The following is a 72,089-nucleotide window of genomic DNA, read 5'->3' on the forward strand; positions in this document are numbered from 1 at the left end:
CAAGAAACAGCCTAAGCGCCGGCGTCAGCGGCGCCGCTCAAAATCCTGCCAAAACAAATACGGTGATTCCAGCACGGGAGATAGTAATACTCCGGAAAGTGCCGAAGAAAACCCCCTCCAGCAAGATTTAGCATAGGAGGATGGAGAAACCAGCCCTCATGAGAGAGCGGCAGACAGAGAGGTCGAGGACGATAACTATATGCCTCCCTCCGAAGATGAGGCAAGCCACGACGATGACGAATTCGTCGTGCCAGAGGATCCCGTCGAGCAAGAGCGTTTTCAACGCAGGCTTATGGCCACGGCAAGAAGCCTCAAGAAAAAACAGCAACAGCTTAGAGCTGATCAAGATTTGCTAGTCGACAGATGGACTGAAGTCCTTGCGGCCGAACAGCATAAACTCGAATGCCCCTCCAAGAGCTACCCAAAGCGCAGGTTGCTACCCCGATTAGAGGAGGAAGCACTTAAACCTACATCACCTGCACTCGATACGGCCGATCGGCCACCCCGTGGCCGCGACAGAGAGGCCTCTCGGCCCTCCACTCAAGCCACACCCCGTACCAAGGCACGGGAAAATGCGCCGGACCTGCGAGATATGTTGGAGGACAAGGCAAGGCAAACAAGATCGATCTACGGATCGCGCAGGCGCCCCACGACTCGAGACGGTAACCGTCACGCCGGCCACAAATTCGGCAGGGCCGAACACAGTAGACAAAGCTCATTGGAGCTACGTCGTGATATAGCCCACTACAGAGGCACCGCACACCCACTATGCTTCACAGACGAAATAATGGATCATCAAATCCCCGAGGGTTTCAAACCCATAACATCGAATCATATGATGGCACAACAGATCCTGCGGTATGGATCGAGGATTATCTCCTTCATATCCACATGGCCCGCGGCGATGATTTCCACGCCATCAAATACCTCCCACTCAAGCTTAAAGGACCAGCTCGGCATTGGCTTAACAGCTTGCCAACAAGATCAATTAGTTGTTGGGAGGACCTAGAAGCCGCATTCCTCGACAATTTCCAGGGCACTTATGTGCGACCCCCAGACACCGATGACCTAAGTCACGTAATTCAGCAGCCAGAGGAATCGTCCAGGCAATTCTGGACACGGTTCCTAACAAAGAAAAATCAAATAGTCGACTGTCCGGACGCTGAGGCCCTAGCAGCCTTCAAACACAATATCCGTGACGAGTGGCTTGCCCGGCACCTTGGACAGGAAAAGCCGAAGTCTATGGCAGCACTCACGACACTCATGACCCGCTTTTGTGCGGGAGAAGAAAGTTGGCTTGCTCGTAGCAACAATATGACCAAGAACCCTGGTAATTCGGATAACAGGGACAGTAGTGGCAGGTCGCGTCGCAACAAGCAGAAGCGCCGCATTAACAGCGACAATGCTGAGGATACGGCAGTTAATGCCGGATTCAGAGGCTCTAAATCCGGTCAGCGGAAAAAGCCATTCAAAAGGAACCCTAGGGGCCCGTCCAGTTTGGACCGAATACTCGACCGCTTGTGCCAGATACATGGCACCCCTGAAAAGCCAGCCAATCACACCAACAGGGATTGTTGGGTGTTCAAGCAGGCAGGCAAGTTAAATGCCGAAAATGAAGACAAGGGGCTGCATAGCGATGACGACGAGGAGCCCCGGCCGCCGAACAATAGTGGACAGAAGGGTTTTCCCCCACAAGTGCGGACAGTGAACATGATATACGCAACCCACGTCCCCAAAAGGGAGCGGAAGCGCGCGTTAAGGGACGTATACGCGGTAGAGCCAGTCGCCCCAAAGTTCAACCCATGGTCCTCCTGCCCAATCACCTTTGATCGAAGGGACCATCCCACTAGCATCCGTCATGGCGGATTCGCCGCATTGGTTCTAGACCCAATTATTGATGGATTTCATCTCACTAGAGTCTTTATGGACGGCGGCAGCAGCCTGAACCTGCTTTACCAGGATACAGTGCGGAAAATGGGCATAGATCCCTTGAGGATTAAGCCCACCAAAACGACCTTTAAAGGCGTAATACCAGGTGTAGAGGCCAACTGTACAGGCTCAGTCACACTTGAAGTGGTCTTCGGATCTCCGGATAATTTCTGAAGCGAGGAGTTAATCTTCGACATAGTCCCGTTTCGCAGTGGTTATCACGCACTGCTCGGGCGAACCGCATTCGCCAAGTTCAATGTGGTACCGCACTACGCATACCTTAAGCTCAAGATGCCAGGCCCTCGAGGAGTAATTACGGTCAATGGAAACACCGAACGCTCCCTCCGAATGGAGGAGCACACGGCGGCCCTTGCAGCGGAAGTACAAAGCAGCCTCTCCAGGCAGTTCTCCAGTCCGGCCACTAAACGACTGGACACCGTCAAGCGCGCCTGGAGTAACCTACAACAAGACCGCCTGGCACAATCCGAGCAGGCGTAGCAATGCGGCCCCAACCCCAACCCTCGCAAAAAGGTGACGCCAGTACTTCGCGTACATAACTACGCTCTAGAGATACCATGGGTACAGGGGGAGGGGCACCATCACGGCATGCCCGAAACACGGCTTAAACCGCACCAGGGGCTGCCAATTTTTTAATTTTCTCTTAATTTCAGGACTCCACTCTTCGGAAGGCCTGTTCGGTAGTTCAATTGCCGCACAAACGATGCAAGAACCAGGGAAGCAGACAAGCCATGCCGCATTACGGAACTCCCAGGTGGTCTCTATCATGAGCAGTATACCTGTTTCGCATACCATTCCGCAGCCTGCCCCTGGAACGGACATGTTAAAATAGTCCAACCTTTTGCTTATCGCATTATTTGTATCGTTCTGCTTTGATCACAGCCCCTTTTTTAATAAACAATACATAGCTTTTGTCTATTTTTGCATTACTTTTTTTACAAATATATGTTCCTTAACGACATGTTTCACCCGTACACTTTGGTACGGCCAAAATAAGCCAGGGGCTTTAGTACCCCTCAATATGGTGTGAGAAGTCCGAACACTTTAACAAGTGCGGCACCCCGAACTTATAGCATTATATGCATCGGCTCCGAATCATGTCTTGGGTCAATAGTTGGGTTTTCCCGGCTCCTATGTTTTGGTGCCTTACGTTCCGCTATATCGGCTAAGGTAGCACTAGGAGAACCACTGCAATTGTGCCCCAGTTGAGCTAGGTCGAGCACCTCAGTGGAGAAAGCTAAAACTGAATGTCCTGATGAAGCGAGAGCTGGTCGCTGTTCGAGAGGTTTTCGAGTCCCTAAAGACTTATGCCGCTTAGAGCGAGGAGTCGGCTCTGTCCGGCCAAGGCGTGGATAGCGCCCCGAACTCGGTCTTCCGAGTACCAGGGGCTTCGCCGAAATTTAAAATTATAGAATTCTATGGCTAAGTGAGAGTGTTCACGCATTATAGTCTGATTGCCTTGTTCGTTGGGCTGAGTGCCTCCCTCGAAGGACCCAAACATGGGAAAAAGAGCGCTCAAGTTTATCCCCGAACACCCCAGCACTAGCGGCACAGGGGCAGAAGCCGACGACTCGCCATCTCTCAGAATTGATAAACAGCCGCACAGAAGGTAATATTTTAAATTCCAACAGCATTGCTTAGCGCATATGAACAAGTTTTCAGCGCACAGGACAAAACGAGCAAGTTTCACTCAAAAATTACATCCCTAGAACATTCATCCGCCACAAGGCAGGCACCCTTCAGAACATCCTTATAATAATTCTCGGGCTTGCGATGCTCTTTCCCCGGCGGTGGCCCACCCTTCACAAGCTTCTCAGCATCCAGCTTGCCCCAGTGCACTTTAGCACGGGCAAGGGCCCTACGGGCACCTTCAATGCAGACGGAGCGCTTGATGACTTCGAGCCTTGGACAGGCCTCCACCAGCCGCCGCACCAGCCCGAAATAGCTCCCAGGCAGAGCCTCTCCAGGCCACAGCCGAACTATGAGGCCCTTCATGGCCTGTTCGGCCGCCTTGTGGAGCTCGACCAGTTGCTTCAGCTGGTCGCTCAGGGGCACGGGGTGTCCGGCCTCAGCATACTGAGACCAGAACACCTTCTCTGTCGAGCTGCCCTCCTCGGCTCGATAGAATGCGGCGGCATCGGACACACTCCGGAGAAGATCTGCGAATGCTCCTGGAGAGCTCCGGATTCGAGTAAGTAACAAGTAACTCACGTTTATGTGTTTGCTTTGCATAAAGAATGCCTTACCCGCCGCTATCTTCTTCACCTCATCCATCTCCTGGAGGGTCTTCTGGGATTCGGCCTTGGCAGACTTGGCATTTTCAATAGCCGCCGCGAGCTCGGACGCTCGCGTCTTTGAGTCAAGCTCCAAACTCTCATGTTTTTTCATGAGAACCCGGAGCTCTTGCTGCACCTTGCCAACCTAGGCCTCGTACCTCTCCCGCTCGGTGCGCTCCATGGCCACCCTCTTCTCGGCCTCGACCAGCGCTTGCTTAAGGGTCGTCACCTCAGACGTGGCCCCTACAATAGCCACGATAATCCTGTCATTTTTTGCAATTGCACCTTTTTATATATGTTTAAACAAGGTATTTCTTACCTTCATTGTCCTCGAGCTGCTTCTTGGCACGCCCGAGCTCTTGCTCGGACCGCTCGAGGTTCTGCTTTAGCGTGTCCACTTCCGCAGTCAGTGCGGCGGACGCAAGCAGAGAAGCCTGCATACGCATATTTACTCCTCTTTGTTAGACTCCTGCGAATTTTATTTGATCCTCTATTCGGCTTTTCTTCCCGAACACCAAACAGAGCATCAGGGGCTACTGTCTATGCGGTAATATTATTTACACATTCTTTACTTACCTCAAAGCCTGTTAAAAGGCTAGTACAAGCTTCAGTCAGTCCGCTCTTGGTGGACTGAACCTTCTGGACCACCGCACTCATAATGGTGCGGTGCTCCTCGTCGATGGAGGCGCCTTGGAGCGCCTCCAACATATTGTCCGGCGCCTCCGGTTGGACGGGGGTCACCGGCACGGTGGGCTTGCTCCTCTTGGAAGGAGGTCCCCCGCCGGACTCTGGAACCTTTGAAGGTTCCAGAGCGGTGTCCGGCCTAGATCCGGACTTGGAGCCCTGGGGGGTTTCATCCCCTTTACTCCTGGAGTCCGGGAGGTCGCCTTGTGGCGCCTCCAGGACCACCTCCTCCCAGCTTGGAACCTGTTGGGACAACACTTCGGTGTCGTCCGTAGGGCGGGGGGAGGAAGCCGTCGGAAGCGAGTTCACATCCGACGAGTCCAGTGAGCCGCTCGATGACGCGTCGAGCCGGTCTTTGGGTGGGTTGCATAAACATATTCGACATAAGGGAAAGCTGTGCAATAAACGAATACTATGAATTACTCTGGTATCTGGATACTTACAATTTTGCCAGGGGCTTGGCCCTGGGCGGCCACTCCTCTCCGCCGTCGTCGGCGTCGGTAGAATAGTCCGGAGGAAGGGTTTTCCCCTTCTTGGACCCTTCGGCCTCCCCAGTTGGGGCGGCCTTCCTTTTCTTCTCTCCTCCCGCTGGAGGGGGAGAGGTCTCTTCTTCTTCCTCCTCATCTTCACGGGAGGAATGCGCCTCGGAACCGTCGGATGATGGATCCGACACCTCCTGGCGCCGGGCACTCTTTCGAGTCCCCGTGGCCTTCTTCGTGGCCTTCTTCTCCGGTACCACATAGGGTGCCGGAACCAGCAGCTTTGCCAAACGAGCGTCCGCTGGGCCTTCGGGCAAAGGAGCCGGACAGTTGATCTGTCCGGACGTCTCCTGCCAGTCCTGTCAAAGGTAAGGGGGCTTAGATCCCGCATGGAGTCAAACTATGAAAAAGTAATACCCTGTAAAAGGAAAAAAAACAGCTTACCGCATGAGCGTGACGCTGCGTACTGAATCCGCGAACCTCGGTAGCGGATGCGGGGGCCTCGGCGCCCTTGAAAAGCACCTTCCAGGCATCTTCGTACGTCGTGTCAAAGAGCCTGCTCAGAGTTCGGTGCCGCGCCGGGTCGAATCCCACAGGTTGAAAGCCCGTTGTTGACATGGGAGGATCAGGCGGATGAGCATAACCTGGACTACGTTGACAAGTTTGAGCTTCTTGTCCACCAGGGTTTGGACGCATGTTTGGAGTCCAGTCAGCTCTCCTTTTTTACCCCACGACAGGCCCATCTCCTTCTAGGAGGTGAGCCGCGTAGGGGGTCCAGATCGAAACTTGGGGGATGCGACCCATTCGGGGTCGCGCGGCTCGGTGATGTAAAACCACCCCGATTGCCACCCCTTCAGGGTCTCCACAAAGGAGCCCTCGAGCCATAAGACGTTGGGCATCTTGTCCACCATGGCGCCTCCGCACTCCGCCTGGTTTCCGTGCACCACCTTCGGCTTAACATTAAAAGTCTTGAGCCATAGGCCGAAATGGGGGCGGATGCGGAGGAAAGCCTCGCACACGACGATAAACGCCGAGATGTTGAGGACAAAGTTCGGGGCCAGATCGTGGAAATCCAGGCCATAGTAGAACATGAGCCCCCGGACAAATGGGTGGAGAGGGAAGCCCAGTCCGCAGAGGAAATGGGGGAGGAACACCACCCTCTCATGGGGCCTAGGGGTGGGGATGAGCTGCCCCTTTTCGGGAAGCCGGTACGCGATGTCGTTAGACAAGTATCCGGCCTTCCTCAGTTTTTTGATGTGTCCCTCCGTGACGGAGGAGACCATCCACTTGCCTCCCGCTCCGGACATGGCTGGAGAAGGTTGAGGTCGGGAGTGCGGACTTGGGCGCTGGAGCTCGAGTGTGCGAGAATGGATAAGCAAGGGAGGAAGAAGGCGTAGGTGAAAAGGTGGATCCTTATCCCCTTATATGGGTGGACACAACTACGTGTCCCCACCAGCCTGGTAAAACTCGCTTATCTCCAAGCACCGTAATCAATGGCGCGGTTGGGTTACCCACGCCCGTATTGATGAGAATCCCGGAATAAGGGGACACGATCTCTGCTTTAACAAGACGTGCCAAGGAAACCGCCTCACATTACGCGCTGAGGTGGGATAATAAAACAACTCGGATAAAGGCTTGGCCGTGGTGTGTCACACTACGGAATACGTCAGCAGATTAGATTTGTGTAGATGTTATTCTCTCTATGGCAATATGTGGAAACTTATTTTGCAGAGCCGGACACTATCTTTGTGTTCAAAATCTTCTATGAAGTACTTGGAGGAGGAATCCGCCTTGCAATGCCGAAGACAATCTGCGCGCCGGACTCGTCGTCATTGAAGCCTGGTTCAGGGGCTACTGAGGGAGTCCTGGATTAGGGGGTGTTCGGATAGCCGGACTATACCTTCAGCCGGACTCCTGGACTATGAAGATACGAGATTGAAGACTTCGTCCCGTGTCCGGAAAGGACTTTCCTTGGCGTGGAAGGCAAGCTTGGCGATACAGATATGTAGATCTCCTACCATTGTAACCGACTTTGTGTAACCCTAACCCTCTCCGGTGTCTATATAAACCGGAGGGTTTTAGTCCGTAGGACAACATACACAACAACAATCATACCGTAGGCTAGCTTCTAGGGTTTAGCCTCTCCGATCTCGTGGTAGATCTACTCTTGTACTACCCATATCATCAATATTAATCAAGCAGGACGTAGGGTTTTACCTCAATCGAGAGGGCCCGAACCTGGGTAAAACTTCGTGTTCCTTGCCTCCTGTTACCATCCAGCCTAGACGCACAGTTTGGGACCCCCTACCCGAGATCCGCCGGTTTTGACACCGACACTCGTCGTCTTGCTGGATCAAGAAGGTGGAGGACGTCACCGAGCTGAATGTGTGCAGAACGCGAAGGTGCCGTGCGTTTGGTACTTGATCAGTTGGAGTGCGAAGAAGTTCAACTACATCAACCGCGTTAACAAACCTTCTGCTTACGGTTTACGAGGGTACATAGACACACTCTCCCCCACGTTTCTATGCATCTCCATGGATAGATCATTGCGTGTGCATAGATGTTTTGTTTTCCATGCTACATTTCCCAACAGTGGCATCCGAGCCAGGTTTATGTCTAGATGATATGCACGAGTAGAACACAAAGAGTTGTGGGTGGTGATAGTCATACTACTTACCACCAACATCTTATTTTGATTCGGCGGTATTGTTGGATGAAGCAGCCTGGACCAACCTTACATGTCCATGCACATGAGACCGGTTCCACCGACTTACATGCAACTAGTTTTTCATAAAGGTAGCTGGTGTTTGGGAACGCAGTAATTTCAAAAAAAATCCTACGCACACGCAAGATCCACCTAGGTGATGCATAGCAACGAGAGGGCAGAGTGTTGTCCACGTACCCTCGTAGATCGTAAGTGGAAGCGTTATGACAACGTGGTTGATGTAGTCGTACGTCTTCACAATCCAACCGATCCTAGCACCGAAGGTACGACACCTCCGCGATTTGCACACGTTCAGCTCGGTGACGTCCCACAAACTCTAGATCCAGCTGAGGTCGAGGGAGAGTTTCGTCAGCACGACGGTGTGATGACGGTGATGATGAAGTTACCAACGCAGTGCTTCACCTAAGGTCTACAACGATATGACCGAGGTGAAAATATGTGGAGGGAGCACCGCACACGGCTAAACAATCAACTTGTGTGTTCTAGGGTGCCCCCCTCCCCACATATATAAAGGAGGGAGGGGGAGGCCGGCCGGCCCTCCTTGGCGTGCCCCCAAGAGGGGAATCCTACTAGGACTCCAAGTCCTAGTAGGTTTCCACCAAAAGGGAGAGGGGGGGAAGGAAGGAGAGGGAGAGGGGAAAGGAAAAGGGGGGCGCCCCCCCCCCTTCCTAGTCCAATTAGGACTCAAGGGGAGGGGGCGCACGGCCTGCCCTGGCCGCCCCTCTCTCTCTCCACTAAGGCCCATCGAGGCCCATTACTTCCCTCGAGGTTTACGATAACCCTCCTGCACTCCGGTTTTATTCGAAACTTCTCCGGAACACTTCTGGTGTCCAAACATATCCGTCCAATATATCAACCTTTATGTCTCGACCATTTCGAGACTCCTCATCATGTCCATGATCATATCCGGGACTCCGAACTACCTTCGGTACATCAAAACGCATAAATTCATAATATCGATCGTCACCGAACGTTAAGCGTGCGGACCCTACGGGTTTGGGAACTATGTAGACATGACTGAGCCTCATCTCCGGTGAATAACCAATAGCGGAACCTGGTGATACGTCTCCAACGTATCTATAATTTTTGATTGTTCCATGCTATTATATTATCAACCTTGGATGTTTTATATGCGTTTATATGCTATTTTATATGATTTTTGGGACTAACCTATTAACCTAGAGCCCGGTGCCAGTTTCTGTTTTTTCCTTGTTTCAGAAAAGGAAAACCAAACGGAGTCCAATTGACCTGAAACTTCACGGAGCTTATTTTTTGACCAAAAGAAGGATATGGAGCAAAAGAGTTGGGCCAGAAGAGTCCCGGGCTGCCCACGAGGGTGGGGGCACGCCCACTGCCTCGTGGATAGCCCGGAGCCCCCCCTGCCTTGTTCCCGACTCCAACACCTCTTATATAACCCAAAACTTCCAGAAAGAAACCTAGATCGGGAGTTCTGTTGGGGAACGTAGTAATTTCAAAAAAATTCCTATGCACACGCAAGATCATGGTGATGCATAGCAACGAGAGGGGAGAGTGTTGTCCACGTACCCTCGTAGACCGAAAGCGGAAGCGTTATGACAACGCGGTTGATGTAGTCGTATGTCTTCGCGACCTGACCGATCAAGCACCGAAACTACGGCACCTCCGAGTTCTAGCACACGTTCAGCTCGATGACGATCCCCGGACTCCGATCCAGCAAAGTGTCGGGGAAGAGTTCCGTCAGCATGACGGTGTGGTGACGATCTTGATGTTCTACCGTCGCAGGGCTTCACCTAAGCACCGCTACAATAATATCGAGGATTATGGTGGAGGGGGGCACCACACATGGCTAAGAGAATGATCACGAAGATCAACTTGTGTGTCTATGGGGTGCCCCCTGCCGCCGTATATAAAGGAGTGGAGGAGGGGAGGGCCGGCCCTCTCTATGGCGCGCCCTAGGGGAGTCCTACTCCCACCGGGAGTAGGATTCCCCCTTTCCTAGTCCAACTAGGAGTCCTTACAAGTAGTAGGAGTAGTAGACAAGGAAGGGGAAGAGGGAAGAGAAGGAAGGAGGGGGCGCCGCCCCTCCCCATAGTCCAATTCGGACTAGTCAATGGGGGGGCGCGCGGCCTGCCTCTCCCTCTCCCCTAAAGCCCAATAAGGCCCATATACTTCTTCTCCTGTATTCCCGTAACTCCTCGGTACTCCGAAAAATACCCGAACCACTCGGAACCTTTCCGATGTCCGAATATAGTCGTCCAATATATCGATCTTTACGTCTCATCCATTTCGAGACTCCTCATCATGTCCCCGACCTCATCCGGGACTCCGAACTCCTTCGGTACATCAAAACTCATAAACTCATAATATAATTGTCATCGAAACCTTAAGCGTGCGGACCCTACGGGTTCGAGAACAATGTAGACATGACCGAGACACGTCTCCGGTCAATAACCAATAGCGGAACCTGGATGCTCATATTGGCTCCTACATATTCTACGAAGATCTTTATCGGTCAGACCGCATAACAACATACGTTGTTCCTTTTGTCATCGGTATGTTACTTGCCCGAGATTCGATCGTCGGTATCTTAATACCTAGTTCAATCTCGTTACTGGCAAGTCTCTTTACTCGTTTTGTAATACATCATCTCGCAACTAACTCATTAGTTGCAATGTTTGCAGGGCTTAAGTGATGTGCATTACCGAGAGGGCCCAGAGATACCTCTCCGACAATCGAAGTGACAAATCCTAATCTCGATCTATGCCAACTCAACAAACACCACTGGAGACACCTGTAGAGCATCTTTATAGTCACCCAGTTACGTTGTGACGTTTGATAGCACACTAAGTGTTCCTCCGGTATTCGGGAGTTGCATAATCTCATAGTCATAGGAACATGTATAAGTTATGGAGAAAGCAATAGCAATAAACTAAACGATCATAGTGATAAGCTAAAGGATGGGTCAAGTCAATCACATCATTCTCCTAATGATGTGACCCCGTTAATCAAATGACAACTCTTTGTCTATGGCTAGGAAACACAACCATCTTTGATCAACGAGCTAGTCAAGTAGAGGCATACTAGTGACACTCTGTTTGTCTATGTATTCACACATGTATTATGTTTCCGGTTAATACAATTCTAGCATGAATAATAAACATTTATCATGAAATAAGGAAATAAATAATAACTTTATTATTGCCTCTAGGGCATATTTCCTTCAAGTTCCGCCGCCAGAAGCCTCCGTAGCCACCGAAAACCAATCAAGACCCGTTTCAGCACCCTGCCGGAGGGGGGAATCCCTCTCCGATGGCCATCTTCATCATCTCGGCGCTCTCCATGACGAGGAGGGAGTAGTTCACCCTCGGGGCTGAGGGTATGTACCAGTAGCTATGTGTTTGATCTCTCTCTCTCTCGTGTTCTTGATATGATGTTTCTCCCCCTCTACTCTCTTGTGATGAATTGAGTTTTCCCTTTGAAGTTATCTTATCGGATTGGGTCTTTAAGGATTTGAGAACACTTGATGTATGTCTTGCATGTGCTTATCTGTGGTGACAATGGGATATCACGTGATCCACTTGATGTATGTTTTTGGTGATCAACTTGCGAGTTCCGTGACCTCGTGAACTTATGCATAGGGGTTGACACACGTTTTCGTCTTGACTCTCCGGTAGAAACTTTGGGGCACTCTTTGAAGTTCTTTGTGTTGGTTGAATAGATGAATCTGAGATTGTGTGATGCATATCATATAATCATACCCATGGATACTTGAGGTGACATTGGAGTATCTAGGTGACATTAGGGTTTTGGTTGATTTGTGTCTTAAGGTGTTATTCTAGTACGAACTCTAGGATAGATCGAACGGAAAGAATAGCTTCATGTTATTTTACTACGGACTCTTGAATAGATCGATCAGAAAGAATAACTTTGAGGTGGTTTCGTACCCTACAATAATCTCTTCGTTTGTTCTCCGCTATTAGTGGCTTTGGAGTGACTCTTTGTTGCATGTTGAGGGATAGTTATATGATCCAATTATGTTATTATTGTTGAGAGAACTTGCACTAGTGAACGTATGAACCCTAGGCCTTGTTTCCTAGCATTGCAATACCGTTTGTGCTTACTTTTACCACTTGCTACCTTGCTGTTTTTATATTTTCAGATTACAAAAACCATTATCTACTATCCATATTACACTTGTATCACCATCTCTTCGCCGAACTAGTGCACCTATACAATTTACCATTGTATTGGGTGTGTTGGGGACACAAGAGACTCTTTGTTATTTGGTTGCAGGGTTGCTTAAGAGAGGCCATCTTCATCCTACGCCTCCCACGGATTGATAAACCTTAGGTCATCCACTTGAGGGAAATTTGCTACTGTCCTACAAACCTTTGTAGTTGGAGGCCCAACAACGTCTACAAGAAGAAGGTTGTGTAGTAGACATCACCTGGATGCTCATATTGGTTCCTACATATTCTACGAAGATCTTTATTGGTCAAACCGCATAACAACATACGTTGTTCCCTTTGTCATCGGTATGTTACTTGCCCGAGATTCGATCGTCAGTATCTCAATACCTAGTTCAATCTCGTTACTGGCAAGTCTCTTTACTCGTTTCGTAATGCAACATCCCGTAGCTAACTCATTAGTCACATTGCTTGCAAGGCTTATAGTGATGTGCATTACCGAGAGGGCCTAGAGATACCTCTCCGATACACGGAGTGACAAATCCTAATCTTGATCTATGCCAATTCAACAAACACCATCGGAGACACCTGTAGAGCATCTTTATAGTCATCCAGTTACGTTGTGATGTTTGATAGCACACTAACTGTTCCTCCGATATTCGGGAGTTGCATATTCTCATACTCATAGGAACATGTATAAGTTATGGAGAAAGCAATAGCAGTAAACTAAACGATCAAAGTGCTAAGCTAACGGATGGGTCAAGTAAATCACATCATTCTCTAATGATGTGATCCCATTCATCAAATGACAACTCTTGTCCATGGCTAGGAAACTTAATCATCTTTGATTAACGAGCTAGTCAAGTAGAGGCATACTAGTGACACTCATTTTGTCTATATATTCACACATGTACTAAGTTTCCGGTTAATACAATTCTAGCATGAATAATAAACATTTATCATGATATAAGGAAATATAAATAACAACTTTATTATTGCCTCTAGGGCATATTTCCTTCACCTGGTGGGTGTCTGCTTCTCCTACTTTAGTTGAATCGAATTTGACTACAACCGGTCCTTGAAGAAGGCTAAAACAACAAACTTGATGAAACACCATTGTGGTTTTTTAGTAGGTAGGACGGTTCTTGCTAGAAGCCCGTAGCAGCCACGTAAAACTTGCAACAACAAAGTAGAGGACGTCTAACTTGTTTTTGCAGGGCATGTTGTGATGTGATATGGTCAAGATATGATGTGATATATGTTGATGTATGAGATGATCATGTTTTGTAATATGGGCAACCGGTAGGAGCCTTAGGGTTGTCTCTTTATTGTATGATGAAGTGCAAGCGCCATGTAATTGCTTTACTTTATCACTATGCATTAGCGATGGTTGTAGAAGGAATAGTTGGCGTGGCGAACTCAACGCAACAACGCTACGATGGAGATCAAGGTGTCAAGCCGGTGATGATGGAGATCATGACGATGCTTTTGAGATAGAGATCAAAAGCACAAGATGATGATGGCCATATCATGTCACATATTTTGGTTGCTCGTGATGTCACAGATGATTCGAGTAGGTATGGATATATATACCTAATGAAAACAAGTCTGAAACATTTGAAAAGTTCAAAGAATTTCATAGTGAAGTAGAGAATCATCGTAATAAAGTTTCTACGATCTGACTGCAGAGGCGAATATTTGACCTATGAGTTTGGACTTCATTTAAAATAATGTGGAATTGTTTCACAACTCACGCCACCTAGAACACCACAGCGTAATGGTGTGTCCGGACGTCGTAACCGTACTTTATTGGATATGATGCGTTCTATGATGTCGGGCACCTCCTGGTGTGCCCAGGTGTCTTGTGCCCTCCCCGTAAGTCAGTTGGGGCCCTTCTTCGGGCGCAATAAAGATAATTTATGAGAAAAATCGTGTAAAAAATTAAGCGCAATTGGAGTTATGGATCTCCACGAATTTAAGAAACGGTGAAGGGCCAGAAAACATGAACGCGAATCAGAAGAGAACAGAGAGGGAGATCCAATCTAGGAGGGCTCCTGCCCCTCCGCCTCCATGGAAACCATGGACCAGAGGGGGAACTCTCCTCCCATCTAGGGGGGAGGCCAAGTGATACGTCTCCATCGTATCTACTTTTCCAAACACTTTTGACCTTGTTTTGTACTCTAACTTGCATGATTTGAATGGAACTAACCCGGACTGACGCTGTTTTCAGCAGAATTACCATGCTGTTATTTTGTGCAAAAATAAAAGTTCTCGGAATGACCTGAAACTTCACGGAGAATATTTTTGGAATATATAAAAAATACTGGCAAAAGAATCAACACCAGGGGCCCACGAGATAGGGGGCGTGCCCCCCATCCTCGTGGATAGGGTGCGGCCCCCTGGTGTTCCACCGACCTCAACTCCAACTCTATATATTCACGTTCGGGGAGAAAAAATCAGAGAGAAGGATTCATCATGTTCTACGATACGGAGCCGCTGCCAAGCCCTAATCTCTCTCGGGAGGGCTGATCTGGAGTCCGTCCGAGGCTCCGGAGAGGGGAATCCGTCGCCATCATCATCATCAACCTTCCTCCATCACCAATTTCATGATGCTCATCGCCGTGCGTGAGTAATTCCATCGTAGGCTTGCTGGACGGTGATGGGTTGGATGAGATTTATCATGTAATCGAGTTAGTTTTGTTAGGGTTTGATCCCTAGAATCCATTATGTTCTAAGATTGATGTTGCTATGACTTTGCTATGCTTAATGCTTGTCACTAGGGCCCGAGTGCCATGATTTCAGTTATGAACCTATTATGTTTTCATAAATATATGTGAGTTCTTGATCCTATCTTGCAAGTCAACAGTCACCTACTATGTGTTATGATCCGGTAACCCCGAAGTGACAATAATCAGGACCACTCCCGGTGATGACCATAGTTTGGGGAGTTCATGTATTCATTAAGCGTTAATGCTTTGATCCGGTACTCTATTTAAACGAGTCCTTAATATCCCTTAGTTTCCAATAGGACCCCGCTGCCACGGGAGGGTAGGATAAAAGATGTCATGCAAGTTCTTTTCCATAAGCATGTATGACTATATTTGGAATACATGCCTACATTACATTGATGAACTGGAGCTAGTTCTGTGTCACCCTATGTTATAACTGTTGCATGAGGAATCGCATCCGACATAATTATCCATCACTGATCCAATGCCTACGAGCTTTTCACATATTGATCTTTGCTTAGTTACTTTTCTGTTGTTGCTGTTACAATCACTACAAAACCAATACTGTTACTTTTGCCACCGTTACCGCTACTTCCATATTACTTTGCTACTAAATACTTTACTGCAGATATTAAGTCTTTCAGGTGCGGTTGAATTAACAACTCAACTGTTAATACTTGAGAATATTCTTTGGCTCCCCTTGTGTCGAATCAATAAATTTGGGTTGAATACTCTACCCTCGAAGACTATTGTGATCCCCTATACTTCTGGGTTGTCAAGACTATTTTCTGGCCCCGTTGCCAGGGAGCATAGCTATATTCCTTGAGTCACTTGGGATTTATATCTGTTGATCACTACGAAGAACTTGAAAGATGAAAGAACCAAGATTTATCCCTCAACTACGAGGGGAGGTAAGGAACTGCCATCTAGCTCTGCACTTGATTCACCTTCTGTTATGAGTAAACTTGCGACACCTACTCCTGCTATTTATTCTGATGTGTCGCATGTTATTGATGATGCCACTTCTGCTTTGCATGATGCTTATGATGAAACTACTTATATGCTTGATAATACTGTTCCACTAGGTGAATTTCTTGATGAACAACTTGCTAGGGTTAGAGACAATGAAATTATTGAAACTGATAATATTGATGAAAGTGATGATGAAGATTATCCCCCTAGATATGAATTGCCTGTTGTGCCTGAGGGTTATGTTATGGATGAAGAAACTTCTAGAGACTTTTTAGGTTGCAATGATAGATATGATCTTAAGAAATTGTTAGCTAAGCTAAAAGAAAAATCCTTGAATGCTAGAATGAAATATGACCCTGCTTTTGCTACTTCACCTATCTATATTTCCGATAAGGATTATGATTTCTCTGTCGATCCTGAGTTAATTACTTTGGTTGAATCTGATCCTTTTTATGGCTATGAATCTGAAACTGTTCTGGCACATCTTACTAAATTAAATGATATAGCCACCATGTTCACTAATGATGAGAAAACTCGCTATTACTTTATCCTTAAGTTGTTTCCGTTCTCATTAAAGGGTGATGCTAAAACATGGTTTAATTCTCTTGATCCTGGTTGTGTGCGTAGTCCCCAGGATATGATTTATTACTTCTCTGCTAAATATTTCCCCGCTCATAAGAAACAAGCTGCCTTAAGGGAAATATATAATTTTGTGCAAATTGAAAAGGAGAGTCTCCCACAAGCTTGGGGGAGGCTTCTCCAATTACTTAATGCTTTGCCTGATCATCCTCTCAAGAAAAATGAAATACTTGATATCTTTTATAATGCACTAACGGATGCTTCCAGAGACCACCTGGATAGTTGTGCTGGTTGTGTTTTCAGGGAAAGAACTGTTGATCAAGCTGAATTGCTATTGAATAATATGTTGAGTAATGAAAATGATTGGACACTTCCTGAACCAACTCCTAAGCCAGCTGCAAAGAAAAGGGGTATTCTATTTCTCAGTCCTGAAGATATGCAAGAGGCAAAGAAATCTATGAAATAAAAAGGTATTAAAGCTAAAGATGTTAAGAATTTACCACCTATTGAAGAAATACATGGTCTTGATAACCCGACACAGGTTGTAAAGGTAAATTCTCTCTATAGATTTGATGAAGGTGATATTCCTCGTAATAAGTCTGCTAGCCAATGCTTACATGAGTTTGATAATTTTATTGTTAAGCAAGAAAACTTCAATGCTTATGTTGGTAGACAATTAAAACATAATGCTTATATGATTGAACACTTGAGTGATTATATGTCTAGAGTTAAAGGTGAACTTAAACTTATTAGTAAACATGCTTCTATGGTTACCACTGATACGTCTCCGTCGTATCTACTTTTCCAAACACTTTTGCCCTTGTTTTGGACTCAAACTTGCATGATTTGAATGGAACTAACCCGGACTGACGCTGTTTTCAGCAGAATTGCCATGCTGTTATTTTTGTGCAGAAATAGAAGTTCTCGGAATGACCTGAAAATCAATGGAGAATTATTTTGGAATATATAAAAAATACTGGAAGGAAGATCCACGTCAGGGGGGCTCCACCTATCCACGAGGGTGGGGGGCGCGCCCTACCCCCCTGGGCGCGCCCCCTACCTCGTGGTCCCCCTGACGCTCCACCGACCTCAACCCTGACTCCATATATTCACTTCCGGGGAGAAAAAATTGAGGGAGAAGGATTCATCGCGTTTTACGATACAGAGCCGCCGCCAAGCCCAAACTCTCTCGGGAGGGCTGATCTGGAGTCCGTCCGGGGCTCCGGAGAGGGAAATTCATCGCCATCGTCAACCATCCTCCATCACCAATTTCATGATGCTCACCGCCGTGCGTGAGTAATTCCATCATAGGCTTGCTGGACGGTGATGGGTTGGATGAGATTTATCATGTAATCGAGTTAGTTTTGTTAGGGTTTGATCCCTAGTATCCACTGTGTTCTGAGATTGATGTTGCTATGACTTTGCTATGCTTAATGCTTGTCACTAGGGCCCGAGTGCCATAATTTCAGATCTGAACCTATTATGTTTTCATCAATATATGAGAGTTCTTGATCCTATCTTGCAAGTCTATAGTCACCTACTATGTGTTATGATCCGGCAACCCCGAAGTGACAATAGTCGGGACCACTCCCAGTGATGATCGTAGTTTGAGGAGTTCATGTATTCACTATGTGTTAATGCTTTGGTCCGGTACTCTATTAAAAGGAGGCCTTAATATCGCTTAGTTTCCAATAGGACCCCGCTGCCACGGGAGGGTAGGAAAAAAGATGGCATGCAAGTTCTTTTCCATAAGCACGTATGACTATATTCGGAATACATGCCTACATTACATTGATGAACTGGAGCTAGTTCTGTGTCACCTTAGGTTATGACTGTTACATGATCGATCGCATCCGGCATAATTCTCTATCACCGATCCAATGCCTATGAGCTTTCCATATATTGTTCTTTGCTTATTTACTTTTCCGTTGCTATTGTTATCATCACTACAAAACACCAAAAATATTACTTTTGCTACTGTTACCTTTTACTACCGTTACCACTACTATCATATTACTTTGCTACTAAATACTTTGCTGCAGATATTAAGTTTCCAGGTGTGTTTGAATTGACAACTCAGCTGCTAATACTTGAGAATATTCTTTGGCTCCCCTTGTGTCGAATCAATAAATTTGGGTTGAATACTCTACCCTCGAAAACTGTCACGATCCCCTATACTTGTGGGTTATCAAGACTATTTTCTGGCGCCGTTGCCGGGGAGCATAGCTCTATTCTTTGAGTCACTTGGGATTTATATCTGCTTATCATTATGAAGAACTTGAAAGATCCAAGAACGAAGATCTATCCCTCAACTACGAGGGGAGGTATGGAACTGCCATCTAGCACTTCACTTGATTCACCTTCTGTTTTGAGTAAGCTTGCGACACCTAAACCTGGTTCAGCTATTAATTCTGATATGTCGCATGTTATTGATGATGCCACTTCTGCTATGCATGATACTTATGATGAAACTACTTCTATGCTTGATACTACTGTGCCACTTGGTGAATTTCTTGATGAACAACTTGCTAGGGCTAGAGAAAATGAAATTATTGAAACTGATAATATTGATGAAAGTGATGAAGAAGATTCTCCCCCTAGATATGAATTACCTATTGTGTCCGAGGGCTATGTTATGGATGAAGAAACTGCTAGAGATTTTCTTGCTTGCAATGATAGGAGTGATCTTAAGAAATTATTAGCTAAGCTGAAACAAAAGACTCTGAATGCTAGAATGAAATATGATTCTTCACCTATCTTTGTTACTGATAAGGATTATGATTTCTCTGTTGATCATGATATAATTACTTTGGTTGAATATGATCCTTTCTATGGTTACGAATCTGAAACTATTGTGGCACATCTTACTAAATTAAATGATATAGCTACCATGTTCACTAATCATGAGAAAACTCGCGACTATTATATCCTTAAGATATTTTTGTTCTCATTAAAGGGTGATGCTAAGATATGGTTTAATTCTCTTGATCCTGGTTGTGTGCGTAGTCCCCAGGATATGATTTATTACTTCTCTGCTAAATATTTCCCTGCTCATGAGAAACAAGTTACTTTAAGGGAAATATATAATTTTGTGCAAATTGAAGAAGAGAGTCTCCCACAAGCTTGGGGGAGGCTTCTCCAATTACTTAATGCTTTGCCTGATCATCCTCTTAAGAAAAATGAAATACTTGATATCTTTTATAATGGACTAATCGATGCTTCCAGAGACCACCTGGATAATTGTGCTGGTTGTGTTTTCAGGGAAAGAACTATTGATGAAGCTGAAATTCTATTGAATAATATGTTGACCAATGAAAATAATTGGACACTCCCTGATCCAATTCCTGAACCAACTCCTGAGCCAACTCCGAAGAAAAGGGGTATTCTATTTCTCAGTCCTAGAGATATGCAAGAGGCAAAGAAATATATGAAGGAAAAGGTATAAAAGCTGAAGATGTTAAGAATTTACCTCCTGTTGAAGAAATACATGGTCTTAATTTACCACCTCTTGAAGAAATACATGGTTTTAATCCATCACCTACTGAAGAAACACATGGTCTTGATAACCCGACACAGGTAGTAAAGGTAAATTCTCTCAATAGATATGATAAAGCCGAAATCCCATTTACTAAGTTTGCTAGCCCATGCTTGGATGAGTTTGATGACTTTATGGTTAAACAAGAAAACTTCAATGCTTATTTTGGTAGATAATTAAAACGCAATGCTAATATGCTTGAACACTTGGGTGATTATATGGCTAATGTTAAAGGTGAACTTAAACTTATTAGTAAACATGCTTCTATGGTTACCACTCAAGTAGAACAAGTACTTAAAGCTCAGAATGATTTGCTCAATGAATTGAATAGTAAGAAAAATGATAATGATGTTAGAGTTATGACTAGAGGTGGTAAAATGACTCAGGAACCTTTGTATCCTGAGGGCCATCCTAAGAGAATTGAGCAAGATTCTCAGAGAAATAATATTGATGTACCTAGTCCTTCTAAAAGGAAGAAAAAGAAAAATGATAGGACTTTGCATGCTTCTAGTGAACCTGTTGATGACACACCTGAGAATCCCAATGATATTTCTATTTCTGATGCTGAAACACAATATGGTAATGAGCATGAACCTAGTGATAATGTTAATAATGATGTTCATGTTGATGCTCAACCTAGTAATGACAATGATGTAGAGATTAAACCTGTTGTTGATCTTGATAACCCACAATCAAAGAATCAACGTTATGATAAGAGAGACTTTGTTGCTAGGAAGCACGGTAAATAAAGAGAACCATGGATTCAGATACCCATGCCTTTTCCTCCTAAACCATCCAAGAAAAAGGATGATGAGGATTTTGAGCGCTTTGCTGAAATGATTAGACCTATCTTCTTGCGTATGCGTTTGACCGATATGCTCAAAATGAATCCTTATGCTAAGTATATGAAAGAAATTGTTACAAATAAAAGAAAGATACCGGAAGCTGAAATTTCCACCATGCTTGCTAATTATACTTTTAAGGGTGGAATACCTAAGAAACTTGGAGATCCCGGAGTACCAACTATACCATGCTCCATTAAAACAAACTATGTTAAAACCGCTTTATGTGATCTTGGAGCCGGTGTTAGTGTTATGCCTCTCTTTTTATATCGTAGACTTGATTTGAATAAGTTGACACCTACCAAAATATCTTTGCAAATGGCTGATAAATCAACTGCTATACATGTCGGTATTTGTGAGGATGTGCCTGTTGTGGTTGCAAACGTTAGTATTTTAACAGACTTTGTTATTCTTGATATTCCCGAGGACGATAGTATGTCCATTATTCTTGGTAGATCCTTTTTGAATACTGCAGGGGCTGGTATTGATTGCAACAAAGGCAATGTCACTTTTCATGTTAATGGTAATGAGCATAAGGTACACTTTCCGAGGAAACAACCTCAAGTCCATAGTATTAATTCTATTGGAAAAACTTCAACAATTACTATTAGAGGTTTTGAATTTCCTCTTCCTACTGTCAAGAATAAATATGATATTCTTATTGTTGGGGATGTGCATATCCCCGTTGAGGTAACCTAGTGTTATTCGAAAATTCTCCGGTTTCATGCAATTCAGAAAGAATTTGTTAACAAGACTTGATCAACCTTGTTAGTGGATTCCTTATGATGAGCATGAGATGGATGAAGTTAGAAAGCACAACTCTCTGTATCCTCCTTTTACTTTCTGTTATTTAGATTTAATAAAGAAAAAATAGTATTCTCTGTCTGTTTTCTGAATTATCCTTGCAATAAAAAAATGCCCCGAAAATAAAAGTTCTCCAAATGTCCTGAAAATTTTATATGATTTTTTCTAGAATATTTAAGAATTATTGGCACTGAGAACACACCAGGGGGCCTCACCACCTGTCCACGAGGGTCCAGGGCGCGCCCCCTGCCTCGTGGACCCCACGTGGGCCCCCTCCAGAAAAATCCTCCACCATCTCAAACCCGAGTTCTAGCTCATCTTGCTGCCATTTTTGATCTCCTTGCTCAAAGCTCCATTCACAAAACTACTTTGGGGGATTGTTCTTTGGTATGTGACTCCTCCAATGGTCCAATTAGTTTTTGTTATAGTTCTTTATTTATTGCAATTTTTTGCTGCTTAGGTGACCCTGTTCTTGAGCTTGCATGTCAAATTTATGTGGTCAAAAGTAGTTTTAATGCATGATATCGTCTTTAGGCACTTGTGGAAGTAGTTGCTATCAATCTTGTTGAGTTTGGTTCACTTTTATTTTGAGTCACTAAAAATTTCAGAAATTTTTCAGAGAAAGAAAATGATGAAGAGATTGTTGAGGGGCTCTTCGAGCCGAAGCTCGAAGGATAAGAAAAGTGAAGAGAACAGGAAGCCTAAATATAATCTCCCTCGCACTACGGAGGTTCGGCCGTGCGAATGGCCTAGTGATGAGTTCTTGAGAGCAGCCGGGATTTATGAGGACTTTTATTATTTGGCTGAGAATGCAGGCCTCGTCGACTTCCTCCGCGACCAGCGCGAACAGTATCTCCTCCTTGCTACCTCTTGAGCACTGCATTGGTTTTCCCCTAAGAGGAAGGGATGATGCAGCAAAGTAGCGTAAGTATTTCCCTTAGTTTTTGAGAATCAAGGTATCAATCTAGTAGGAGGCTATGCGCGAGTCCCTCGTGCCTGCACAAAACAAATAAATCCTCGCAACCAACCATTAAGGGGTTGTCAATCCCTACACAGCCACTGATGAGAGTGAGATCTGATAGATATGATAAGATAATATTTTTGGTATTTTTATGATAAAGATGCAAAGTAAAATAAAAGCAAAGCAAAAGCAAAAGGAAATAGCTAAATATTGGTAGATTAATATGATGAAGATAGACCCGGGGCCATAGGTTTCACTAGTGGCTTCTCTCGAGAGCATAAGTATTCTATGGTGGGTGAACAAATTACTGTTGAGCAATTGACAGAATTGAGCATAGTTATGATAATATCTAGGTATGATCATGTATATAGGCATCACGTCCGAGACAAGTAGACCGACTCCTGCCTGCATCTACTACTATTACTCCACTCATCGACCGCTATCCAGCATGCATCTAGAGTATTAAGTTAATGAAAACAGAGTAACACCTTAAGCAAGTTGACATGATGTAGAGGGATAAACTCATGCAACATGATGAAAACCCCATCTTGTTATCCTCGATGGCAACAATACAGTACGTGCCTTGCTGCCCCTACTGTCACTGGGAAAGGACACCGCAAGATTGAACCCAAAGCTAAGCACTTCTCCCATTGCAAGAAAGATCAATCTAGTAGGCCAAACCAAACTGATAATTCGAAGAGACTTGCAAAGATAACCAATCATACATAAAATAATTCAGAGAAGATTCAAATATTGTTCATAGATAGACTTGATCATAAATCCACAATTCATCGGGCTCAACAAACACACCGCAAAAAGAAGATTACATCGAATAGATCTCCACAAGAGAGGGGGAGAACATTGTATTGAGATCCAAAAAGAGAGAAGAAGCCATCTAGCTACTAACTATGGACCCGTAGGTCTGAGGTAAACTACTCACACTTCATCGGAGGGGCCATGGTGTTGATGTAGAAGCCCTCCGTGATCGATGCCCCCTCCGACGGAGCTCCGGAACAGGCCCCAAGATGGGATCTCGTGGATACAGAAAGTTGCGGCGGTGGAATTAGGGTTTTGGCTCCGTATCTGATCGTTTGGGGGTACGTAGGTATATATAGGAGGAAGGAGTACGTCGGTGGAGCAACAGAGGGCCCACGAGGGTGGAGGGCGCGCTTGGGGGGGTAGGCGCGCCCCCCTACCTCGTGACCTCCTCTTCTGTGTCTTGACGTAGGGTCCGAGTCTCCTCGGTCTTGTTCGTTGAGAAAATCATGTGCCCGAAGGTTTCATTCCATTTGGACTACGTTTGATATTCCTTTTCTTCGAAACCCTAAAACAGGCAAAAAACAGCAATTCTGGGCTGGGCCTCCGGTTAATAGGTTAGTCCCAAAAATAATATAAAAGTGGATAATAAAGTCGAATAATGTCCAAAACAGTAGATCATATAGCATGGAGCAATCAAAAATTATAGATACGTTGGAGACGTATCAAGCATCCCCAAGCTTAATTCCTGCTCGTCCTCGAGTAGGTAAATGATAAAAACAGAATTTTTGATGCGGAGTGCTACTTGGCATAATTTTGATGTAATTCTTACTAATTGTGGCATGAATATTTAGATCCGAAAGATTCAAGACAAAAGTTCATATTGACATAAAAATAATAATACTTCAAACATACTAACTAAGCAATTATGTCTTCTCAAAATAACATGGCCAAAGAAAGTTCATCCCTACAAAATCATATAGTTTAGTCATGTTTCATTTTCGTCACACAAGAATGCTCTCATCATGCACAACCCCGATGACAAGCCAATCAATTGTTTCATACTTTAGTAATCTCAAACCTATAAACTTTCACGCAATATATGAGCGCAAGCCATGGACATAGCACTATGGGTGGAATAGAATATAATGAGGGGGTTATGTGGAGAAGACAAAAAAGGAGAAAGTCTCACATCAACGAGGCTAATCAATGGGCTATGGAGATGCCCATCGATTGATGTTAATGCAAGGAGTAGGGATTGCCATGCAACGGATGCACTAGAGCTATAAATGTATGAAAGCTCAACAAAAGAAACTAAGTGGGTGTGCATCCAACTTGCTTGCTCACGAAGACCTGGGGCACTTGAGGAGGCCCATTGTTGGAATATACAAGCCAAGTTCTATAATGAAAAATTCCCACTAGTATATGAAAGTGACAAAACAAGAGACTCTCTATCATGAAGATTAAGGTGCTACTTTGAAGCACAAGTGTGGCAAAGGATAGTAACATTGTCCCTTCTCTCTTTTTCTCTCATTTTTTTTATTTGGCCTTTCTCTTTTTTTTAATGGCCTTTCTCTCTTTTTTATAATTCCTCACTTGGGACAATGCTCTAGAAAATGATGATCATCACACTTCTATTTATTTACAACTCAATGATTACAACTCGATGCTAGAACAAAAGATGACTCTATATGAATGCCTCCGGCGGTGTACCGGGATATGCAATGGACCAAGAGTGACATGTATGAAAGAATTATGAACGGTGGCTTTGCCACAAATACTATGTCAACTACATGATCATGCTAAGAAATATGACAATGATGAATGTGCCATGATAAACGGAATGATGGAAAGTTGCATGGCAATATATCTCGGAATGTCTATGGAAATGCCATAATAGGTAGGTATGGTGGCTGTTTTGAGGAAGATATAAGGAGGTTTATGTGTGAAAGAGTGTATCATATCACAGGGTTTGGATGCGCCGGCGAAGTTTGTGCCAACTCTCAATGTGAGAAAGGGCAATGCGCGGTACCGAAGAGGCTAGCAAGGATGGAAGGGTGATAATGCGTATAATCCATGGACTCAACATTAGTCATAAAGAACTCACATACTTATTGCAAAAATCTACAAGTCATCAAAAACCTCAGCACTATGTGCATGCTCCTAGGGGGATAGATTGGTAGGAAAAGACCATCGCTCGTCCCCGACCGCCACTCATAAGGAAGACAATCAAATAACACCTCATGTTTCAAATTTGTTACATAACATTTACCATACGTGCATGCTATGGGACTTGCAAACTTCAACACAAGTATTTCTCAATTTCACAACTACTCAACTAGCACGACTTTGATATTATTACCTCCATATCTCAAAACAATCATCAAGCATCCAACTTCTCTTAGTATTCAAAACACTCATAAGAAAATTTTACTAATCTTGAATACCTAGCATATTAGGATTTTAAGCAAATTACCATGCTATTAAGACTCTAAAAATAATCTAAGTGAAGCATGAGAGATCAATAGTTTCTATAAAATAAATCCGCCACCGTGCTCTAAAAGATATAAGTGAAGTACTAGAGCAAAACTATATAACTCAAAAGATATAAGCGAAGCACATAGAGTATTCTAACAAATTCCAAGTCATGTATGGCTCTCTCAAAAGGTGTGTACAGCAAGGATGGTTGTGGTAAACTAAAAAGCAAAGACTCAAATAATACAAGACGCTCCAAGCAAAACACATATCATGTGGTGAATAAAAATATAGCTCCAAGTAAAGTTACCGATAGAAGTAGACAAAAGAGGGGATGCCTTCCGGGGCATCCCCAAGCTTTGGATTTTAGGTGTCCTTAGATTATCTTGGGGGTGCCATGGGCATCCCCAAGCTTAGGCTCTTGCCACTTCTTGTTCCATAATCCATCAAATCTTTACCCAAAACTTGAAAACTTCACAACACAAAACTCAAAGTAGAAAATCTCGTGAGCTCCGTTAGCGAAAGAAAACAAAAGACCACTTCAAGGTACTGTAATGAACTCATTATTTATTTATATTGGTGTTAAACCTACTGTATTCCAACTTCTCTATGGTTTATAAACTATTTTACTAGCCATAGATTCATCAAAATAAGCAAACAACACACGAAAAACAGAATCTGTCAAAAACAGAACAGTCTGTAGTAATCTGTATCTAGCGCAAGATCTGGAACCCCAAAAATTCTAAAATATATTGCTGGACGTGAGGAATTTATATATTAATCATCTGCAAAAATAATTAACTAAATAGCACTTTCCAAATAAAAATGACATCAGTTCTCGTGAGCGCTAAAGTTTCTGTTTTTTACAGCAAGTTTAACAAGACTTTCCCCAAGTCTTCCCAACGGTTCTACTTGGCACAAACACTAATTAAACACAAAAACACAACCAAAACATAGGCTAGATAAATTATTTATTACTAAACAGGAGCAAAAGGAAAGTAATAAAAATAAAATTGGGTTGCCTCCCAACAAGCGCTATCGTTTAACGCCCCTAGCTAGGCATAACAAGTAAGGATAGATCTAGGTATTGCCATAATAGTAAGATAGATTATTAAAACTCATTTCATATTCTCTACGTTTGGCAGCAAGTTTTCTTTGAGGCAAGCAAAAGTAATCAAAAGGGCTAAATTTGATGGGACAAAAGTCCCCAAGATCAATCTTGGGAGGTATAGGTTCCTCCTTTGGTCCTTCGTATTGCACAACCAATTCATCATTATAAGCATTCTTTTGAAAGAACTTTGTGAGCCTATATTCAAGAGAATATCCTAGTTCATTATTTAGAATATCCAAATCATCATTAAGTTCAGAAATTCTATCAACTAAAACATTGGCAGGAACCCTTTTTCTAATATTTTAATTGAAAGCAACATAGTCAAGAGATTGAAAACGCATTATTTCTTCTTGGTCAAAGAGGATGGCCTCTATGGGAGGACGGCAAGCGTCCACCCTATAATGTGCAAAGATTTATTTGGCCTCTTTTATTATGAATCTAAACTCACGAGCCAAAAAGATAGTAGCGGCACGCTTAACAGAAGAATGCTCAATATTAGAAAATTCTAGGAAAATCCTTTGTATGCAAGGATGCATGTGCATGAATTGTCTTTCAAGTTCAACTACAAGCATGGCAATAGCGTCCACAAGACTACTAGTTCTATGAAGGATAGAACTACCCATAGAAGGTAAAGCACCGGCACAAGTAAAGAAATCTTGAATAACTCCTTTTCCAATAATATTACCACTACCAACACGGAATTTTTTTGTATGTAAGATGGTGGGTTCTTTAGTAGGAGCATCAGAATTTTTCATGATATTATTATTGTCCATGTCGACAACAATTTCCCCAATTTCAGACATAGTGGCAGAAGGTAAGGGACTAGCCATAACGACAAGCAAACAAACTAACGCACAAGCAAACAAAAAGCAAGCGGGCAAAAAGAGGCAAACGGGAAAGAGAAGGAGGATAGAGAGAGGGCGAATAAAATGGCAAGGGTGAAGTGGGGGAGAGGAAAACGAGAGGCAAATGACAAATAATGTAATGCGGGAGATAAGGGTATGTGATGGGTACTTGGTATGTTGACTTTTGCATAGACCTCCCCGGCAACGGCGCCAGAAATCCTTCTTGCTACCTCTTGAGCACTGCGTTGGTTTTCCCTGAAGAGGAAGGGATGATGCAGCAAAGTAGCGTAAGTATTTTCCTTAGTTTTTGAGAACCAAGGTATCAATACAGTAGGAGGCTACGCGCGAGTCCCTCGTACCTGCACAAAACAAATAAATCCTCGCAACCAACGCGTTAAGGGGTTGTCAATCCCTACACGACCACTTATGAGAGTGAGATATGATAGATATGATAAGATAATATTTTTGGTATTTTTATGATAAAGATGCAAAGTAAAGTAAAAGCAAAAGGAAATAACTAAGTATTGGTAGATTAATATGATGAAGATAGACCCGGGGGCCATAGGTTTCACTAGTGGCTTCTCTCGAGAGCATAAGTATTCTACGGTGGGTGAACAAATTACTATTGAGCAATTGACAGAATTGAGCATAGTTATGAGAATATCTAGGTATGATCATGCATATAGGCATCACGTCCGAGACAAGTAGACCGACTCCTGCCTGCATCTACTACTATTACTCCACTCATCGACCGCTATCCAGCATGCATCTAGAGTATTAAGTTAATGAAAACAGAGTAACGCCTTAAGCAAGATGACATGATGTAGAGGGATAAACTCATGCAATATGATGACAACCCCATCTTGTTATCCTCGATGGCAACAATACAATATGTGCCTTGCTGCCCCTACTGTCACTGGGAAAGAACACCTCAAGATTGAACCCAAAGCTAAGCACTTCTCCCATTGCAAGAAAGATCAATCTAGTAGGCCAAACCAAACTGATAATTCGAAGAGACTTGCAAAGATAACCAATCATACATAAAAGAATTCAGAGAAGATTCAAATATTGTTCATAGATAGACTTGATCATAAACACACAATTCATCGGTCTCAACAAACACACCGTAAAAAGAAGATTACATCGAATAGATCTCCACAAGAGAGGGGGAGAACATTGTATTGAGATCCAAAAAGAGAGAACAAGACATCTAGCTACTAACTATGGACCCGTAGGTCTGAGGTAAACTACTCACACTTCATCGGAGGGGCTATGGTGTTGATGTAGAAGCCCTCCGTGATCGATGCCCCCTCCGACGGAGCTCCGGAACAGGTCCCAAGATGGGGTCTCGTGGATACAGAAAGTTGCGGCGATGGAATTAGGGTTTTCGCTCCGTATCTGATCGTTTGGGGGTACGTAGGTATATATAGGAGGAAGGAGTATGTCGGTGGAGCAACAGGGGGCCCACGAGGGTGGAGGGCACGCATGGGGGGGTAGGCGCGCCCCCCTACCTCGTGGCCTCCTCTTTTGTGTCTTGACGTAGGGTCCAAGTCTCCTGGGTCTTGTTCGTTGAGAAAATCACGTTCCCGAAGGTTTCATTCCGTTTGGACTCCGTTTGATATTCCTTTTCTTTGAAACCCTAAAACAGGCAAAAAACAGCAATTTTGGGTTGGGCCTCCGGTTAATAGGTTAGTCCCAAAAATAATATAAAAGTGGATAATAAAGCCCGATAATGCCCAAAACAGTAGATAATATAGCATGGAGCAATCAAAAATTATAGATACGTTGGAGACGTATCACTTCTCACTAATATTTTCGTGCAAATTTTTTACTTTCTTACTAAGAAGTCACCACCTTTGGTGAAATTTCATTTATATGATGAGGTTAAGGAGAAGTCACTATATGAGTTTTGTAGGGTCTGTAAGATACCCTTTGCGGGCAGCATAGAGGAACCACGTCGTAATGATGTGGAGGGATTTATTGATATGATTGTTGTAGGGGAAACAAGGAAGGTTTCCGATGCAAGAATTACTAGCATACATTTTCCTGTTCTACGTTACTTTGCAATATTTGCTAGTAGATGCTTAATTGGTCACGGGAACAGTGGAAATCTTAGTGCCCCTGATATTGTTATTTTGCGCCATGCTTTGTTTCGTGATACCACTTTCAGTTTAGGCGCTATTATTGCTAAACGGTTAAATCTGAACCGTACAAAGGGTCCCGTCTTTGGAGGCATCTTTGCCTCGCGCCTTGTTGCACACTTTAACATACCTATTAGGCATTATGAGAAAGAGGAGAAGTTGTTGCCTCCTATTTTTCTGGATTATAAGAGTATGGTAGCACATGATTTTATTGTTAAGCATAAGAAGAAGATGCTTAAATATAGACTGATATTTGATAAAAATTACTTTGAGACTATTACCTTTGCTACTCCCTCTTTGTTCAAGATATTTTCAGGCACGTACCTTGTTTTGCCGGAGGCCGTTCATGCATACTGGAGCCTGACATCAGCTCCAGAGCCTGAGCCGGAGCCACCACTTGATCCTTACGTCAGTCTGTTTATCAGCGGGATCCGGAGGAGATCGGCAACCAGTGGCACCCAGAGGACACTCCTCTGTACACCGGAGAGGGCGGATTTGAGCCGTGGACATAGACCAACTTAGGCCAAAAGCCAAAGCTTGGGGGAGTACGTATTCCTCACCGACATTACATTCATGTTCACACACTCATGCCAGTTGTCGGTGCTCATACTTTTTCATTGTACCATCCATGCTAGTTTATTTTCTTTTCCGGCATTCTTCTTGTGTGTTTGAAAAACCTTAAGAAAAACACACAAAAAATTAGTTATAGCTTTTAGATAGTTTTCTTCCCATGCATGTAGTGGTTGTAATTAAAAGAAAACCCTAAAAGATTTCTCGTTCTTCTTTTGCTTGTTGGGAGCTTTCCCGTGTAAATAGTTTTGTTTCTTTTCTTTTCTTTGGGGGTCAAGAGGAGAAGACCATGATGAAAATGTTGAAGTGACTCTTATATGCATTATTGTTGATTTAACCAAGAGCCCATATTACCTTGTCTTCTCCCTTGTATTGAATGCTTGCAGATTCCAGCTTAGTCCAATGCAGATGCAATATCATTATTATCCACACCGTTTGGTTGTGCAAGTGAAAGGCAATAATGACGATATATGATGAACTGATTGAGATGAGAGAAGCTGGTATGAACTTGACCTATCTTGTTTTTGTAAATATGATTAGTTCATCGTCCCTGATTCAGCCTATTATGAATGAAACATGTTTGCAATGACAATTAGATATTATAGTTGCTCATGTCATGCTTAATTATCTAGGAGTTTATAATGGTTTACCTTGCATGCCAACATGCTATTAAAATGGTTGTGATGTGGTATGATAGGGTGGTATCCTCCTTTGAACGATTCGAGTGGCTTGACTTGGCACATGTTCACGCATGTAGTTGAAACAAAATCAACATAACCTCCACGATATTTATGTTCATGATGAATTATATCCTACTCATGCTTGCACTCAGTGTTGATTAATTTTAATGCATGTTCATGATTGTTGTCGCTCTCTAGCTGGTCGCTTCCCAGTCTCTTTCTAGCATTCACTTGTACTAAGAGGGAATATTGCTTGTGCATCCACTTCCATAAACCCCAAAAGTTATTCCATATGAGTCCACCATACCTTCCTATATGCGGTATCTACCTACCGTTCCAAGTAAATTTGTATGTGCCAAACTCTAAACCTTTAAATGAAATTATGTTTTGTATGCTCGAATAGCTCATGTATCAACTAGGGCTATCTGTATCTTCCATGCTAGGCGGGTTATTCTCAAGAGGAGCGGACTCCGCTCCTCACTCACGAGAAAATGGCTGGTAACCGGGATGCCCAGTCCCATGCTTAAATTAAAATAATTGCAAACAAAACTCCCCCAGGATTGTTGTTAGTTGGAGGCACCTGTTGTTTCGGACAAGCCATGGATTGATGTTTGTTGGTGGTGGGGGAGTATAAACTTTACCATTCTGTTTGGGAACCACCTATAATGTGTGTAGCATGGAAGATGTCGAGGTCTCTCGGTTGTTATGTTGACAATGAAAGTATACCACTCAAAATATTATTTATCTCTATTTCAAAATCGAGCTCTAGCACCTCTACAAATCCCTGCTTCCCTCTGCGAAGGGCCTATCTATTTACTTTTATGTTGAGTCATCACCCTCTTATTAAAAAGCACTAGTTAGAGAGCACCGCTGTCATTTGCATGTATTAATATTAGTTTACATTGAGTATGACTGTGACTGGATCTCTTTTACCATGAATTACAATATTTAGTCAGTCCTTGATCTTCATAGGTGCTCTGCATTTATGTTTTGCGGTCTCAGAAAGGGCTAGCGAGATACCATCTTGTTATATCATATTATGATTGTTTTGAGAAAGCGTTGTCATCCGAGATTTACTATTATTGCTCGCTATTTGATTATGCCATTGATATGAGTAAACATGATACCTAAGTGTTATTGTGAATATGGTTAGTTCATAATCTTTGCTGAAAACTTGAATGTTGGCTTTACATATTTACAACAACAAGATCAAACAGAGTTTGTAAAAGTTTTTTCTTTATCACTTTCAGTTTGTCAACTGAATTGCTTGAGGACAAGCAAAGGTTTAAGCTTGGGGGAGTTGATATGTCTTCATCGTATCTACTTTTCCAAACACTTTTGACCTTGTTTTGGACTCTAACTTGCATGATTTGAATGGAACTAACCCGGACTGACGCTGTTTTCAGCAGAATTGCCATGGTGTTATTTTTGTGCAGAAATAAAGTTCTCGGAATGACCTGAAACTTCACGAAGAATATTTTTGGAATATATAAAAAATATTGGCGAAAGAATCAACACCAAGGAAGAAGAAGAAGGAGGAGGGGGGCTCTCTCCCCCTCTCTCCCGATGGCGCCGGAACGCCGTCGGGGCAATATCGTGTGACGACGATCTACTCCAACAACTCTGTCATCTTCACCAACAACTCCATCACCTTCCCCCATCTATATTCAGCGGTCCACTCTCCTGCAACCCACTGTACCCTCTACTTGAACATGGTGCTTTATGCTTCATATTATTATCCAATACTATGTTGCCATCCTATGATGTTTAGATCTATTTTGTCCTATGGGTTAATCGTGATCTTGGTTGGTATGAGTGTATATTTTAGTATGGTGCTGTCCTACGGTGCCCCCCATCTCGCGCAAACATGAGGGGTCCCTGATGTAGGGTGTTGCAATATGTTCATGGTTCTCTTATAGTGGGTGGCGTGAGTGACAGAAGCACAGGCCCGAGTTTGGGGGTTATGGCGGATGGGAGTAAAGAGGACTTGATACTTAATGCTATGGTTGGGTTTTACCTTAATGATCTTTGGTAGTTGCGGATGCTTTCTAGAGTTCCAATCATAAGTGCATATAATCCAAGTAAGGAAAGTATGTTAGCTCATGCTTCTCCCTCATATAAAATTGCAAGAATGATTACCGGTCTAGTTATCGATTGCCCAAGGACAATTCCGCAAATCCTATCACCACTTTTTCATAGTCGCTTTATTGAATTATACTTTTATTAAAACAGCACGTAACTTTTGTTTTCACGTTCTTTATTATCTTGCAAACCTATCCTACCACACCTACAAAGTACTTCTAATTTTATTCTTGTTCTAGGTAAAGCAAACGTTAAGTGTGCGTAGAGTTGTATCTGTGGTCAATAGAACTTGAGGAAATATTCGTTCTACCTTTAGCTCCTCGTTGGGTTCGACACTCTTATTTATCAAAAAAGGCTACTAACGATCCCCTATACTGGTGGGTTATCAGATGTTGATGGAGATTGGCCTCCCAAAGATGAGAGGGTTGTTGGTGATGACGATGGATTCGATTTCCCCCTTCGGGGGGGAAGTTCCCCCAGCGGAATCGCTCTGTCGGAGGGCAAAAGTGCTCATGCCCAAGTTCCGACTCGAGACGGTGGCGCTCTGTCCCAAAATTCTCCCCTTATTTTTCCTATGTCAAAAGACCTTAAATACCATAAGATGGGCGCCAGAGGTGGACTGAGCTGCCCACCACCCACCAGGGCACGCCTGGGGGGCCTGGCGCGGCCTGATGTCTTGTGGGCACCAGGCAGCCCCCTCTGGTGGTTATTTGCTTCAATATTTATTATATATTCCAAAATAATTCTCCGTGAAATTTCAGCTCATTTGGGTATGTGCAGAATAGGTAACTCTGACATAGCTTTTTCAGGTCCAGAGTTCGAGCTGCCGGCATTCTCCTTCTTTGTGTAAACCTTGCATATTATGAGAAAAAAGACATTAAAATTACTCCATAAAGCATTATTATGCATAAAAAAATTATAAATAACAGTAGTAAAACATGATGCAAAATGGATGTATCATTAAGGAATAAATATCTTGGTTTGTAGAATATGCTAATTTTCTTGTAAAAAAATATTTGCCACCTGAAATGACGCGTCAACAAAGGAAGAAGATTTCCAGCGATTTAAAGCATTACTTCTGGGGTGACCCGTATCTTTACCAGAATAAACCAAATGTATGATAAGAAGGTGTGTTTCTATACACGAGATGAATGTCATCCTACAGGCTTGTCACAATAGCCAGCACAGAGGGCATCGCGCTGGACTGCTGCTAAGGGCATCTCCAACGCTGTTTCCTAAAACAAATACATTATTTGTTTGTGGACTGGTCTGGACCAGTCCTTGGACACCCTGGACACTGATGTGGATGTCGACCATCCAATCGTGTCCCATGAATGTCCATCTATGCATGTGCATGTCACACTTGAGGAGAGAGAGGGATGTCCAGATGTCCGACGATTCACGTGGTGGTATTTGGTTGGCTAGATGGATGTCCAGACTCCCCAAAACCTCCCTGATTTTGCTACTAGTTTGCTGAAATTTGGGCGTCGTGGACGTTTCGGATAGCATTGGATGGCAAAAAGTATTCGGACCCCAAAAAGGACATATAGGGGCAATTTGAGGGTCCACGTTGAAGATGCCCTAAGGCTAACTTCAACCGACCGACGCATTTGGTCCACACGTGTCCATTTGAGTCAAAACAGAGAGAAATGGCGGTCTAACGCGGACGCAAACCCAAATCACCTCTGTTCGATGTCCATCTGGATGCATTTCCAACCCAAATTTGGGCTAGGTTTGTATCTAGACGGACACGCCATGCATCCTCTCAGTGTCCGCCTCGGGCCCGCGTGTCGGCCGGCCAACCACCACCACTGGTCCTATTAAATGGCATGCGTGTGCCTAGGCTCGCACGTCAGCCTCAGGAAGCATTCCACTCGCGTCCTTTGTAATGCAAGTGTGTGGGGGCCCAACCTCGTCCACTTCTCGCCACACCAGTCCACATCGAGAGTGCTCCCCTGCCGCCCGACGCAAACCCTAGACTGCCGTTGTCGCCATGGGCTTCTTCGGCCACGGCAGCAAGCGTGACAAACACGACCACAAGCCCGTCGCGTCGCTTCGGCCGGCCAACTTCACGTTGGCGGGGGGGGGGGGGGGGGGGGGGGGGGGCATGTGCACGCGCCAAAATTCTATATATGCCGGTGCATCGGGCGCACTATCAGTGGGAGAACTGCGTCTCGTTGTCTTGGCCGGACGTCAAGCTCCCGCACGGCTGGCACCTCGACCCCAGCCACATTCCGGTGTCGGCTGTGCCTAAATTTTGGCCCAGCATCTTAATATGCATGTTTTTATTTTAAATGTTTTATGCCTATTTAGTTTTTTTAAGTTGCTGCATGAACCAAATGTGCCGGACGCATTGGGCACACCTAACCGGGCACACGCGTCTGCTCGGTTGATCCAAACGGATAAAAATCTCGTCTGTTTGTGTCAGCTGTTGGAGTTGTCCTAAGGTCCTTCAATTAGGTTCTACTAGCCTGCCTTATTTAAAGATGTGCATGGTTATGTGAAAAGTTGTAACCATGAATAATGTCAATCTCGACTGCTACTATGATTGCCAGAGAACTGTTTTTGAATGCGGACATAAGTTCAGTGTGCTTGTACTCTGCCACCTCTATTTTTTGTCATTGGTTGTACATTGTTATTGATAGAGGTGCTGGCAACAGGTAGAGCCACAGTCTCCGTCTGTGTCATATTCTGAGGACACGGAGGGATGCGTTTAATTTTTATAGAGATATTTTTCCAAGAGAATATTCCACTTTGTGTTGCAGTGCATTGTTATTTCCTTGTGCAATACAGCACAACAGTTGTTCTCACACTTTTAAATGACGGTCAGCACGATTGTATGGATTTGTTCTATTTTTGGTTTCATCTGCTGATAGTATTGACTGCCATCGCCCCCAACTGTATCATGATGTTTACGGACAGGATATCACAGTAGTACAGACTGAGGCAATGTCAGTAATAGTATCGCATTTGATTATTAGTGTTACTATTAGCAGCATATGAATACAGTCTCTTGCTGTGTTACTGTGCTACTAGTGTTTTCCATGTTAACCAGCATCTCAGGAACCACAAATGCACTGGCCATTTTCCTTGCCACTCTGTATCATTTCTCTGTTCGTTACTTTTCAGAAATTTTCAGTTCATTCTTCTAATCTTTGTTCTCTAATTTATAACTGGTTTCAGAGAAGCTGCGATCTCATGTAACTCCGTGGCCAATCTGCGATCTCAACTATGTCTGGGTTTCAAGATTGGGCAGAACTTCCGGATGCCCTGCTTCACTCTATTGTTGCTCTGTTGGGATCATGATTCATGCCCTGACATCCTTGCCTTCACAGCCACTTGTCCCTCCTGGCGTGTTGCATTCTCCTCGTATCCCTTCAAATCGACGTTGTTGCCACCTATCTTTCCCCAACCTCGTGTCCCTCTGCGATCTCGCCAACCAAGGCACCTAAACGTTTTGGTGACAGCAAATCCCCACCGAGTCCTCTTGGAATAGTTCTTCTTTCGGGGTCAAAAACAATCATGTCTTCTTATGGATGTCTTCACTGGCGTTAGTATCTCAATTCCACAATTTTGGATGGAAGCATGACGAGTAAATGGCATCTTGCCCACCCATGGCTTGTCGCGTGCGGCGACATGTTTCTCACGCAGTCACGCTTGGTTGTCAGGATTATTCTCCATCAACAGGGGATACCTTTGAAGCCTTCCGACTCGACTTACTAACTGAACCTACAAAGTGGGTGAAGGTGGAGAAGCTAGGAACTGGACGATCTTCATCAGCATCGAAGAGAGAAGCCAGCCCTTGTGTTGCATGAATTCAGAGAGATGGCGAGGAAGGAGCAACTGCATATACTGCTATGATTCTAAAGAGTGGATCACATGTGAGTTGGGTCAGCCACTGCAGGAAGATGTCTCCATTCTAAACTGTGGCAGTACGATGCAACCTATGTGGGTTGTGTCCAGTATGTTTTACTCGTATCCGTGATGATCGACGGTCGCGATGGATGGTTATTAGTGCTCTGCATATGAGCTTCCCCTGTAAGATATCTCGACTTTATGTACGTAGATGTGGTTCAACAAAGTTTTGAAGCTTTGATATGTCGGATCATGTTGGCAATGCTCAAGTATATTAGGAGTATATGGTGTCATCGTCGATTTCCGGCCTCTTACTTCAGCATTCATGAAAATGCTGAAGCCAACACTACCAGCTTGTGCCGAAAAATTGCTCTTCCAGCAAAAGAACAGAACAGTGGCTCTTTTGTAGTCTGTGTAGTAGATGTTCGCGGCGGCAGCTGGCAGGAGCTCTGAAGTTTCTGCAGGTAGCTCCATCCTTGAGTGTTCAGAACATAGTAAGAGATGTTCCTTTTATCAGTTAGGCGTGTTGTTTAACTGATTACTGGTGGAACTGACAAGTTTCAAGCGCAGTTTTGCCGTATGAGGCATGTTGGCCTTAAGAGACTTGCTAGCTAGTAACCTTGGTTGTGACATATCTGATTGTAAAGTTGTTGACGTTTCAATTAGTTTCATGCTCAATGAATGAAACCAGAGCCAAGGTGTTGTGTCAAGACCTTTTCACGGCGAAATGACACTGTCCCTGCGGGTGCTTGTCTGTGCTTGAACGGACAAGTTAATACTAATACTAAGCCGGTCCTCCGCATGTGTTCTTGTCAAAATTTACTTAGTTGCAACAGGGAAAACAAAGAGCAGCAGAACATACAGACTGACAACACCGGAGGCATATGTTAGGTCGTTCATGTTGCTCAGGGAAACTTGAATCTGAACCCTCGAGCCACTATACTGAAACCATATTTCCTCTGTTCAGGTTACGCATATGAGAAATTGATTTCAGCTCGCGCTCGCCGCGCAACAGACGACCTCTATGACTACGATGTTGCCCTCACGGCTCATGTTTCGCCACACAACTCATGTCTCCTGATCAACAGTGGATACCACAATTACTTGGGCGTGTTGGTAGTAAAACTCTTGGTTCTTTTCGGAAAAAAAAAGTAACTCTTGGTTGAGATTTTCTCCCCGAAATGGAATGATTAAGAAGATTGTGATCTTCAATGGCTAGGTCTTCGGCATAGATCATGATCATCGGTTATTTATTGTGCACTTCGTACCCCGGATTCGCATAGAGAAAATAGCAGTTGATTTGGATGGAAGCATGACCAGCAAATGGCATCTTGCCCACCCATGGCTTGTCGCGTGTGGCGACATTTTTTCTCACGCTTGGTTGTCAGGATTATTCTTCATCAATAGGGGATACCAAGAGTTACTACCAACACGCCCAAGTAGTACTCCCTCCGTTCGGAATTACTTGTCGTAGAAATGGATGTATCTAGATGTATTTTAGTTCTAGATACATCCATTTCTGAGACAAGTAATTCCGGACGGAGGGAGTAGTTGATTGTGATCTTCAAAGGCTAGGTCTTCGGCATAGAACCTAGAGAGATGGAAGAAAGGAGCAACTGCATACTGCTATGATTCATGCAGTATGCAGTATACTGACATCTTTATGTATGTAGGTGTGGTTCAACAAAGTCATCATCGATTTGCGGCCTCTTACTTCAGCCTTAATGAAACTTGTTCCAAAAAATTGTTCTTCCAGCAGAGAACAGAACAGTGGCTCTTTTGCAGTATGTGTAATAGATGTTCGTGGCGGCAGAAGCTCTGAAGTATTGCCAGGTAGTTCCATCCTTGAGTGTTTAGAGCATAGTAAGAGAAGTTCCATTTATCAGTTAGATGTTTTGTCCAACTACTTATTGATTCTTCTGCCTTTGGTGAAACTGACAAGTTTCAAGTGTAGTTTTTGCCTTTGAGAGGCATGCTGGGGCCTTATTTCTTTTGAATGGCCGGCCTTATGAATTTATCGGTGTGTTAGCAAAGGATTCTTCTTCAGGGCATGGTTTGGTCTTAGGTTGGAAGCATCTGTCAAAATGACTAAAGACGTGTACCGGAAAAATGAATTTGGTGTCTGGTTGCTGCCCCTGAACATGAAGAAGACATGTATTGCATTGAACCGTATGCTTGCGCTAGATTAACATCTGTGTGCTTGCTCTTCTACCTTGGTTGTGACACATCTGATTGTAAAGTTGTTGACCCTTCAATTAGTTTCATGCTCAATGAATGAAAACCAGAGCCAAGGTTTTGTGTCAAGAATTTGTAGCGGCTAAATGATACTGTCCCAGCGGGGTGCCTGACAAGTTATACTACTAGACTGCAGTGGCTTCTGTCGGTCCAGCCTACAGGTTTCTGCATGTGTTCTTCCCAAATTTGAAGGTAAAGAGGCACCAGATGCATAAGTTGTTGAGAGAAACTTGTATCGCAACCTCAGCCATTCCTGAAATTTCAATTTCTCTATTCAGAATAACGTCGGAGGAACTGCTTCTAGCTCCCGCTCGCTGTGCTACAGATTATAATAATCAAACAAGGTACCGGATTGAAAAATCCGACCTCGTATTTAGGCCAGCCAGGGACCAAAATTTAATTTTCAGGATTGGCAGGGGCCGCGCGAACGCGTACCCCCTCTACCACAAATTATGACGTCCACTCTCCCACTTGGGGAGATGGTGGGCCAGCGCATCCACCAAGTGCAATGTGGACCACTGACCCAGGCCACGAGCCTTCTTGATCGCTCGTCGACCCCGTCCAGGTAAGTATGGAACAACGTCGCACCTTGCCCTCATTTTATAGCCAGCGCTCCCGCTCGGTGCTCCTTCTCTAGGCGAGGTGGTACTAAAACCGAAGCGCAGCAAGCGGCAGCAGCGGGCGGTGCGGGAGCCAGTCACGCGCGGGAGGGGACGTTCGTTTGAATTGGGCTGGCGTTTGCTATATCTGGGCCTCAATTACGGACGAAGTATAGACCTGGGCCTTGAAAGCCGTAGCAGCAGCTTTGTGCCCGTTGTTTGTTGTTGCTGAGCTTCTCCTCGTGTAAATCCTGTTGCACTCTCCTCTGCCCCTCAAGAAAAAGGTTGATTTTCAAAAAAAAATGTTGCGAGCTCCTCTGTAAAAAAAAATCCTCCCGAGGGAATTCTTTCCAAAACAAATGAAACGATATCATGGAATTCTTAAGAAAATTCATGGTATCCCCTCAAAAATATCATGGTAATTTCATGCTTCCTTTCTTTATTTTAAAAGATTTCCTTTCTTTTTTGTGCGGAAGATTTTTAGTTGTTCTTGTAACAAAAGATATTTAAGTTGTTACTCCCTCCACTTGAGTTTATAAGACCTAATTTTTTATTTACTTTGATCATCGTTAGACCAATAATGTCTTTATCTTTATCTTTACCTAATAATAAAGCGTGCATTGCTTCTCCCATCCGCCGTCATTAAAATTGTCATTAAAGTTGATAAAAATTACCCACAGTGCCACCTGTAATTGAAAAGAAACGATTCAACGTCATGTGGTTGTTTTTTGTACGTAACTGCCTTTTTTTAGACAAGTTCATAGCTGTCTAGGTCTCCGCCTGGGCCACGTCACGTTGTTGGCCCTGCTCCGCCCCTTACCCCTGTTGTTTTTTCCGTTCGTCTCAAGATCGCAGGCCCCGAACCCCCTGCCAATCTTCCAATTCCATAGCCTCTCAACCTTAGCCCGTTGTGCCGAGGCGGAAGAGGCTTCGGCGCGTCGCTGTAGTGAAGAGGAGAGGTCGAACCTCGGAGGTCCTGGTAGGGATGGCACCCGCGGGGTTTGGGTACGGGTGAAGCCATCACATACCCTTACCCATCATCCCAAACCGTATCCATACCCGTTGATGGGTACAATTTTTTTCCCATACCCGTCACCCATCAGGGTAAATGGGTACCCGCGGGTAAAATTATTCAGATTTGCAACACATCAATTTGAGCATTACATAGTTATGAACAACAACTTATAATAATAATTTATAAACAACAACACATACTTGTTCATGGGCTAGCTATTATGGTGGAGCGGCCTAACATGAATGCATGACGAGGTCTTTTTAGGGCTGTGGGATTTATGTACATATAATATGTTTATAATATCTAAATAAATAATATATATAAGGCTTATTTGTCAGAATATACGCGGGTACATGGGTACATGGGTATGGGTTATAGAAAGCCATACCCGTACCCACTATACCCGATGGGTATGAAAATTTTCTATTTATGTGCCCATGGGTATTCTTTTGACCCATACCCTTGCCCTAATAGGGTTTTTACCCGCAGGGTACGCGGGTAATGGATACCCATTGTCATCCCTAGGTCCTAGGCGGCGTGGCCGATGAGAAAACGCAGCCCCCAACACGCCAAAGGGCACCTCGGCGCAGCAAGTGTGTAGTCCGGTCAAAGCGGCAGCAGGTCCGCCCCTGCCACCAATCCCCTCTCTTCCAGTAGTAGAAAAAGGACCTAATGTGAGACACATTAGTTCCGGTTCGATTTTGGCCCGGTACTAATGATACCATTAGTGCCGGTTCGTGTTGAACCTTTAGTACCGGTTCGTGCCACGAACCGGTACTAAAAGGGTGGTGGCAGGCTGGCGTCAGGCCGGGGCCCCACGATCACCTTTAGTACCGGTTCGTGGCACAAACCGGTACTAAAGGGCTATCCTTTAGTACCGGTTTGTGCCACGAACCGGGACTAAAGGAGTCTGACCTATAGTCCCAGTTGGAGACACAAACCGGGACTATAGGGCAATTTTTTAGAATCCTCAAATTTCAAAAGGAAAAAATGATATGCTCAAATTTCAGTTTTTTAAAATTTTGGTTAAATCTGGTCAAACTATGGTCAAACTACTTATTCAAGAAGTATTAATGTTACTACATAATTATTCAAGAATATTAGTGTTACTAAATAATTATTTCAATTTTTTGAATTTTGGTCAAATCTGGTCAAACTATGGTCAAATTTATTCAAGAAATATTAGTGTTACTAAATAATTACTGTTTTTTTAGAATAATAGTTTCAAACTCAAATGGTGAAACGAGTGACCTAATGTTCAAGCTAAACTGCTGAGGGTTAATAAGATTGACAGCTTACATTTGTGAGGAAAACAACAAGTGCAGACTTGGAAAGTAGGGGGAATAGAACTCCGAAGTTAAGCGTGCTCAAGCTGGGGGAGTGAGAGGATGGGTGACCGACCGGGAAGTTAGACGATTTGGAATTAATGATCCACACTTCAGCAGTTAAGAGGGGTGATTAGAGACTAAATCATCAAATAATTCTATTCAGAAAATTAAAAATCGAAAAAAATTAAAAAAATTCCAAAATTTTCAAAAAAAACTTTAGTACCGATTGGTAAAGGTCCCCCATGCCACGGCGCGAGCTCATGCCACGTGATGGGCCTTTAGTGGCGGTTCATGCCGAACCGGTACTAAAAGGGAGGCCTTTAGTGCCCACACTTTAGTGCCGGTTACAGAACCGGTTTTAAAGCTCCGTTTTCTACTAGCGTTTCTTGATTCCAGGCGCACGTCGCGCTCACCCACGCTGATGCTGGATGGCGGGGCCCTGGAGCCTGCCTCGCTTGAAGTAGCAACGATCGGCCGTGTGTGGAGAACGGCGCCGGCATGGTCAATGAGATTGTCGACGATTGGAACACAAGCTGGATGTTGTCGTGGGAAAAGCAAAGAACGCGACAAACAAAATGCTACGTGGTTTGCCCCTCCGCCCTCCTCCCCTTTCTCCATCTTCTTTGATGAGCATCAATTCTAATCCTTGAGTTATCTATTCCTACTAATCCATGATGAGTTATACAATGTATGGGTAGTTGATTCGGATTTTTTTTCCTGGAGTATGATTCAAGATGTGAGGATAGATCTGGTCTATAATGTTGGCGAACTAGCAATGATCTTACCTCTCTCACAATGTTGTCATACTCTGGACAAAAAAATATGTATCGGGCATCAACCACTTAAACAAGTTTGTTGATGTGGTTTTTCTCTGTAATTATCTTAACCCATGCTTCATGTACTCTGAGAAGTATGTGACGATTTATGGATGGAATGGCTAGATTCCTTTTCAGATGCTCACATTCTTGGTATTCATCCTTTTACTTCACCTCTGTAATTATTTGCATCAAGTTACATGTTGAATCTAAGCATGAATTATATTGACATCATGTAACGTTTGTGTGGTTAAATCACAATTATATCTGAGAGTAGCTGGCTGTAAAACATAGTTAATGCTTAACAATAATAGCTGGTTCATGTTTCCTATTTTATTGTCAGGCAAATGAGTGTGTTAAGGAGTTCAAGTATGACCCTGGACTACAGAAGAATACCTATTAGTCAACACATAAATTGTGTGCTGCAAGTCTGAGATCTTCCACTTGCTACACGTGTTGATCCATTGTAGTTTACTTGCTAGGTAGAACATTAGTTTTCATGTCAATCTTGCAGATGCATTCATACGTAGCTTACCAGTGTACTTGCAAACTAGGATCAACTCCAGAAGCTTGCAAATTGTTAGAATTTCACCGTTCTTCCTCAAACCTATCATTTTGTCCACCCTTTGATGGGCCGTGTTGCTTTCATAGCTTTTTGGTTATAAACTTCATGCAGCTACCAGCAGTTCTGTATACATTGAATTTAATGGTCGACTTCAAGCATTACGTTGCGACACAATCTTGGATGATTTTTTTACCAAATTGTGAATTTGACTGCGGTATAAATTTCAAACGGCTAATCTGAGCTATTCATGGTTGGATTTTCCATAGGTTTCTATCGATTATTATTTGTCTTCTCATTTATGTTCAGGTGAATGCAACTGCTTGTCATACTTTGTCATTATAGCTAATCATACCTGAAGATGGTTTCTCAATATGAGAATCTGGGTGATTTGTTTGCTAGGAAGCTATACAGAGTTCAAAAATCCGATGAAGAAAGGATTTGAGTGTCACTGACGAAACATCCTCTACAAGAACCGCGATAAATTGATTTTATGTCATGAACCCCTTCCTATGAAGATTGAGAATCATAAAAGATCACATTAAAGTATGATCAAGATACCGAAGGGGAAAAAACAAATGAAAAATGTCTTACCATTGCTAGAAGCACCATATCCATTGGCAGGCCCATCTGAAAACACATGACAACCATAAGCTTCTATACCAATCATGGGCGGAGCTACATGTATTTTTGGGTGTACAAATGTACACCCACTATTTTTGCAAAAACGTTGACTACCAACGTATAATATACATATGCCCCCAAAAAATTAAAAAGCTAGTAGATTTTTTATTTTGGGGGAAATATGTATACCCATTTTCTGGTGGCTAGCTCCGCCACTGATACCAATTGCTTTATCTGAAAGCAACCTTCTGATTTTTCTTTTTGTTTCCTTTATGTTTTTAGACAATTGGTTGTCTATATTAATGGAGATTCAGTGCTTGCCAGAGTTGTATATAAAAGGTCATCATTTTTCTCTGTCATAGGTGATATGTACTACTATCTTCCCCTTTTATCCTTGGTCATCTAAGAATTACTTGATTTGTAATATAGAGTAGTTAGTGATTTTGCCGAAATCAAATGCACATTCTATAATTTCTAAATTGTATGCACGCCATTCTACAACTTTATTATCGTGGCACATACATGTAGGTATTTTCTAACATGTACAAGAGCTGCAGGGTGCTTCAAGTAAAAGGAAATACATTTTTTTAATATTGTCGTGTACCTTATCTGTTAGCCTGTTGGATTACAAATAAAATGTTTCGGCCAACACAACATCAGTGGGTTATTCTTATTTTTATACTCATCAACAAGGAGGTTGTGCTCACATTTGTGGCTTTGACCAACATGGATGATCTTCAATTTTCTTTGTTCCTACATGTCTGGTTTGTAATGATTAAATAAATGTTTGCACATAGATTGTGATCAATATGTTAAAAGCCATGAACTGAAGTTTATACATTTCTTAGCCATTTTACAAAGATGGCTAGGATGTGATGTGTCATTGATTAATAAAAAAGTCGCCAACTGAACAATTCATACACTTCATAACCGTTTTGCAAAGATGCTTTGCTGAAAGCACAATTGTTTCTTTGTGTTCGGGATACTTGATGTGGGGCTTATTGGGCTAAGGGGAGATTGATGAGCTTTTCTTCCGTTGCTTTTGCGCTAGGGAGTGCGATGATCTTTACTCTTGAGTTTTGGGCAATATCCCGACTCCAGGTCGTCGTCCCCAACCCCCCATGAGAACAAGGATGCCTAACTTAGGCAGTGGCGCTGGTCTGAGCCTCCGGGGGGATGTGAGGCAATGACAGGTTGTGGCAACACGAATGAGTCATTTGGCGCATATGAGGATTTTGTTCTCCCGTTGCAACATATAGGCTCTTTTGATAGTAGGATACATATGCCGTAAAATATACCATTAGAGACTTTCAATACAAATTTGGTGGTATATTTTTATGCTAGTCATCTCATATCATTTTGGTCTAATATATTGTTGAAGGAATAATCAAAATCCTACCAGATGTCATATAGACGATCAAGAAAAGTCCAAGCAAGCCCTTATATGTCCAAGCAAGTCACCCGATCTATACAGGTCCAAGCAAGTCACCCAGTCTATACAAATCTTTATGGTCAACGAGTCAAAGGATAACTAGAGTGTGGGATAAAACTTTCTAACTAGAATGAGTGGCTAGATAAGAATGGCCTAGGAGCATAAGCTTCAAAACATGTTTTCATGAGCAAAAAGGCATTCGTGTGATGGAGGGAATCCCCCTATTGGGCCACAACCCCTCTCCTAGCCCAATTAGAGGCACATGGACCAAGGGACTGAATATTACCTAGTTTTACGCTTTCCCTCCTCTTTTCAAGGATAGCCTCAATTATTTGGCAAGGACTCCTAGAATATATAAGGCCCCCGCGGGCATGGAAATTATTCACTCCCTACTTGAGTAAACTTAAGAGGAGGGTCACTCTTCCCCTCCATATAGCTTAGGCTCGACCGGAGGCTGGGAATCAAAGTCCGAGGGACCCCAAATGGCTCAGGCTAGCCAGGAGTCGCGAGACAACACTCAAAGTGTTATGTGCGCTAGGCACCACTTTGAGTGACTACTGGGAGTCATGGGACTTCGAAAGTGCTAACACCCTAAGTGTCTAATGTGTCGAGCACCACTCTCGACAACCTTCATCATAGGACGTAGGCCGCGCTCCATCAAGGCAATTTAACCTATTTTAAAAGCATCATTGTGTCGCTTTGTTGGTGTACGATGCCCTTCGCTATAAGGTCGCCGAACACATCCTCGCCAACTCATATTAACTATATTGCTAAGGTAACCCTAATGAAAAATGTTTCCATAACAACAATACATACCATTGTAGCGTTTGGGCACGTGATATGCAACGCAAGAGCAAAACAAAACAAAAATCTACCATGCAAACTAGGAATTGAAGGAAATATGCCCTAGAGGCAATAATAAAGTTGTTATTTGTATTTCCTTATATCATTATAAATGTTCATTATTCATGCTAGAATTGTATTAACCGGAAACTTAGTACATGTGTGAATACATAGACAAACAGAGTGTCACTAGTATGCCTCTACCTGACTAGCTCGTTAATCGAAGATGGTTAAGTTTCCTAGCCATGGACAAAGAGTCGTCATTTGATGAACAAGATCACATCATTAGAGAATGATGTGATTGACTTGACCCATCCGTTAGCTTAGCAGTATGATCGTTTAGTTTATTGCTATTGCTTTCCCCACAACTTATACATGTTCCTATGACTATGAGATTATGCAACTCCCAAATATCAGAGGAACAGTTAGTGTGCTATCAAACATCACAATGTAACTGTATGACTATAAATATGCTCTACAGGTGTCTCCGACGGTGTTTATTGAGTTGGCATAGATCGAGATTAGGATTTGTCACTCCGATTGTCGGAGAGGTATCTCTGGGCCCTCTCGGTAATGCACATCACTATAAGCCTTGCAAGCAATGTGACTAATGAGTTAGTTGCGGGATGATGCATTACGGAACGAGTAAAGAGACTTGCCAGTAACGAGATTGAACTAGGTATTGAGATACCGACGATCGAATCTCGGGCAAGTAACATACCGATGACAAAGGGAACAACGTATGTTGTTATGCGGTTTGACCGATAAAGATCTTCGTAGAATATGTAGGAACCAATATGAACATCCAAGTTCCGCTATTGGTTATTGACCAGAGACGAGTCTCAGTCATGTCTACATAGTTCTCGAACCCGTAGGGCCCGCACGCTTAACGTTCGGTGACGATCGGTATTATGAGTTTATGTGTTTTGATGTACCGAAGGTAGTTCGGAGTCTCGGATGTGATCATGGACATGACGAGGAGTCTCAAAATGGTCGAGACATAAAGATTGATATATTGGACGGCTATGTTCGGACACCGTAAGTGTTTCGGGAGGTTTCGGATAAAACCGGAGTGCCGGAGGGTTACTAGACCCCCCCCGGAAGTTATTGGGCCCTTAGTGGGCTTTAGGGGAGAGGGGGGCAACAGCCAAGAGGTGCCCCCCAAGGGAGTCCGAATTGGACTAGGGGAGGGGGGCGCGGCCCCTCTTTCCCTCTCCCTCCCCCTCTCCTTCCTCCCCCTCCTAGTAGGACTATGAAAGGAGGAATCCTACTCCTACTAGGAGGAGGATTCCTCCCCCCTTGGCGCGCCCTCTAGGGCCGGCCGGCCTCCTCCTCCCCACCTTTATATACGGGGGAGAGGGCACCCCATAGACACACAAGTTGATTGTTTAGCCGTGTGCGGTGCCCCCCTCCACAGATTTCCACCTCAGTCATAGCGTTGTAGAGCTTAGCAAAGCCCTGCGTCGGTAACTTCATCATCACCGTCATCACGTCGTCGTGCTGACGAAACTCTCCCTCGACCTCAGCTGGATCTAGAGTCCGTGGGACGTCACCGAGCTAAACATGTGCAGACCGCGGAGGTGCGGTACCTTCGGTGCTAGGATCGGTCGGATCGTGAAGATGTACGACTACATCAACCGCGTTGTCATAACGCTTCCGCTTACGGTCTATGAGGGTACGTGGACAACACTCTCCTCTCTCATTGCTATGCATCACCTAGATGGATCTTGCGTGTGCGTAGGAAAATTTTGAAATTACTACGTTCCTCAACAGTGGCATCAGAGCTAGGTCTATGCGTAGATGTTATATGCACGAGTAGAACACAAAGGAGTTGTGGGCGTGGGTATATAGCGTTCTTAGAGAAAGCTAAGTTGAAAGATGATGGTAGCAATTACACGGACTGGGTCCGTAACTTGAGGATTATCCTCATTGCTGCACAGAAGAATTACGTCCTGGAAGCACCGCTAGGTGACAAACCCGCTGCAGGAGCAACACCAGATGTTATGAACGTCTGGCAGAGCAAAGCTGATGACTACTTGATAGTTCAGTGTGCCATGTTTTACGGCTTAGAACCGGGACTTCAACGACGTTTTGAACGTCATGGAGCATATGAGATGTTCCAGGAGTTGAAGTTAATATTTCAAGCAAATGCCCAGATTGAGAGATATGAAGTCTCCAATAAGTTCTACAGCTGCAAAATGGAGGAGAATAGTTCTGCCAGTGAACATATACTCAGAATGTCTGGGTACCACAACCACTTGACTCAGCTAGGAGTTAATCTTCCTGGTGATAGTGTCATTGACAGAGGTCTTCAATCACTGTCACCAAGCTACAAGAGCTTCGTGATGAACTATAATATGCAAGGGATGGATAAGACAATTCCCGAGCTCTTCGCAATGCTAAAGGCTGCAAAGGTAGAAATCAAGAAGGAGCATCAAGTGTTGATGGTCAACAAGACCACCAGTTTCAAGAAAAAGGGTAAAGGGAAGAAGGGAAACTTCAAGAAGAAGAACAAGCAAGTTGCTGCTCAAGTGAAGAAGCCTAAGCCTGGACCTAAGCCAAAAGATATAAGTTTAATAATGATAGTGCAACTTATTTGTGGCACTGCCATTTAGGTCATATTGGTGTAAAGAGCATGAAGAAACTCCATGCTGATGGGCTTTTGGAATCACTTGATTATGAATCACTTGATGCTTGCGAACCATGCCTCATGGGCAAGATGACTAAGACTCCGTTCTCCGGAACAATGGAGCGAGCAACTGACTTATTGTAAATAAATACATGCTGATGTATGCGGTCCGATGAGTGTTGATGCTTGCGGTGGGTATCATTATTTTCTTACCTTCACAGATGATTTGAGCAGATATGGGTATATCTACTTGATGAAACATAAGTCAGGAACATTTGAAAAGTTTAAAGAATTTCAGAGTGAAATGGAAAATCATCATAACAAGAAAATAACGTTTCTACGATCTTATCATGGAGGAGAATATTTGAGTAATGAGTTTGGTCTACATTTGAAACAATGCGGAATAGTTTCGCAACTCACGCCACCCAGAACACCACAACGTAATGGTGTGTCCGAACGTCGTAATCCCACTTTATTGGATATGGTGCGATCTATGATGTCTCTTACTGATTTACCGCTATCGTTTTGGGGTTATGCTTTAGAGACGGTTGCATTCACGTTAAACAGGGCACCATCTAAATCTGCTGAGACGACACCATATGAACCATGGTTTGGCAAGAAACCTAAGCTATCATTTCTTAAAGTTTGGGCTGCGATGCTTATGTGAAAAAGCTTCAACCTGATAAGCTCGAACCCAAATCGGAGAAATGTGTCTTCATAGGATACCCAAAGGAGACTGTTGGGTACACCTTCTATCACAGATCCGAAGGCAAGATATTCATTGCTGAGAATGGATCCTTTGTAGAGAAGGAGTTTCTCTCGAAAGAAGTGAGTGTGAGGAAAGTAGAACTTCACGAGGTAGTTGTACCTTCTCCGAAATTAGAAAGTAGTTCATCACAGAAATCAGTTCCAGTGATTCCTACACCGGTAAGTGAGGAAGCTAATGATGATGATCATGAAACTTCAGATCAAGTTACTACTGAACCTCGTAGGTCAACCAGAGTAAGATCTGCACCAGGGTGGTACGGTAATCCTGTTCTAGAAGTCATGTTACTCGACCATGATGAACTTACGAACTATGAGGAAGCGAAGATGAGGCCAGATTTCGTAAAATGCTTGAGGCCATGAAATCTGAGATGGGATCCATGTATGAGAACAAAGTGTGGACTTTGGTTGACTTGCCCGATGATCGGCAAGCCATAGAGAATAAATGGATCTTCAAGAAGAAGACTGACGCTGACCATAATGTTACTGTCTACAAAGCTCGACTTGTTGCAAAAGGTTTTTGACAAGTTCAAGGAGTTGACTACGATGAGACCTTCTCACCCATAGTGATGCTTAATTCCGTCCGAATCATGTTAGCTATTGCCGCATTTTATGATTATGAAATTTGGCAAATGTGTCTCAAAACTGCATTCCTTAATGGATATCTTAAAGTAGAGTTGTATATGATGCAACCAAAAGGTTTTGTCGATCCGAAGACAAAGTGTGCACGCTCCAGCGATCCATTTATGGACTGGTGCAAGCCTCTTGGAGTTGGAATATACGCTTTGATAGTGTGATCAAAGCATATGGTTTTATACATACTTTTGGAGAGCATGTATGTAGGATCTAGAAGTAGATGTGTCTAGAGGGGGGGGGATTAGACACTTAATGCTAAAGTTGCAATTTTTAAGCTTTTTCGGTTTAAGTGGAGTTTAGGCACAATTTCAACACACACAATACATATCAAGCAAGCATGCAAAGAGTATATGAGCAGCGGAAAGTAAAGCATGCAACTTGCAAGAATGTAAGGAGAAGGGTTTGGAGAATTCAAACGCAATTGGAGACACGGATGTTTTTCCCGTGGTTCGGATAGGTGGTGCTATCCTACATCCACGTTGATGGAGACTTCAACCCACAAAGGGTAACGGTTGCACGAGTCCACAAAGGGCTCCACCCACAAAGGGTAACAATTGCGCGAGTCCACAAAGGGCTCCACCCACAAAGGGTCCACGAAGAAGCAACCACCCACAAAGGGTAACGGTTGCGCGAGTCCACAAAGGGCTCCACCCACAAAGGGTCCACGAAGAAGCAACCACCCACAAAGGGTCCACGAAGAAGCAACCTTGTCTATCCCACCATGGCCATCGCCCACACAGGACTTGCCTCACTAGCGGTAGATCTTCACGAAGTAGGCGATCTCCTTGCCCTTAAAAACTCCTTGGTTCAACTCCACAATCTTGTCGGAGGCTCCCAAGTGACACCTAGCCAATCTAGGAGACACCACTCTCCAAGAAGTAACAAATGGTGTGTAGGTAATGAACTCCTTGCTCTTGTGCTTCAAATGATAGTCTCCCCGACACTCAACTTTCTCTCATAGGATTTGGATTTGGTGGAAAGAAGATTTGAGTGGAAAGCAACTTGGGAGGGCTAGAGATCAAGATTCATATGGTAGGAATGGAATATCTTGGTCTCAACACATGAGTAGGTGGTTCTCTCTCAGAACATATGAGTTGGAATGGTGTATGTGTTCTGATGGCTCTCTCCTCGAATGAAGAGGAGGTGGAGGGGTATATATAGCCTCCACACAAAATCCAACCGTTACACACAGTTTTCCAATCTCGGTGGGACCGAATCAACAAACTCGGTCGGACCGAAAAGGTAAACCTAGTGACCGTTAGAGATTTTGGTGGGACCGACTGGATCAACTCGGTGGGACCGATGTGCTAGGGTTAGGGTAAATCCAAAACTCGGTTTGACCGATTACTCAAACTCGGTGGGACCGATTTGGGTAATAAGTGAGACTGAGATTTGGCCAAGCAAAACTCGGTGGAACCGATTGCATATCTCGGTGGGACCGAGAATATTTCAATGGGTAACAGAGAGTTTGCAAGCCCATCTCGGTGAGATCGAGATCCCATCGGTGAGACCGAACTGATTAGGGTTTGGCAGTGGCTTATGACAAGTGAAACTCGGTGGCGCCGGATAGGAAGAATCGGTAGGACCGAGTTTGGCTTAGGGTTTAGGTCATATGTGGAAGTGGGAAAGTAGCTGAGGGTTTTGGAGCATATCACTAAGCACATGAAGCAAGAGGCTCATTAAGCAACACCTCATCCCTCCTTGATAGTATTGGCTTTTCCTAAAGACTCAATGTGATCTTGGATCACTAAAATGTAAAATGATGAGTCTTGAGCTTGAAGCTTTAGCCAATCCTTTGTCCTTAGCATCTTGAAGGAGTTCCCACAACCTTTAGTCCATGCCACTCCATTGTTGAACTTATCTGAAACATGCTAGATCGAAATGTTAGTCCAACAAGAGATATGTTGTCATCAATTATCAAAACCACCTAGGGAGCACTTGTGCTTTCAATGTATTTACAAGAAAGTGAGTGGGAGCTCTATAGCATTTCTGATATTATATGTGGATGACATATTGTTGATCAGAAATGATACTGAATTTCTGAATAGCATAAAAGGATACTTGAATAAGAATTTTTCAATGAAAGACCTCGGTGAAGCTGCTTATATATTGGGCATCAAGATCTATAGAGATAGATCAAGACGCTTAAATGGACTTTTATAAAGCACATACCTTGATAAAAATTGAAGAAGTTCAAAATGAATCAAGCAAAGAAAGGGTTCTTGCCTGTGTTACAAAGTGTGAAGTTGAGTCAGACTCAATGCCCGACCACAAACCAGATACGTATTTTTATTGAATGGTGGAGCTGTCAGTTTGTGCAGTTCCAAGCAGAGAATCGTGGCGGGATCGACTTGTGAAGCAGAGTACATAGCTGCTTCGGAAGCAGCAAATGAAGGAGTCTGGATGAAGGAGTTCATATCCGATCTAGGTGTCATACCAAGTGCATCGGGTCCAATGAAAATCTTTTGTGACAATACTGGTGCAATTGCCTTGGCAAATGAATCCATATTTCACAAGAGAACCAAGCACATCAAGAGATGCTTCGATTCCATCCGCGATCAAGTCAAGGAGGGAGACATAGAGATTTGCAAGATACATACGGATCTAAATGTTGCAGACCCGTTGACTAAGCCTCTCTCACGAGAAAAACATGATCAGCACCAAGACTCCATAGGTGTTAGAATCATTGCAATGTAATCTAGATTATTGACTCTAGTGCAAGTGGGAGACTGGAGGAAATATGCCCTAGAGGCAATAATAAAGTTGTTATTTATATTTCCTTATATCATGATAAATGCTTATTATTCATGCTAGAATTGTATTAATAGAAAACTTAGTACACGTGTAAATACATAGACAAACAGAGTGTCACTAGTATGCCTCTACTTGACTAGCTCGTTAATCGAAGATGGTTAAGTTTCCTAGCCATGGACAAAGAGTTGTCATTTGATGAACGGGATCACATCATTTGTCGTGGAATTGTCACGGCAGATGTCCTTAGTGTCAGGACTTAGTCGCGAGGCCAACGCATCTATGTGGTAGCTTGAGAGGGGTTGAGCGGGACGAGAGACGCGAGGTTTTACCCAGGTTCGGCCCCTCACGGTGGAGGTAAAAGCCTACGTCCTGCTTCATTGATAGTGATGATGATGATGATCACGGTTACAAGAGTGCTCATCTTGAGAGCTATTGTCTAAACCTAACTTGTCCAACTTGTGGAACTTGTGAATCTTGTTCCTTTTGGGGAGCCTTGCCCCTCCTTATATATGTTGGAGGGGCGGGTTACATGTAGAGTCCTATTAGGATTAGGACTAGTCTATCTCTAATACAAACCGGATACAAGTCCTGGTCTTAACTCCTTGTAAGGTAAATATTCCTCATGCATTTCCTCCTAAACCGGCCCACCATAGTATGAACCGGCCTTCTGGGTCTTGGGCCTTGTCATCTGTCTGTCCCGCCTGCCGGATCACCAGTGAGTCATAATAACCAGGTGGGTTGCTTGTAAACCGCCAGGTCAAGGCGGGTCGCCAGTAACTCGCCAAGTGTCAACGGGGTCTTCAGATAATCCGCCACGTCCGGCCGGGTTAACTTCCGGCCGGTTTACACCGCCAATCATGTAAACCGCCAATCCTCTGGTGGTTTACCAATGAAACGCCTAGTCCGGCCGGGTTATACTTCTGGCCGGTTTACGCCGCGGGGTATATCCCCGACATCACTAGAGAATGATGTGATTGACTTGACCCATCCGTTAGCTTAGCACTATGATCGTTTAGTTTATTGCTATTGCTTTCTCCATACCTTATACATGTTCCTATGACTATGAGATTATGCAACTCCCGAATACCGGAGGAACACTTAGTGTGCTATCAAACGTCACAACGTAACTGGGTGACTATAAAGATGCTCTACAGGTGTCTCCAGTGGTGTTTGTTGAGTTGGCATAGATCGAGATTAGGATTTGTCACTCCGATTGTCGGAGAGGTATCTCTGGGCCCTCTCGGTAATGCACATCACTATAAGCCTTGCAAGCAATGTGACTAATGAGTTAGTTGCAGGATGATGCATTACGGAACGAGTAAAGAGACTTGCCGGTAACAAGATTGAACTAGGTATTGAGATACCGACGATCGAATCTCGGGCAAGTAACATATCGATGACAAAGGGAACAACGTAGGTTGTTATGCGGTTTGACCAATAAAGATCTTCGTAGAATATGTAGGAACCAATATGAGCATCCAGGTTCGGCTATTGGTTATTGATCGGAGACGAGTCTCAGTCATGTCTACATAGTTCTCGAACTCATAGGGTCCGCACGCTTAACGTTCAGTGACGATCGGTATTATGAGTTTATGTGTTTTGATGTACCGAAGGTTATTTGGAGTCCTGGATGTGATCACAGACATGACGAGGAGTCTCGAAATGGTTGAGACATAAAGATTGATATATTGGACGGCTATGTTCGGACACCGGAAGTGTTCCGGGAGGTTTCAGATAAAACCAGAGTGCCGGAGGGTTACCGGACCCCCCCAGGAAGTTATTGGGCCCTTAGTGGGCTTTAGGGGAGATAGAGGGCAGCAGGTAAGAGGTGCCCCACCAAGGGAGTCCGAATTGGACTAGGGGAGGGGGCACGACCCCTCTTTCCCTCTCCCTCCCCCTTTCCTTCCTCCCCCCTCCTAGCAGGACTAGGAAAGGAGGAATCCTACTCCTACTAGGAGGAGGATTCCTCCCCCCTTGGTGCGCCCTCTAGGGCCGGACGGCCTCCTCATCCCCTCCTTTATATACGGGGGAGGGGGGCACCCCATAGACACACAAGTTGATTGTTTAGTCGTGCGTGGTGCCCCTCTCCACAGATTTCCACCTCGATCATATCGTTGTAGAGCTTAGGAAGCCCTGCGTCGGTAACTTCATCATCACCGTCATCACGCCGTCGTGCTGACGAAACTCTCCCTCGACCTCAGCTGGATCTAGAGTTCGTGGGACGTCACTGAGATGAACGTGTGCAGATCGCGGAGGTGCGGTACCTTCGGTGCTAGGATCGGTCGGATCGTGAAGACGTACGACTACATCAACCGTGTTGTCATAACGCTTCTGCTTACGGTCTACGAGGGTACATGGACAACACTCTCCCCTCTCGTTGCTATGCATCACCTAGATGGATCTTGCGTGTGCGTAGGAAAATTTTGAAATTACTGCGTTCCCCAACAGGAACATGTTATGGTAAGTGATCACAAGGTCAAGTTTTTACCACTATATGAGTAGTCACGGCAGTGAAAGGAGAGTTGGCAATATGCATCTCCTCTTCGTGGATCCCTTGAACAAATCCTCACGATCGCGGGACAATTTTTTTAAGTCTAGGAGGTGCAACGCCTCCAAGTTATTCTCACGTTCAAGGAGGGGCGTCGAGTGGCGGACTGCTAGATCTGATTGCACGACATGTGGGTGTAGGAATGGTAGTGGGTAGGCGGTAGGACTGTCCAAGACGTTCAAGGGTCACTCCCCTCCACTTATATAGACATTTGAGATGGGCTCAACACTTGAGTCCCATTAGGACTCTACACCCGAATACACTTGGATCCAATTTGAGTGAGCTTTTGCTCCTTAAGTGTGTGACCCTATGGGTTCAAGTACACATGGACACGACCCAAGTCGATGGCTGGTAGAGGATCCTAGTAGAACGTGTTGACTCTTGGGTGTAGAGTCATATTGACGAACATTGAAAATGTGTAATATGCAGCTGTCACACTTGTTGGTAGCTGAAAGTGCATCTAATCCCTTGGTGGATTTTGGTGTTTAATGTCAATATACCTCAAGGAACTAATGCCTCCTACAAGCTTACTTTAGGAAATGTTCCCTCTATGTGCAACAATAGAAATTGAGGGTGACAAACGTTTCACTTTTCATTATACCTCCTACAAGCTTGTCTTGTCAGTATACCTCAAGACAAGTGTTAGCCAAGCCATGTGATTTCTCTTTTCATTTTAGTGATCCAAGATCACATTGAGCCACTAGGCATGTCAATACCAACAAAGGGGGTGAGGATGTAGTGCTGAGCTTATTGCTTAAAGATAAAACTCCAAACACCCTCAAATTCCTTCAAAGTCTACACTATATATAATCAGTGTCGTTCACTTCAGAGCCTCCTAGATCTTCCCGTCGGAATTACCAAATAGTTCATAGTTCGGAGCTTCCAAGTTTTCTATGCAGAATCACCAAATAGGAAACCTTCTATTGACATGTGGGAATTTTCGAAGCGATATAGTCGGGATTTCTGAAGCAGAAATAGAGAGTGTGTCGATGCCTAGGTGTACACCTCAAAGCTTCTGAATGTCTTTTGAATGGACCGTCCAAAGCATCTAAAAGTTGCTACTTTTTTCATGCTGGAACTTCCGAGTTGTGTAATAAAGTTGGTATGACTAGATTTCTGGTCCCTCCTATTTATATCCCACTTGCCCCACGAGTTCACTCGAAGCAAGCTCCATCCTGATCATATGTTCTGAGAGCGAACTCCACCTCATTGTGCTAATTTCAAAGGGTTTTCTACTCCAACCATCCGCCAATTCTTTGAGATCTAATCCCCACTTGCTTTGCTCTCCCACTTTTTTCGATGCAAAATACAAATATTGAGAGAGTTTGAGCATTAGTAGATTATATTTGGAACAAGAGCAATGGATTCATCACCAAGCAACCTCTATGTTATTACTTTTGGATGGGCTCTAATCTCGGTCTAATTGCTCTAAGAGAATTAGACGAGAAGCGTCGCTAGGCATTCTCTCTCTCTAGTTTTCTCCCAGTTCTTCTTCCTGGACGTCGAAGCTCTGTCGTAGTACTTGTTGGAAATATGCCCTAGAGGCAATAATAAAAGCATTATTATTATATTTCCTTGTTCATGATAATTGTCTTTATTCATGCTATAATTGTGTTATCCGGAAATCGTAATACATGTGTGAATAACAGACACCAACATGTCCCTAGTAAGCCTCTAGTTGACTAGCTCGTTGATCAACACATAGTCATGGTTTCCTGACTATGGACATTGGATGTCATTGATAACGAGATCACATCATTAGGAGAATGATGTGATGGACAAGACCCAATCCTAAACATAGCATAAGATCATATAGTTCGTTTGCTAGAGTTTTCCAATGTCAAGTATCCTTTCCTTAGACCATGAGATCGTGTAACTCCCGGATACCGTAGGAGTGCTTTGGGTGTGCCAAACGTCACAACGTAACTGGGTGACTATAAAGGTAGACTACGGGTATCTCCGAAAGTGTCTGTTGGGTTGACATGGATCAAGATTGGGATTTGTCACTCCGTATGACGGAGAGGTATCACTGGGCCCACTCAGTAATGCATCATCATAATGAGCTCAGAGTGACCAAGTGTCTGGTCACGGGATCATGCATTACGGTACGAGTAAAGTGACTTGCCGGTAATGAGATTGAACGAGGTATTGGGATACCGACGATCGAATCTCAGGCAAGTAACATATCGATTGACAAAGGGAATTGTATACGGGATTGTTTGAATCCTCGACATCGTGGTTCATCCGATGAGATCATCGTGGAGTATGTGGGAGCCAACATGGGTATCCAGATCCCGCTGTTGGTTATTGACCGGAGAGTCGTCTCGGTCATGTCTGCATGTCTCCCGAACCCGTAGGGTCTACACACTTAAGGTTCGGTGACGCTAGGATTGTAGGGATATGTATATGCAATAACCCGAATGTTGTTCGGAGTCCCGGATGAGATCCCGGACGTCACGAGGAGTTCCGGAATGGTCCGGAGGTAAGGATTTATATATGGGAAGTCCTGTTTCGGCCATCGGGACAAGTTTCGGGGTCATCGGTATTGTACCGGGACCACCGGAAGGGTCCCGGGGGTCCACCGGGTGGGGCCACCTGTCCCGGGGGGCCACATGGGCTATAGGGGGTGCGCCTTGGCCTACATGGGCCAAGGGCACCAGCCCCAAGAGGCCCATGCGCCTAGGGTTTCAAGGAGGAAGAGTCCTAGGAGGGGAAGGCACCTCCTAGGTGCCTTGGGGAGGAAGGATTCCTCCCCCTTGGCCGCACCCCCCTAGGAGATTGGATCTCCTAGGGCCGGCGCCCCCCCCCCCTTGGCCCTCCTATATATAGTGGGGAAGGAGGGCTTTTCATCCATGCCTTTGGTTGCCTCCTTCTCCCTCTCCAACACCTCCTCCTCTTCCATAGTGCTTGGCGAAGCCCTGCCGGAGTACTGCAGCTCCATCATCACCACGCCGTCGTGCTGCTGCTGGTGCCATCTCCCTCAACCTCTCCTTCCCCCTTGCTGGATCAAGAAGGAGGAGACGTGGCTGTTCCGTACGTGTGTTGAACGCGGAGGTGTCGTCCGTTCGGTGCTAGGATCTTCGGTGATTCGAATCACGTCAAGTACGACTCCCTCATCCCCGTTCTTTGAACGCTTCCGCTCGCGATCTACAAGGTACGTAGATGCATCTAATCACTCGTTGCTAGATGAACTCCTAGATGGATCTTGGTGAAACCGTAGGAAAATTTTTGTTTTCTGCTACGTTCCCCAACAGTGGCATCATGAGCTAGGTCTATGCGTAGTTCTTATTGCGCGAGTAGAACACAATTTGTTGTGGGCGTAGATGTTGTCAACTTTCTTGCCGTTACTAGTCTTATCTTTCTTCAACGGTATTGTGGGATGAAGCGGCCCGGACCAACCTTACACGTACGCTTACGTGAGACCGGTTCCACCGACTAACATGCACTAGTTGCATAAGGTGGCTGGCGGGTGTCTGTCTCTCCTACTTTAGTTGGAGCGGATTCGATGAAAAGGGTCCTTATGAAGGGTAAATAGAAGTTTGACAAATCACGTTGTGGCTTTCACGTAGGTAAGAAAACGTTCTTGCTAGAACCCTACTTCAGCCACGTAAAACTTGCAACAACAATTAGAGGACGTCTAACTTGTTTTTGCAGCAAGTGCTTTGTGATATGATATGGCCAAAGTTGTGATGAATGATGAATGATCTATATGTGATGTATGAGATGTTCATGCTATTGTAATAGGAATCACGACTTGCATGTCGATGAGTATGACAACCGGCAGGAGCCATAGGAGTTGTCTTTATTTTTTGTATGACCTGCGTGTCATTGAGAAATGCCATGTAAATTACTTTACTTTATTGCTAAACACGTTAGCCATAGTAGTAGAAGTAATAGTTGGCGAGCAACTTCATGGAGACACGATGATGGGGATCATGATGATGGAGATCATGGTGTCAAGCCGGTGACAAAATGATCATGGAGCCCCAAGATGGAGATCAAAGGAGCTATGTGATATTGGCCATATCATGTCACTATTATTATTTGATTACATTTGATGTTTATCATGTTTTGCATCTTGTTTACTTAGAACGACGGTAGTAAATAAGATGATCCCTCATAATAATTTCAAGAAAGTGTTCCCCCTAACTGTGCACCGTTGCGACAGTTCGTTATTTCAATGCACCACGTGATGATCGGGTGTTTGATTCAAAACGTTCACATACAACGGATGTAAGACAGATTTACACATGCAAACACTTAGGTTGACTTGACGAGCCTAGCATGTGTATAGACATGGCCTCGGAACACAGAAGACCGAAAGGTCGAGCATGAGTCGTATAGAAGATACGATCAACATGAAGATGTTCACCGACGTTGACTAGTCCGTCTCACGTGATGATCGGACACGGCCTAGTTGACTCGGATCATGTTATACTTAGATGACTAGAAGAGGGATGTCTATCTAAGTGGGAGTTCATTGAATAATTTGATTAGATGAACTTAATTATCATGAACTTAGTCTAAAGTCTTTACAATATGTCTTGTAGATCAAATGGCCAACGTAGTCCTCAACTTCAATGCGTTCCTAGAGAAAACCAAGCTGAAGGACGATGGCAGCAACTATACGGACTGGGTCCGGAACCTGAGGATCATCCTCATAGCTGCCAAGAAAGATTATGTCCTACAAGCACCGCTAGGTGATCCACCCGTCCCACAGAACCAAGACGTTATGAACGCTTGGCAGACACGTGCCGATGACTACTCCCTCGTTCAGTGCAGCATGCTTTACAGCCTAGAGCCGGGGCTCCAAAAGCGTTTTGAGAGACATGGAGCGTATGAGATGTTCGAAGAGCTGAAAATGGTTTTCCAAGCTCATGCCCGGGTCGAGAGATATGAAGTCTCCGACAAATTCTTCAGCTGTAAGATGGAGGAAAATAGTTCTGTCAGTGAGCACATACTCACTATGTCTGGGTTACATAACCGCTTGACTCAGCTGGGAGTTAATCTCCCGGATGATGCGGTCATTGACAGAATCCTCCAGTCGCTTCCACCAAGCTACAAGAGCTTTGTGATGAACTTCAATATGCAGGGGATGGAAAAGACCATTCCTGAAGTATTTGCTATGCTGAAATCAGCAGAGGTAGAAGTCAAGAAGGAACATCAAGTGTTGATGGTCAATAAAACCACTAAGTTCAAGAAGGGCAAGGGTAAAAAGAACTTCAAGAAGGACGGCAAAGGAGTTGCCGCGCCCAGCAAGCAAGCTGCTGGGAAGAAGCCAAAGAATGGACCCAAGCCCGAGACTGAGTGCTTTTATTGCAAGGGAAGTGGTCACTGGAAGCAGAACTGCCCCAAATACTTAGCAGACAAGAAGGCCGGCAAAATAAAAGGTATATATTATATACATGTAATTGATGTGTACCTTACTAGTACCCGTAGTAGCTCCTGGGTATTTGATACCGGTGCAGTTGCTCACATTTGTAACTCAAAGCAGGGGCTGCGGAATAAGCGGAGACTGGCAAAGGACGAGGTGACGATGCGCGTCGGGAATGGTTCCAAGGTCAATGTGATCGCCGTCGGCATGCTGCCTCTATATTTACCTTCGGGATTAGTTTTAAACCTTAATAATTGTTATTTAGTGCCAGCTTTGAGCATGAACATTGTATCGGGATCTCGTTTAATTCGAGATGGCTACTCATTTAAATCCGAGAATAATGGTTGTTCTATTTATATGAGAGATATGTTTTATGGTCATGCTCCTATGGTGAATGGTTTACTCTTAATGAATCTCGAGCGTAATGCTACACATATTCATAGTGTGAGTACCAAAAGATGTAAAGTTGATAATGATAGTTCCACATACTTGTGGCACTGCCGCCTTGGTCACATAGGTGTCAAACGCATGAAGAAGCTCCATGCAGATGGACTTTTAGAGTCTCTTGATTACGAATCATTTGACACGTGCGAACCATGCCTCATGGGTAAGATGACCAAGACTCCGTTCTCAGGAACAATGGAGCGAGCAACCAACTTATTGGAAATCATACATACTGATGTGTGCGGTCCAATGAGTGTTGAGGCTCGCGGTGGCTATCGTTATGTTCTCACCCTCACTGATGACTTGAGTAGATATGGGTATGTCTACTTAATGAAACACAAGTCTGAGACCTTTGAAAAGTTCAAGGAATTTCAGAGTGAGGTTGAGAATCAACGTGACAGGAAAATCAAGTTTCTACGATCAGATCATGGAGGAGAATACTTGAGTCACGAATTTGGCACACACTTAAGAAAATGTGGAATAGTTTCACAACTCACGCCGCCTGGAACACCTCAGCGTAATGGTGTGTCCGAACGTCGTAATCGCACTCTATTAGATATGGTACGATCTATGATGTCTCTTACCGATTTACCGCTATCTTTTTGGGGCTATGCTTTAGAGACTGCCGCATTCACTTTAAATAGGGCTCCGTCGAAATCCGTTGAGACGACACCGTTTGAATTATGGTTTGGTAAGAAACCTAAGTTGTCGTTTCTAAAAGTTTGGGGATGCGATGCTTATGTCAAGAAACTTCAACCTGAAAAGCTCGAACCCAAGTCAAAAAAATGCGTCTTCATAGGATACCCTAAAGAAACTGTTGGGTATACCTTCTACCTCAGATCCGAAGGCAAGATCTTTGTTGCCAAGAATGGATTCTTTCTAGAGAAGGAGTTTCTCTCGAAAGAAGTAAGTGGGAGGAAAGTAGAACTTGATGAAGTATTACCTCTTGAACCAGAAAATGGCGCAACTCAAGAAAATGTTCCTGAGGTGCCTGCACCGACTAGAGAGGAAGTTAATGATAATGATCAAGATACTTCTGATCAAGCTCCTACTGAAATTCAAAGGTCCACAAGGACACGTTCCGCACCAGAGTGGTACGGCAACCCTGTCTTGGAAATCATGTTGTTAGACAACGGTGAACCTTCAAACTATGAAGAAGCGATGGCGGGCCCGGATTCCGACAAATGGCTAGAAGCCATGAAATCCGAGATAGGATCCATGTATGAAAATGAAGTATGGACTTTGACTGACTTGCCCGTTGAACGGCGAGCCATAGAAAATAAATGGATCTTTAAGAAGAAGACAGACGCGGATGGTAATGTGACCATCTATAAAGCTCGGCTTGTCGCTAAGGGTTATCGACAAGTTCAAGGGGTTGACTACGATGACTTTCTCACCGGTAGCGAAGCTAAAGTCCGTTCGAATCATGTTAGCAATTGCCGCATTCTACGATTATGAGATATGGCAAATGGACGTCAAAACGGCATTCCTTAATGGTTTCCTTAAGGAAGAATTGTATATGATGCAGCCAGAAGGTTTTGTCTAAGAATGCTAACAAGGTGTGCAAACTCCAACGCTCGATTTATGGGCTGGTGCAAGCATCTCGGAGTTGGAACATTCGCTTTGATGAGATGATCAAAGCGTTTGGGTTTGCGCAGACTTATGGAGAAGCCTGCGTTTACAAGAAAGTGAGTGGGAGCTCTGTAGCATTTCTCATACTATATGTAGATGACATACTTTTGATGGGAAATGATATAGAACTCTTGGACAGCATTAAGGCCTACTTGAATAAGAGTTTTTCAATGAAGGACCTTGGAGAAGCTGCTTATATATTAGGCATCAAGATCTATAGAGATAGATCAAGACGCCTCATAGGTCTTTCACAAAGCACATACCTTGATAAGATATTGAAGAAGTTCAATATGGATCAGTCTAAGAAGGGGTTCTTGCCTATGTTGCAAGGTGTGAAATTGAGCTCAGCTCAATGTCCGACCACGGCAGAAGATATAGAAGAGATGAGCGTCATCCCCTATGCCTCAGCCATAGGTTCTATTATGTATGCCATGCTGTGTACCAGACCTGATGTAAACCTTGCCGTAAGTTTGGTAGGAAGGTACCAAAGTAATCCCAGCAAGGAACACTGGACAGCGGTCAAGAATATCCTGAAGTACCTGAAAAGGACTAAGGAAATGTTTCTCGTTTATGGAGGTGACGAAGAGCTCGTCGTAAAGGGTTACGTCGACGCTAGCTTCGACACAGATCTGGATGACTCTAAGTCACAGACCGGATACGTGTATATTTTGAATGGTGGGGCAGTAAGCTGGTGCAGTTGCAAGTAGAGCGTCGTGGCGGGATCTACATGTGAAGCGGAGTACATGGCGGCCTCGGAGGCAGCACATGAAGCAATATGGGTGAAGGAGTTCATCACCGACCTAGGAGTCATACCCAATGCGCCGGGGCCAATCAAGCTCTTCTGTGACAACACTGGAGCTATTGCTCTTGCCAAGGAGCCCAGGTTTCACAAGAAGACAAGGCACATCAAGCGTCGCTTCAACTCCATTCGTGAAAATGTTCAAGATGGAGACATAGAGATTTGTAAAGTACATACGGATCTGAATGTAGCAGATCCGTTGACTAAACCTCTCCCTAGGGAAAAACATGATCAACACCAGAATTCCATGGGTGTTCGATTCATCACAATGTAACTAGATTATTGACTCTAGTGCAAGTGGGAGACTGTTGGAAATATGCCCTAGAGGCAATAACAAAAGCATTATTATTATATTTCCTTGTTCATGATAATTGTCTTTATTCATGCTATAATTGTGTTATCCGGAAATCGTAATACATGTGTGAATAACAGACACCAACATGTCCCTAGTAAGCCTCTAGTTGACTAGCTCGTTGATCAACACATAGTCATGGTTTCCTGACTATGGACATTGGATGTCATTGATAACGAGATCACATCATTAGGAGAATGATGTGATGGACAAGACCCAATCCTAAACATAGCATAAGATCGTATAGTTCGTTTGCTAGAGTTTTCCAATGTCAAGTATCCTTTCCTTAGACCATGAGATCGTGTAACTCCCGGATACCGTAGGAGTGCTTTGGGTGTGCCAAACATCACAACGTAACTGGGTGACTATAAAGGTAGACTACGGGTATCTCCGAAAGTGTCTGTTGGGTTGACATGGATCAAGACTGGGATTTGTCACTCCGTATGACGGAGAGGTATCATTGGGCCCACTCAGTAATGCATCATCATAATGAGCTCAGAGTGACCAAGTGTCTGGTCATGGGATCACGCATTACGGTACGAGTAAAGTGACTTGCCGGTAACGAGATTGAACGAGGTATTGGGATACCGACGATCGAATCTCGGGCAAGTAACATATCGATTGACAAAGGGAATTGTATACGGGATTGTTTGAATCCTCGACATCGTGGTTCATCCGATGAGATCATTGTGGAGTATGTGGGAGCCAACATGGGTATCCAGATCCCGCTGTTGGTTATTGATCGGAGAGTCGTCTCGGTCATGTCTGCATGTCTCCCGAACCCGTAGGGTCTACACACTTAAGGTTCGGTGATGCTAGGGTTGTAGGGATATGTATATGCAGTAACCCGAATGTTGTTCGGAGTCCCGGATGAGATCCCGGACGTCACGAGGAGTTCCGGAATGGTCCGGAGGTAAAGATTTATATATGGGAAGTCCTGTTTCGGCCATCGGGACAAGTTTCGGGGTCATCGGTATTGTACCGGGACCACCGGAAGGGTCCCGGGGGTCCACCGGGTGGGGCCACCTGTCCCGAGGGGCCACATGGGCTATAGGGGGTGCGCCTTGGCCTACATGGGCCAAGGGCACCAGCCCCAAGAGGCCCATGCGCCTAGGGTTTCAAGGAGGAAGAGTCCTAGGAGGGGAAGGCACCTCCTAGGTGCCTTGGGGAGGAAGGATTCCTCCCCCTTGGCCGCACCCCCCTAGGAGATTGGATCTCCTAGGGCCGGCGCCCCCCCTTGGCCCTCCTATATATAGTGGGGAAGGAGGGCTTTTCATCCATGCCTTTGGTTGCCTCCTTCTCCCTCTCCAACACCTCCTCCTCCTCCATAGTGCTTGGCGAAGCCCTGCCGGAGTACTGCAGCTCCATCATCACCACGCCGTCGTGCTGCTGCTGGTGCCATCTCCCTCAACCTCTCCTTCCCCCTTGCTGGATCAAGAAGGAGGAGACGTGGCTGTTCCGTACGTGTGTTGAACGCGGAGGTGCCGTCCGTTCGGTGCTAGGATCTTCGGTGATTCGAATCACGTCGAGTACGACTCCCTCATCCCTGTTCTTTGAACGCTTCCGCTCGCGATCTACAAGGTACGTAGATGCATCTAATCACTCGTTGCTAGATGAACTCCTAGATGGATCTTGGTGAAACCGTAGGAAAATTTTTGTTTTTTGCTACGTTCCCCAACAATACTACCACTGAACGCGTGGATACCTCGAAGGGGGTCGTCTACTTCAACTCTCGCCTCAAAGAACTTTCTCATGACTAGGAGGTGTAACCTAGCTGCAGGAAATCATCATGTTGCACCAACTCTTCACTGCTTCCACTAATCTACTCGTCGATGAGTTTGATCGTTACCGCCATCTTCAGAGTGGTCCTAGGTGTGATCGTGTATCATAATATTTTGTTGCGTAGCATGTTCCCCTACAGTAAGCATGAGCTAATCAGGCCAGGTCTTGAAGACCATACAATGCAAGTTGATCCCAATAAAACTCAAGCAGATAGAAGGGGAGACAACCTGGAGCATTTGATGAAGCTCATCATTTGAACATACATGACAAGTGCTATAATTAGAAGTTTCCAACTAGTATATAGTCATGAAGCATACAAAAACTCTCCAAGCAAAGATATTATTACAAATGAGGGTATTCATGCATGGATAGCAGCTCATGATCAGCCTCCTCCATGTGGTTCCTGCTCCTAAATCCTCCCCTGTTATATGAAATGCAGTAGCGCTACTTCGAAGAACTTTATGATTTTTTCTAAGACCAAGTGCTACTTTAATGCACAAAGTGCACACTTAAAAGGAATAGCAGTGTTGCTTCATCTCTCTTTCTCTCTCTTTGGCACACCTTTTCTTTCGTGATCCTCTTTTTTCTCACAGGTAGAAGCAACACCCCATAATGATAAAAATGCACTTTAATTTTACTCACAACCCATTACAACTCAATAATAAACATGGAGTAGAAACTCTAATGAATGCATGTAGCAGTGTACCGGGTTGTGCAATGATTTAGCATACCGTATTTGAAACAATTCTGAATAGTGGCATTGCCACAATAATATCATGCCATGTCTATAAGATCATGCAAAGCAATATGACAATGAAAATCACGTCCCTAGCCATGTAATGTAAATGATGATGGATTTTGCGTGACAATATATCTTGCAATGACTATGGAAGTACCATTATAGGTAGGTATGATGGTTGTTTTGAGGAAGATGGGTGCTTTATGTGTTGGAGAACAAGATGAAGTGCCCATGTAATTTGGATGCATCAATGAAAGATGCACCAAGTCTCAATGCGAGAGTGCACAATGCACATGTTTCTCCTGTAAATCAAATATCATGTTCACACCGTCAACAAGGTTGTTGTACTTACGGTTCACTAAGTCTGATCTTTAAGCTTCCTCGTGACTTCTTCATGAGCTTGATTATCCTTTAACCTACCATACTTGCGCTCATCATACATACTCCAAAGCTTAACAAGGCACCTATGTAGTGAATAATATTATTAATAATAATACACCTATAAAAGGTCTACAAAAGGTTACTTAACTTTCCAAACTAGCTATATCCCCCTGAATTTCATTGGGGTGGGCCGCTTCCTTTCCCTGTTTCTAATCCCAATACTCCACATCAACCAGTACATAAAATCCTTAACACCCTATTTGGATGTCTGTATTGGGGCTATGTATTGCAGTGGGTATTGTAAAAATACAGATTCAGCTATTTGGGATGTAAATGGAAATAACATACTGAAATCGAAGCAATACAACAGCTGCATCTCTCACATGGAAAGAGCCCCTGGAAGATATCAAGCCATACCCCTCTGATTTTTCTCGAATCACCCTTCCCCATGAAAATGTTTGGGTGGCTAGCATGAATAGAGCCACTTCCCACCCCTCACCGGCGCACATGGTAGCGATGGGGGCGCCCAGGTAACTACCCCCGCTGGCCGTCCTCCCTCCCCCCCGGGCGCATCTCAATCCCCACGACATATACCCTCGCCGGTTCTCCTCCTCCTCTGCGCCCACCTCCTCTACCCATGGCTTTGCCCGAGCCCTCGCTCCTTGTCCTCTTCTCGTACTCCAGCGATCATCCCCTGCTCTGGAGACCCTCCTTCTCTGCCCGCCGGTTCCCCATCTCCTAACCTCCTCAGCAGCCAGATCCACTCACCTCCTCTTCTTCTCCTTCCTTGCATCTAATCTTCCTTGTTCATCTACTCCTTCCCTTCCACTTATGTTCCCAGCAAGCAATTGCTTAGCTTTGCTCACCCTGGTTGTATGTTGTTGCGGATCTTGCTGAAAATTGGATCCCTGGTAGGCCTATTTAAGGTAAGAGCATGGTAAATTGGAGCCATGGCAATGTCGAATTGATGTTGTGTTCTGGTCATGTGTATTGATGGATTGCTAATTTGATATGAGAATTTGTTGTGTTTAATTGAACAGTTGTGATGTTAAATTTGGAATTGTGTCTTTTGTGGTCATTGAGAATTTGGAACACCTATTTAAACTATAGGTGTTGTACTTTGTTGGTGTAAACTTTTTTTGCTTCAATATTATATGACGTCGTCCTAGATTTCTAGGATATTCGATGAAAAAATTTGCTATATGGTCATCTAATTATAGTAACACATCATATAACTTCTGCTTTGATGCATATACTAATGTTGCTATGCAATTCCATAGTTTGACATCTGATACGTCTCCAACGTATCTGTAATTTATGAAGTATTCATGCCATGTTTACAACAATTTTATATGGTTTTGGTATGATTTTATTAGAACTAACCCGGACAGACATTGTTTTCAGCAGAGCTACCGTGGCGTCGTTTTTTGTGCAGAAATAAAAGTTCTTGGATGGGCTGAAAATTTACGGTGATTTTTTATGGACCAAAAGAGAATCCCAAAGCACCGGAGCTGGGCCAGAAGAGTCCCGAGGAGGCCACAAGCCTCCAGGGCGCGCCCTGAGGGCTTGTGGGCCCCTCGAGCACCCCCTGACTTGTTTCCAACATCAAAAAATCTTATAAATAGAGAAACCCCCAAAAAGAACCCTAGATCGGAAGTTCCACTGCCGTAAGCCTCTGTAGCCACGAAAAACCAATCATGAGCCCATTCTGGCACCCTGCCAGAGGGGGAAACCATCACCGTAGCCCATCTTCATCACCCCGACGGTCTTCATGGCGAGGAGGGAGTAGTTCACCCTCGGGGCTGAGGGTATGTACAGTACCTATGTGTTTGATCTCTCTTTCTCGTGTTCTTGATTTGGCACGATCTTGATGTACCGCAAGCTTTGTTACTATAGTTGGATCATATGGTGTTTCTCCCTCTCTACCTTCTTGTGATGAATTGAGTCTTGCTCTTTAAGGTTTCGTTATGTTGGATTGAGTATTGGATTTGAGAACACTTGATGTATGTCTTGCAATGGGATATCTGTGGCGACAATGGGATGTTCTATTGATTCACTTGATATAGGTTTTGGCACTCAACTCGCGGATTTCCGAGGTGACATTGGGGTAATCTATGCATAGGGGTTGATGCATGTTTTCGTCCTACATTCTCCGATAGAAACTTTGGAGTTATTCTTTGTCGCATGTTGAGGGATTGCCATATGATTTAATTATGTTATCATTGTTGAGAGACTTTGCACTAGTGAAAGTATGAACCCTAGGCCTTATTTTCAAGCATTGCAATACCATTTTTGCTCACTTTGATTACTAGTTACCTTGCTGTTTTTATATTTTCATATTACAAGACCCTATATCTACCATCTACATTACACTTGTATCACCATCTCTTCGCCGAACTAGTGCATCTATACGCCTTAGGTCATCCACTTGAGGGAAAATTGCTACTGTCCTACAAAACTCTGCGCTTGGAGGCCCAACACGAGTCTACAAGAAGAAGGTTGCGTAGTAGACATGAACATCCAAACATGATTCCATGTTGAAACCATTGAAACCTGAGTAGGATTCCATGAGTCGATTCCATGAACACCCAAAAAACCGAATTCGTATTCACGTCCATTACAGTTTCCCGGCTGAACTGGAATTGGAACCAATTCAATACGAAGGCCTTGAATACAGACAAAACGCAACGTAAGTAACCTTTAGTAGGTCTAGCATTGTTCCTGCAGTGAATCAGGACAAACATTATTCACCCACTCCACAAGTGCACTATTTACGCCTCCGTGCAAATAGAAATAGAAATTTAACACAATGAACTATTAAATATCCATGTAATAAAGCTTCCATCTTTAAGCAAGCTTAGTGGTGATCATTTATATTACTAGCACCACATTAAATATCTATGTAATAAGTTGAGTTGCATGACAATAACTTTAAGAGCTAAACTATCATGCAAACTTAGCACTAACTAACTAGTGCTCACTAACTCATCATTTGCTCGCTACGTAACTAACTAGATTAAACATTGACCAATAGCTCATTCACGGAATAATATGCTAATTACTTACATAGCGACCATGACTTCATTACTTTGCACAACAACATCTACCTAATTAGTTTCCATTTGGAACATTCCTTGACAGTGATCTAATTTCATCGCAGAGCAATTATTTCAAACAAACTCAACAGTGAGCTAATTTTAACAGAGATAAATTGTTTCAAACAATATTCCTAATGAACACTCAACCCTGAATCCGTTTCCACAACTTTCAACACTACAATTACAATACACATAGGATTTAAAATAGAGGAAATACCCACATTCACAACACACCCATAAAATTTCCTCCCATTTTGGATCCCTTCAAAAGACACACAGATCATAGGCTTAGCATTGTGGAGGAGGCAGTACAAAGGGACATCCATATCAATGCCAAAGAAATCCAAGTCTTGTGCTATCATGTGTTGGGGAACATTGCATGGAAAACAAAAAAAATTATACGCACATACAAGATCTATCCATGGAGATGCATAGCTACGAAAGGGGAGAATATGCCTACGTACCCTCATAGACCGTTTAGCGGAAGCGTTTATCAACACGGTTGATGTAGTCGTACACCTTCACGATCCAACCGATCAAGTACCGAAAGCACGACACCTCCGCATTCAGCACACGTTCAGCTCGATGATGTCCCCGCCTTCTCGATCCAGCAAGATGGCGAAGTAGTAAATGAGTTCCGGCAGCACGACGACGTGATGAAGGTGGTGGTGAACTTGTTCCGCAGGGCTTCGCCGTGCACTTCAGAAAACTAGACGGATGATGGAACCGGGGAGAGGGGCGCCGCACACGGCTTGTGGATTGTCGTGGTCTTGTGTGGCGCCCCTCCCTCTCATATATATAGGTGGGGGAGGAGGGGCAGCTAGGGTGCGCCCCAAGGGTGGCCGCCGACCCCCTTGGGCGCCTGACCTATGGCGCGCCCCCCTTCCTTTTCTGCCGACTAGGAGAAGGTAGGAGGGGGTGGCGCCCCCCTTCCCTTTTTCTCATGTGGGAGAAAAGGCAAGAGGGGCTAGCCCTCTCCCTTTCCTTCCCTAGGGCTGGTGTGCACTCCCTCGTTGGCCCGTTTGGCCCATTAAACTCCTGGGGCCTCCCGGAACCCCTTCCGGTGATCCGATGACTACCCGATTCAATCCGAAGCCTTTCGATGACCAAATAGCATCGTCCTATATGTCAATATTTACCTCCTGCCATTCCCGGGTTCCTCGTCATGTCTGCGATCTCATCCGGGACTCCGAACAACATTCGGTCACCAACTCACATAACTCATATAATACTATATCGTCAACAAACGTTAAGCGTGCAGACCCTACGGGTTCGTGAATGATGTAGACATGACCGAGACGCCTTTCCGATCAATAACCAATAGCGGGACCTGTATACCCATATTGATTCGTACATATTTTATGAAGATCTTTATCGGTAGAACCTTTATGACAACATACGTAATTCCCTTTGTCTGTCGGTATGTTACTTGCCCGAGATTCGATTGTCGGTATCTTCATACCTAATTCAATATCGTTACTGGCAAGTC

At 44.3% G+C, this 72,089-nt stretch overlaps 1 non-coding gene across 1 annotated transcript; it reads right to left on the reverse strand.

Annotated features, from left to right (window-relative positions):
- Nucleotides 1–39,862: 39,862 nt before the first annotated feature.
- Nucleotides 39,863–40,022, reverse strand: LOC125511928 (U1 spliceosomal RNA). The gene has a single exon (XR_007285196.2). It is a non-coding gene; the product is annotated as a U1 spliceosomal RNA (small nuclear RNA).
- Nucleotides 40,023–72,089: the final 32,067 nt, after the last annotated feature.

The sequence above is a fragment of the Triticum urartu genome, chromosome 5A (genome assembly GCF_056163025.1).
Source record: "Triticum urartu cultivar PI428250 chromosome 5A, HENAU_Tu73, whole genome shotgun sequence".
In the NCBI taxonomy this organism is placed as follows: Eukaryota; Viridiplantae; Streptophyta; class Magnoliopsida; order Poales; family Poaceae; genus Triticum; species Triticum urartu.